Here is a 72,089-nt window from a genome sequence, read left to right as displayed (position 1 = left end):
TCACCAGTGAGGGTTTTGATGAGGAGCCTTAGCCGAAGATGCACTGAAGCAAGGCAAGACACTGCGCATCTCATGTATAAGACAGGCTGCATATGCATGATGCAACCACGCTCCAATAAACATGCTCGCTCTGACGTGCGTGCTGTGAGACTGACCGACTCCAACGCTTCTTGTCTTCATTACTTTTTTAATAACTTGAACAAGAAATTACTTGTGCATTTTTAAACTCACCAAGCTCTGAACCGTTTCAGTGCGCCACAAACTATAAAACAGCAGTGGCCTTTCCTACATTGTTCAAGAAATAAGGGCACCTGTCCACTAGGCGTGGTATGATGATGTCATATACTCCATTTGAATAGGATTACATTTCAAAATTCATTTTGCCCATGCATCTTCGGTTTTCTACTTGATTATACAAATAGCAAAAACATGCATGTAAGCTTAATTCACAATTTTAAATTGTTTGTCTATTTGTGCCCTGGCAAACAGTCATGAAAACAACAGAGGCCCCAAAATTGAACCCTGTGGAACACCATACGTTCCATTACACATGTGAATTCATATCGCATATATTCATCCGACCACGTTCTTTTTTTTTTTTCCCCCTTGACATAGTATGAAAGGATTACAATAATTAAGAAATCACATGACCTATCACAAAGTGCACCAAATTCTCTGCAGCACATATAAACCAAGCAATGTATCGTGATCTCCTGCAGAAATATCCGTTGGAACATTTGCAAGCCCTCATTCCCATTTGTACCAGCAGCATGGCAGGATTAAAGTTAGGACCAACATTTAAAGAGAATATTTTAGTACCGGGGAAGATGAACGCTGTTTATACCCCACAGGAAACAGCCCAAAAAAACAACAACAACAACAAAGTAACAACTTTTATCTTTGTGAAGTTTTGTAGGATGTAGACAAGTGCTTAGAAAATGTGCTGAGAGGCAAAACCGTCTCCATCTCCTGTTTATGGAGGCAAAAGAAGATTCATGAAACGTCTCCTGCGTCTTGTGCTGGCCTAGATAGGATTACAATCCGAGTTAGGAGGCCTTCTCCTTTTCTGAGACAAAATGAGTAATTCTTTCTTGCCTTGCACTCCTCTGTGAGTTCTGTCAAGACGGCCAAGTGCTCCTGTGCCATTTTAGGAGATACCAAGTCCAAGGAATGCCGGGATTTAATGAAAAGCAGAGCAGCAAAATGGTGGCAAAGACAAATGCGAGAAGAAGGAAATAAATTGAGAGTTGGAAGTGTGTGCGTGTGTTGTAAAGTGTTCTCAGCTGCTGGAAAGGTTATAGGATTTATGGTTTAAAAATATACTCGTAGCACTTCTCGTCGGAACAGAACAAAGCACGGGAAGGAAGGAAGCAGGAACGGTGCAGACTTTTTGGGGAGGGCGTCCAGGAGGATGCATGGTCGGAAAAAAGATTTGGCATGGAAAACGATATTTCCTCAGTTTTATTTACACTTTTTTTTTTTAATTCACAGAAGGGATCTGATTAAAGATGCTGAGCCTGTCATGTCTGGGAAGATCTGGCTTTGGTTGAGGATCCCGATTGGTCCTGAGTAGAGATGGGAAAATGAAGCCTCATGAAGCACTTTTACTATTTTTTTTACTCCTCTAGATGGTGCTCTTGGTTCAAATATAAAGGCTAGTGCAATGAAAATGTATTACATTTCCACTGCCTTTTTAAACCAATAGTGCCATCTAGAGGAGTCAAAAAATATCACAAGTGCTTCATGAGGCTTCATTTTCCCATCACTAGTCCTGAGTGGATTCCTGCCCTTTCGCAGGCTGACCAATCCGGGCCCTCAGCCGCTTGTGCCTGGCCCCAGCTGTGATTAGTTACCCTAATTGGTGTGGGTGTATTTAATTCCCGGGTGGTGAGCAGTTCCTTGTGGGATCATTGCCTCTTGTCACAGTCACCCCCCGGACTTCTGTCTGTCATTTTGATTTTTGTACCTTTTCAGTTCCTTGTTTATTTTAATACTAACCAGTACCCTGGTTAGTGTTTGTTTGTAAAATAAAGCACGCCAGTCTCGCCTGCACTCCTGCTGTGGTTCTCCTGCCTCCCTGCATTTTGGGTCCTCCACTCCACACGCCGACAGACACCATGCCGCTCCGTGACCACACCGTGACAGAGCCTTTATGTAAGCAAGGGCCTTTTTTTTTTATTTGTTTTTATTGTATAGATCACAATGCAGGTCAAGATTGTTATCAAGAAAATGCACACACATGGCAAGAACTAGTAAAGGCAAAGCAGCTGTGCTAATCTAATGTCAAATTGCATTTTGTTATTTTGCAACAAATTTCACTTAACGCCAACATCCAGGTGTCAACAATTTGTTAATTACAGTTACTACTGTCAGGGATGTGATTTTTCCGCTAATTCGCGGAATTCCGCTTTTTTTATCTCCCCCCCCCAAAAAAAAAAATTCCGATTTATTTTTTATTTTTTTATTTTTATTTTTTAGTAGTTCATTGTGTATGCACATGACTCCGACAGATAACATCTTCTGCTATAACAAAGACATTTGTGGTATGCTCTAATATGAGTTACTTTTCATTTGGTCATGATACAATTATTTGTTCATGAAATTTGAACTCTTCAACATTATTTATGTGTTAACTTAGTAATCACATGAGTTAGATATGATGATATTCTCAGTGATAGTTTTTAAAAGCAAAGGCAGTCCAATGTTTTTGAATGTGACTGATTTTGAGTTTACTAAAACTGCCATTTTATATGGGATAGTTCAATATACATTGAAAATTGACGCTGTTGTTTTGTCTATTTCTTTGTCATGTGAGTGCATTGAAAGTACTTAAAAACACGGAAAACCCATGAGCCCCCAGACCCCCGGCTAAATTTTCAGATAATTTCACTTTGGTCAAATTACATCCCTGTACTGTGTTCACTCACCTCAAGGAAACAGTGTCGGCGCTTGTCACCTCCAAATGAACAATTCACCTGTTGGTTAATTCCCATGCGTGCTGATTTCATATTTGAGAAAATACTGTATGGTAGCAAAAGCACAATAAACTATAAGAGTGTGCAATACAAATACACAACTTTTGAATTTCTCATTTTAGCCAAAGCAGACCAGCTGGCATGCAGCAGATGAGAGAATGTCTTATGACTGCAGTGTCTACGACTCTTTTTTTTTCCTGATTGTGTGGGCCTCACAGACAATAAGCATTCATTTCTTTGTCAATAAGAATATAGAGAAAATCTTCATAATTAAGCATTCTTAGAAATTTGACCAAACACTAAAACAACCCCAAGCATGAAGGTGGAAACTTACACATTTAATGAAAGACAATGGTTGGCGGGAAGGTCATTTCTTTGTCGGAATTTTGGGATATTACACACCATGGGGCTCTGTTTTAGTTGTTAAAGGTTGGTGTCTTTTAAATTGTGTGATGTATGGACCTCACGGTACGATTTTGAGTCGAGTTGATAGCACATTTCTGTTTTGCTTGCTACTGATGCGCGATACACAGTCTTGTAGCTTAACATCTTTCAGACCATTCATCATCTGAAGTACAGAAAAAGACTCCCGTACTTGGAGGATAGTAAAAGGATCAAGAAAAAAAAAACTGAGCCAAATTACAGAAGACTGTATAAACACAAAACAGCAAGAACTGATTCTTATCCACCTTTATGGCCAGTAATATTTTCTTCACCCAGAGGAAATGAGTGTAAAAATGAGTTCCGTACACCAACAGTAATTGTCAGAATTTAGTGCTGATATAAATAACTGGCTCTTTCTGTATCTCTCTGAAGCGCTAGTTATAAAAAAGAAAAAAAAAAGAAATCACTTTGGGTAACCTGTTTTCATTTGAACATCACAAGAGGAGCAATAATAGGAATAACTACAGCCATAAAAAGACGACTTTGAGAAGGATGAGCTCCAGATTGATATGCACAAACAGTCCTGGGAAGAGCTCATTTGAACAATTTAGGGTGTGCTTTTAAGCAGGCAAATGTTATTTAATTGAATAAGAGCCGCTCTCTTTTTTTTTTCTTTTTTCTTTTTTCTTTTTTTTCAGGAGAGCTCAGTGTTGTTCATTCGATTTGACATCATCATTGCTCTCCTTTTTTTTTAAAAAAAACAAATAAATTAAAAAAATTTAATAAATGTTTTTTTTTTTAAATATATGTGTATATATATATATATATATATATATATATATATATATATATATATATATATATATATATATATATATATATATATATATATATTTTTTTTTTTTTTTTTTGGTGTGCGCGTGTGTGTATTCATCAGTTCACCTAAAGCCCATTAACAAAAATCCCATACTAATAATATAATATAATAATAAATTGCCAAATGCAGAAACATCAATGTAAGTTATCACGATGTAGTGGCTCTCGCTAACAGACAGAATTAAGTAACCAGAATTAGGTTAAAAAATTCTATATACGTAGACCATGTTTCTATAAATTTTGATATTTGTTTTTTATTTGAGGCAGATATTTTTTCCATTAAAATGTGATTTATGAGGAGGTTAGACCATTGGTCGATATTCAAAGTTTTTTTATTTTTCCAGTTAACAAGAATTGTTTTTTTAGCGATAGTAAGGGCTACGATTAAAATTGTTTATGTGGTAAGCCAGTTGTTGTTAGGTCACCTAGCAAACACAAGTTTGGAGAATAAGAGCCGCTCTCAATCAGGATAGTCGACTAACATTTGTTTACTTCCAAATTACTATCAGCATTCCCTGTCAAAACTAAGCTGCTGCTTTTGCCATCATCCCGTTTTTAAATCTCCTTCTTTTGTCTGATGTGTTGATTTCATTCATCACCTTCTCTGCCTTAACCCCGACTCATCCTCATCCTCATCCTCTCCTACTTGGAAGACTGAGCAGCATAACGCGTGGCAGCAGATCAAAGATTAATGCACACGCCATTCATTCCCTTTAGTGAAAGTTTTTTTTTGCGAAAAGTTTCCCTCATTAGGCGATCTCTCTCTGGGCCGTGTGCCGAGGACAACGGAAGCAAGCAGAGCGGTGGGAGGAGAGCGCTGAGGTCGTTATCTCGCGTCTTGCTGCACTCTGGACTTGAAAGAGGGCTCGCTGAAACTGTCACACTGCGCTATCCAGATTGGATATGGTCTTGACAGCAAAGGCAAAGGCTGAAGGAGCTCGGTGATGCTTCAAGGTCCATTAAAAGAGTAGGATTCAATCTCTTCACAGCTCATTAATCCTGCATGTCTTCTCTTTTTGTTCACACAGCTCCTTCCCATCCTGACTATTCTCCCCTTCTCTTTTTCTGTTCCTGTGACCTATAACGCATCTATCTCCAAAAATAAGGGTGTGGGGGCATGAAAATACCAAAAGCAAAGGTGTTAAATCACACCTGAACATCTTGTTCTCTTGCTGTCCTTTGTGTATTCCAGTCTTATTCTATTTTACGTTCATCTGTTAAAGTGTTGATAAGATCAAGAAAAGTGTGGGTGTTAAACCCGTTTGCCGGGAAAAGTGCGGGGGCCCAATTTTCCGCGCATCTTCATTTTCTAGTCCATTGTACCTCGCTGGTAATTTCAGTGGAAAGCACTACCGTGCCCCTGGCACATCTGGCAATGTGGTGACCAAAAGCAGAATAGATTTTATACTAGCCAAAAGCAGGTTTAAGTTGTGGCGCAGATTGTGTAATGTGGTGGATTTGATCTAGCCTGGCAAGCCATACCGACTTTCTTGGAAAAGAAAGTGGGTCTGGACAGGCCTTTTAGTGTATCTTCTGCCCAGATTTAGTCATAACTGTTTTAATTTCCTCATTTCCTCAGTAGAGCTTTGTTCTGCGGATGTATCCTTGTGAGTCTTATCGCAACTTCTGCCAGGTGCAGTCATGACTGCATAACCTCCTCTATTCCTCAAATGGGCTTTGGTCTGTGTTTGAATGATGTCCTTGAGTTTTTTTCTCATGTCCGGTCAACTCCGGTTGAACTGTTTACTGGAAACTGTGTGGTACCGCCCTTCAAGATAGTATAAGAATATTGTAAATCCTCTGTAATCTGTAATCGCACTTGTGAGAAGCTACAGCCATTGCCCGTAACTCACTTGTGCCCGGAATATTCTGTATAAAAGCTTTGAAGGAACTGTTCATCGATCTGCAGCCTGTATTCAGATAACCAACATTCTCACTACCCGAAAGAAAACGAACACGCGGAGGAAAAGATCTACTCCACAACAGCATCCATAGACAGCGATTCGGCACCGGTCGAAAACAGGCCAGGCCAATTAAATTTGTCTATTTGTGTGACGTCGTCTTCGTGAGCAACGTCACTCTTCAAGTTTTTCCTGCAACCAACAACGATATTCAACAACGACGTCATTCACTACTGTCTCTCTTCGGCTAGTAGCCATGTTGGATTTTTACTCCGTAAAATTTTACGTAATTTTCCAATCGATAGAAAATTATGAACCTCTCAAAGGCGTATTTAAGGATTTTCCCGAAAAGTAGAAGCCGAACGTCTGTTTGTCAAGTTTTTAAAAAATGCGCATGCGGAAGTCCATCCTAGCAGCTCGTCTGGGGGAAACTCCTCTCAAATGTCGCTAACGTGCAAGCTCATCTTCATCATCATCTTCATCAGTCTCTGCAGCCGGCCTCACTTGACGGATGTCCTCTTGCGACTCTCAGCTATTTTCAAACTACCCAGTGACAATGAATGGCTCAAAGTTTTGGAGCAACCAGGCCAACTTTACTTTTGCTTGTGAAATTATTCGTCTCTGCCTCTTTTTGTAGTCATTGAATAAAACAGTAGAACATTGAGTTCCTCGGCAACACATCAACTGCATATGTTAGCCAATGATGTAATTAACTGTGCTCAGTGGTTCTATAGCTCCCGGCTAGCAATGCCTGTTCATCTTCTAGAAAATCACAGAACTTCAAATCAGAGTGCATTCTCCACGCAGCACTCTTGCAAAAAAAAAAGAAAAAAAAAGCTGGTACTCAGCAACGGAGGGACTCATTACTTCAGCCTAAGTGTTCCCCTGCTCACACTTGAATAATGAGGTTATTATGAAGATATCCTCACCAAGAGCTGGCGATGTCTCAGGTCCACATACTGATGTACACGTCTCAGGTGCTATTGCCAACCGTAAACGAAAGAATAAAGTTGTATTTATATATCTTAACGCATTTCACACTTTTTTTTTTTTCTTCTTTTAAATAAATAAATAAACACACCAGCGTGACTCATCAGTACTGGTACTGGTACAGCATGCAATGAAATATTAATGTGTTGTTTGCGAAAAAGCTCCTACTCTGCCTTGAAAAATAATTCACCAATTGCCACCTTGCCACCATTAATTTCGATGTGTTTTTTTGAGAGCTTATTTGGTCAACTAACAAAGTAGTGCGCATTTGTATTTGGCTCCCCCGTGTCTCGACTTTGACTATGCCGTTCAATCTCATGAATATTCTTTGATTTAAACCATTCCACTTTATCTCTGTCTTTATATTTAAGGCCACTGTCTTGCCGGAAGAACAATCTCCTTTCTAATGTCAAATCTTTTGCAGCCTCCAACAACTTTTCAGTCAGGATTCTTCTGAACTTATTGCCATCCGTCATCCTTTTAACTCTGACCAGCTTCCCTTATCTTTGCTGAAGAAAACCCACCAGATTGATTGTTGCCACCATCATGTTGTTAATTTTCCTCCACACATGGTGCTTTCCATTTAAGCCCAAAAAAAAAATAAAAAATTCCCATCTGACCCAGGCACTTTCTGCCACATGTTTGCGGCGGCCGCTACATGGCGGGACTTCTTATGTTGTTCTTTCAACCATTTAGATTCAGGGAGTGCGTAATTTATAGTTGTCCTGTGGACAGGTTCTGCCTCTTGAGGTCTGGATTTCTACAGCTCCTCCATCCTTTTCCCATTTCTGAATGATGAATTGAACGGTGCCCTTGAGATTATACAGTATATTTTTTAAATAATCCAACCACTCTTTAAACTTCCCCACAACATCATCCCTGACCTTTCTGGTGAGCTCCTTAGTCTACACTCTACATCAATAAATAAAAGTATATCGTATCGTATCGTATCGTATCAGGGTTCACCAATTCTGTTCCTGAAAGTCCAGAGTCCTGCAGGTTTTAGATGTTTCTGCCCACTAGCACACCTGATTCATATAATCAGCTCATCAACATGCCTCGTAACGATCCTGATCTTTAGTATCAGGTGTGTTGGTAGGCGGAAACATCTAAAACTGCAGGACACCGGACCTCGAGGATCCTAATTAGTGAACCCTGCTCTACATGATGCTTTTCTTCACTGATGTAGTCTAGCAAACTGCTGAGGTCGTCACATAACAGGTCTACTGTATTTATTCTGAGAGTCAATTTACACACAAGTGGACTCTATTTACTCATTAGGTGAATTCTGAGGGCGATTGATTGTGTTTAGGAGTATCAGGCTACAGCGGAATGGATACAAATGCGCACCTCGTTTTCGTTCTGTTTTGTAAAATGTCGACAAATGTGAAAAGTCCAAGAGATATGAATACTTTTTCGAGGTATTGTGCTTTTAAAAAGACTAATCCGAATCCTGCAACTGTGCTTATGTATGAGAAATATAAATTCACGTTCCAAAAAAAGCTTCATTTGCAGTCCCAGAAAGATATCGAAGACTTATATCTCGCTGGATTCTGATTACTTGCGCAAGATGAAGGATTTGCGGGCCCAACTTGACTCCCCCGAGAATTTCTCCTCATTATCTAAGAAGCTGCTTGCACTCTACTGCTTAGCTCATTACTGATGGTAGAGCAGGAAGAGAACGGCTGAGATAAACAGAGGAGAAACAGTGTGTGACATATTTTATTCTTCATGGGTGCTGCCATTTTTTGACAAAAAATGAAAAGTCTTCTAATATGATTCCATTCTTAAAAGTCTGCTCCTCTATGCATTTGTTTTAATTAGAATGTATTTGAGTCCGTTTGTCACTGTGACAGTGAGCGGGTTAGCTTTCTTGAGCGCATCTTCAGACATGCTACCCGTTGCAAAAAATGACGTAGATGAAATCATCATTTTCTTTATGTAACCAGGTAATAAACTCATTGAGGTAAATAATCTCTTTTCTAAGAGTGACCTGGAATTATCGACACCACCCGTAAACCCGAAATGACACAATTTAAACACATTCCTGACCCAAACACATTCCGTAAAATCCTTTGAACAACTTCGGACCCATGTACAGTACGCACCCCCAAAATCAAGATTTTTTCCTCCTCCGTATTTGTGTATAATATTTGATTGTATATATTGTAAAAGTGAATAATGTGAATGGATAAAGATTCAAACCATACCAATAACAGGGATGTGATTTTTCCGCTAATTCGCGGAATTCCGCTTTTTTTTATCCCCCCCCCCCCCAAAAAAAAATCAGATTTTTTTTTTTTTTTTTGTAGTTCATTGTGTATGCACATGACTCCGACAGATAACATCTTCTGCTATAGCAAAGACATTTGTGGTATGCTCTAATATGAGTTACTTTTCATTTGGTCATGATACAATTATTTGTTCATGAAATTTGAACTCTTCAACATTATTTATGTGTTAACTTAGTAATCACATTAGTTAGATATGATGATATTCTCAGTGATAGTTTTTAAAAGCAAAGGCAGTCCAATGTTTTTGAATGTGACTGATTTTGAGTTGACTAAAACTGCCATTTTATATGGGATAGTTCAATATACATTGAAAATTTATGCTGTTGTTTTGTCTATTTCTTTGTCATGTGAGTGCATTGAAAGTACTTAAAAACACGGAAAACCTGGACCTAGCTGGGTGCCAGCGGGCCCCCAGACCCCCGGCTAAATTTTCAGATAATTTCACTTTGGTCAAATCACATCCCTGCAATAAGTGTAAATATTTTTAAATCCAGATTTTTTTTTTAAACTACGCTCTTTTCTCATACCAATTATTTTTAGAATCGGGTTTTCAAAAATACCCGGCACGGTGGTTGACTGGTTAGCGCGTCCGCCTCCCAGTGCAGAGGACGTGAGATCGAGTCCGGGCTTCGGCCTTCCTGGGTGGAGTTTGCATGTTCTCCCCGTGCTTGCGTGGGTTTTCTCCGGGTACTCCGGTTTCCTCCCACATTCCAAAGACATGCATGGCAGGTTAATTGAACACTCCAAATTGTCCATAGGTGCGATTGTGAGTACGGTTGTTTGTCTCTGTGTGCCCTGTGATTGACTGGCAACCAGTTCAGGTGTGTACCCCGCCTACTGCCCGAAGCCAGCTGGGATAGGCTCCAGCGCCCCCCGCGACCCTTGTGAGGAAAAGCGGTTAAGAAAATGGATGGATGGTTTTCAAAATCTTTTTCTTGCACTATACGCTCATTTCATAATTTGAGTAAACTAGATTAACTTTGCTTTTCAATCTCTTGCTGACCACTTGCTGATTCACGCTAATTTATTTCCCAGGTAAATAGATGACTTATTTAGTGTGGAGGTTGACCCTGCTAAATGTGACACAGTAGCCTCCATCTGCCTTCATGTAAAAGCCTGTCTATATATTGTATGGAAAGGCTATGACAATCTCAAAGTTATCACAGCCAAGCATCTGCACCCCCAAATGTAAACGCATGGTCCGTAGTTTGAAAATATTTAGTTTTTTCTTGTGTGTCTGCTTGGTACCACCCGCAGTACCTCCACCAACAAGACGAAATAACAAATAGATTTAATCACATCTTACATCTCCGGGCATTATGAGAAAAAAAACATCTGAACCAGATTATTATTACTTTTACAGAAAAAAAAATGTCTAAGAGCGGATTTCGTGCACGTTACACGCTTTAATAAGTTTCCCAAAAATGTCCCCAATCCATTTTATACTGTAATTTTTGTGTGGAGTACCATTATTCTGTCCTTCCGCCCAATAAATCTAGTGTTGCCGGAAAATGATTTCCACCCTCACAACAGGAGATCAGTGGGCATAAAAGATAAATGACAGTAGCAGCTTCAGCAATTTCCAAACTCTGAGAGGGAAGGAAAAAAAAAAAATGCAATTTGCACTCCAGTTTTTCCTATTACCAAAGAATGATACCAAACATTTTGAGGAAAGTCTTGCAATGTTTCACTTTGGCATTTGGATAATTGGCCGGCGGAATCGTTAGCTGCATTTTAGAAATTAAAGGATTTTAAATGCTCTGTGCTCTTTTCAGAGGAAAACAATTTTCTGCATCAGCGGAAAATCTTTACCCAGGCAGTGACAGTGGTAATACATTTGAAAATATATCTACAGTATAATTCCTAATACAACAAAAAGCCAGTGTGCTGCCATTGATAGGAGAAAGAAGAAGGCGAAAGAGGAGGAAGAAATATAATTGAATTAAAACGCATCGGTGAGGAACTCTCTCATTTGGGAGGGACTAAATTGCTCCTCGTCAAGAGGAGCCAGTTCAGGTGACTTGTGGCAATTTCAGCATAAAGTACTCTTAGGTTTGCTACACACGATTGTGTCATTCCGATGATGCCATGCATTTAACATTTTATACCAATTAGAGTTACACATTGCTTTTGAATTATGGTGCAAATGTTAAAAGTAAATCTAAAATAACCTCTCCAGTTCAGTGTAAGAAGAATATATCGAGGACGAGCGTAGCGTTATTAGTTAAGGTGGTTTTCCGTTATTGGTATTTCGATTTTGTTCTCGAGGTGAATCCGTTTTTGTCTTAAGGGTGTTGGAGAGAATCCTTCAGTGTTTCCTTGACAAACCAGTACACTAACCAGTCCTGACATCAGCAAGAACAATATCTAGTTGTTGACCCCCCCACCGAGGCATAAATAGGAAGACTCCGCACCTAAACAAGAACAAGCCCAGTTTGCCGTTCAACATTTGAGGATTTGCAACAACCACAAATCCTTGCGTTTACTCCTGCCGGACGGAGCACAAACATTCGTAGCCGTAAAATGTGATAGGTCGAGACAGAGCCGTAAACTGAAACGAGGACTCACTGTAATATATATCCTTTAATTAAATGTAAGTTTAATTATCTGGCCTGCCAGTGTTTGTGATGACAGAGTGCTCGACTTCTACATTAAGATATTGAAATGTTCAGACAGCCAAGACTGTTCACCCTTTTCTCTCCCTTTTTTCATTAAACGGTGGAAACACTCGCTGTATCAATCACTCACAATCAACTACTTGCTGAGTGTTCACATGCAAGTCGCAGGACTGCAGGAGGTTAATGAAAATTGCACCTTTGCTTGACATAACACCTGATATTGTTGGCTTGCTGGAGCACAACTGCATCAAGTCGATTTCTCCGGAGAGGCGTAAGCTGCATTGGAAAGGAAATATGTCCTTAATCTCATTTGTCACAAAGAGACTGTGTGCGGTTGGTTGTGCTTCATGGAAAGGCTTTACAGTCCACGGACTGGAGTGGGTATCAACATATGAATTCCAGCGTGTCCAATCAATTCGGATGAGTGGGGAAAAAAAAGAGCAGTAGATAAATCACCAGATCACAAAGTGATGGAATTAATGTGTCAATGATTTCATAAACTACGGTAATTCTAAATTTAAATGACCTCTATCATGATGTTAAATACATTTAAAATGTATTTAAAAACATAAATGGCCATAGATCAGGACATCCTGTTTTAATGAGACAAAAAAAATCAAAGTGACTTGAATAACTGAGTTGTCATATCTTCAAATCTTGACCTATACTTAGAGGCCAATAGGATCCGCCGTGTCGAATAATTGTGATCACTGCCACTGATTATTGAAAAACGTATTTTTTAGCGGGAAACAGACCATAATAACTAGCTAAACCTCAATAATTTGAAGTATATTTTCAGTTGACCTTTATAGGTTTCCGCTACGTTCTCTGTACCACCGTGGACAAAATGGGATGGTCCTGAGACAACATAGCAGGGCTTCATTGACAAACGGGACGAGCCCCTAAAGTATGTAACCTTATGAGCACAATGGTAAGTAGCAGTGATTAAAAAAAAAAAAAAAAAAAATTGGATAAAACCCGAAAATGACTTTTTCCTCATTATGAAAGGGTGTTGAACATTTTCAAGGGTTGAAAAGTGATTAGATCTCACAGTGAAAGTGTTTTCTTTTCACAATAAATACAGTTGTGTTAATACATTTACATAGTTTTAGTTTTAAAATTATTTGGAGGTGCTGCCAATTGATAACGTACAAGGAGCATTATCACAGATATTAGGGAATTGATTTTCCTATTTTCTGGTATATATATATATATATGACCAAACTCTGATCACAGATAATAGGGAATCGATTTTCCTCCTGGTGTAACCAATTTTAGCGTGAGCAGGCAATAACACGATGACAAACGCATAGTGTCAAAAACGGCTAATATTTTGTATGCGTGCAACTGCTTGTGAAGATCTTGGGCTAATGAGAAAAGAGATGAAATATAAAACAGAGTTAATCTGCACATTAACAGCGGTGGCCATGTGTAAGCGCTGGTGTAATTGTGCTATTACGCTGCTCATTACCAAAAGACGGTGCTATCATCTCCCACAGGACGGTCACCAGCCACTTCTATTAGACGGCGTTTTCAGCCTGTGAATCGGCGTCGTTCATGACTGCTAATGATGAACTTAGAGACAATTCAAAAGCCTTCAACTCTGACTGCTGTTTTGAACAAAAGCAGACTTATTCTACCTTTGAGAGCGTCTTTCTTGCTTGGCTTGGTACGACCTACAAACAGATTAGGGTTGGAGCTGAAATGAACACATTCACGGACTTGAGAGGCAGGAATGATTTCTGTCTTCTGACTTTAGAAAGGATATGCTGAAAGTCATATTTCGCATGGAGAACACTGTCCGTGAATACTAATTAAATCTGTAAGTCATTTAGTTTAAACCAAGACTGATCTTTGATTAATTTTTCAGTGACAGCAAGGCTCTTTGGTTGACAGTTTTTATCCTTTGTTTTTTAAACAGAGAAACCAAAACATTCCATTCTGATAAGCATTAAATAAATGTACACTAAAACATTATGCACTAACAAAACTGAAGCACTTACAGGTTCACTGCACACAATGTACTATTTTATACATTTTAATTTCTGTTCATTTATTTTATTAATGTTCAATGCTTATAAGAATCCCAAATTCCAGGTTAACAGCAGCAATGACTTTGTACTTCAAAACACAGGTTACATGACACCCTAATCATCAATGGAAACTTAACACTTGATTGTGTTCTTCTCCACTCTTCTTCCATCTGTCCTCAATTTCAAGATGAAACACAAAATGTACTCTCATCTGAAAATAAGTCTTTGGACTGCTGAGAGATAGTCCAGTTCTCTTTTTCTTTAGCCCGACTCAGAAACTTCTGGTTCTGTGTGACTTGAACCCTAACCCTAACCTCCACCAATCAAGCGCAAAGCATTTTCTTGACAGTGGGAATATTTATCTTTGTTTACTAGTGGTGCAACGGATCGCAAAAGTCACAGTTCGGATCAGATCGCGGATTTGAGGCACAGAACGGATAGTTTTTCAGATCAGAAAAAATAAAAGATAAATAGTTCTTCATTCTTCATTTATTTGTAAAGCGCTTTTGCCATTAATTTTTTTTTTTTTTTAATGTCTAATATAGCCGTTTAGGATTTAAGAACACAACTTTTAAATGCAATATGAGGCAGAAACATTCTCGTTTTACATGGTTCATGTGTAAAATAACAAGGTATTAATGACTTAAAGTTGTGTTCCTGTAATCTAAACAGCTAAGTTTGACATTTTGGGTTGAATGTTTTTCTTTTTTTAATGGGCCAAAATGGTTTGTAAAATAAATGAAGAAAAAGTTCTTTTTATTCCGTGGGCAGTATTTTATTTTGAAATGGCTTGGTCAGAACCAACAAAAAGCCAAAAAATGGTCACAATAACGCCAAGGGGTTAACTTTTTTTTTAAAATAACGAATGGACCTCAACGTGCAATTTAAGGCGCATTCCCTCCCTTTGAACATGGAAAGTGAATTACAAAGTAGCCATCGCACCACGACGTGGGCGAACTTCAAAGTAAAAGTGTACTAAGGCTATTTGCATTGCTTTTATTACTGTATTTGGTAAACTTTATTTTGAAGTATATTTCAGCTTCCTTGACATGCCATGTCAGAATGGTATCGACTGTGAATGTGCACTTTGACCCCCCCGCAACCAACCAATCCGCGGATGGGGTCTGATCCAAACCGTGGGGCCTGATCCGAACCGACCACGGATCAATGATGATCCGTTGCACCACTATTGTTTACGTCCGTTTTCTTCATTGTTGTCTTTTATGTCCCCTTAGGAAGGAGGAATCCATTGAATATCTGCTTGTTCTCTAAAAATACAATCAGATTAGACCTACATCGATTAAGCCACTCTAAAAAATTAAGACAGGATTTGAGTTGCTTCACTGGAGCAACCAGGAAATGGAAGTTGTTAGTATCCTTATCCACTAATAAGAGAGTTTGGAGTTGGCATCAACCATTACTAATCACCCCCAGCACGTTTCAAAGAAACGCATGCCATGGGCAACCCCTTCTTGCGTAGACATGCAGTTCATTTGCTCCGCCTTCTTTTCCTTGGTGAAGATTAGGCCTGGCAGTGCAGTGAGGAGTCAGCCGCGCACAGAGCTGCGCCCAACACTATTACTTGGAGCACCCCGTGCCCACCTTCCTTCCAGGCTGCTGTCGTCACAGCTAATTTCACTTTCAAGCTGTCTCGGCTCAAACTCATTCTGCTAACAATGGGTAAGGGGGACACAAAGGGGTTTAATAAAGTTTTTTTTATTTCTAAGGTGTGCGAAAGGAGATACAATCTTTGAGTTATTTTCAAGCTGACTGCAAATCATTATCAAAATGAATGCATGAATTTATGTTTAATGTCACAATGGAAAGAGAAGTTGAAATAATAATTTTAAAAAAAACAATCAGAATTAAATAATAACAGAAGAGGCAAGGAACCTAAATGTCATATTAGCAAAAATATTTCCTATTTAAAATAATGACTTAAAGCGCACATGGTTTTGTTTCACTGTAAAATGGAACTACAGGTGGCGTTTTATGTATGTCAATTGTAAAATATGAATGGAAAAATGGTTCTTGTGAAATATGTAAAATTTAAGCTTTTGGCCCAAATGCAGTTTATATGTGCCTCTGAAAAAAATTGCACGGTAAATAGGCTTCAGTGCCCCCTGCTACCCTTGTGAGGATAAGCAGTTAAGAAAATGGATGGATGGATTGATAAAAATATTTCATTCATTCATTCTTTTCATTTTATTTGAAAGGGACAATGCCCAGGAAAAAAAAATAAATAAATAAATAAATGAAAGGGACAATGCACATTCATTAACAACAAATGCATTTGTAAATATGCCAGATTATAGCAGCAGTTGCTAATTTGCATCTGTAGTCCCCAATACATAAATACATTAACATACAAATCACAAAGCATTACAAAGTCAAGATAAAACTAAATAAAAACAAAACTCTCTAAAAAGAGTTCATGGTCGCACCATGGTTGGAATTGGCAACATGTACGCTGCAAAAAATAAATAAACAAGTGAACAAATCACACATTAATTGTGAATACATTTCATCTACTGTTGTGCAATTGCGACAGACAACAGGACAGGCGGAGAAGCAATTAGCAAGACAAGCCATATTAAGGAATGTTTTGGCAGCTGGTGTCCACAGACCATTACCCTCTCCTCATCCTTTCTGCCCATTGCTGGCTACAGAAGGAAAAGTCTCATCAGGTGCAGATATTGCCTCACGCTAGCAACCACAGAAAAATGCACGAGAGGATGTAAAAAGTCTGCACACCCCTCCTTTTCCCCCCAACATTATTTAAATGTGACCTATAACCGGTACAACTCAACTTAAAAAAAAAATAATAATAATAAAAAAATGTTTTAACTCTTTGACTGCCAGACGTTTTCAGAAACGGGTTGTCGCCAGTGCCAGCCGATTTAAGCATTTTGACTGATCTTTCAAGGTCCACAGAAAATGTTGTGTTTGGACTATGGAAACACACATACTACCAAATGAAAGATTGGACTCTCATCTTTCATCAGAAAAAAAAGTTTGTTTCTACCTTATTCCGTTCTTCAGTAATCAACAATAGAAAATGGTTAGTTTCACCGAAATGCTCTGTTTTGAAACAAAAAGCGGAGAAAAAGAGCTTTTTGTGAAACGATGTTATTTCATGCACTCTAGTGAATTGCACACTTCTTTTTGCCCATGAATGATGCCACAAACACCTAAATAGTGCTTTACTTCTGTAATACACCACCACCAACAATGAAAAAGTGTTTTTAGTTTGCAAAATGCGTTTATTTCCATTCAACAGTGTAACAATTTGACAAAACAATTTCGCAAACTATTTACAAATGTGTGCAACTGTGGTACTACTTACAATTATGTGGATGTTTCAAATACAGTTTTTCTTTTTGTAACACTGCCCTGTGTGCAAGGAGAGGGAGCAGGATTTGCACAACAGAGTAGTTTCACTTCGATTGTCCGTTTCGTGTGCAGACGCTACACTTTCTTGACGGCCTTTTTTTCCGGGGAATAGCAAGTAGCAGACTGTACACACTCCTCCGATGAATATGCATTGGACTCGGGGCACTCTTCGTCGTCCGATTGAACGTCCGCCTGAGCGTGCTCAGTTGTGCTCCTCGTTAGAATCGCTAGCCCGTGAACCTTCATGACGTCGTCATAGCCGCCGCGTCAGCGCTTCCAACTTCGGCGTCAACCTCGGAGTCACCATCATCATCATCGATGATGATCATCGTCGTCATCAATGTGCTCTTTAGCGTTGGTCGATGCCTTTCCTCTTTGAAAAAAATTCCCAAGTGTGAGCTGCTTGCAACCGCCATTGTTTGCTTCCTCAGCCATCTAGCTCCGCCTCACGTCTTCTACTGCCGCGTCAACGCTTCCAACCTCGGAGTCACCATCATCATCATCGATGATGATCATCGCTGTCATCAATGTGCTCTTTAGCGTTGGTCGATGCTTTTCGTCTTTGAAAAAAAATGCTCGCGCGTGAGCTGCTTGCAAACCGGTCGCCATGTTCTCTTCTCTTCTCTTCCCTTCCCCAGCCATTGTCCCCTCTAGCTCCGCCTCAAGTCTTCTACTGACGCCTACCCAATCTTGTCAAAAGAGAGTCATCGCTGCCCTCTAGGGGCCAAAAATAGTCATTAGGCTCACTAGACCTGCTTGAAACTTTCACCACAGCTGGGCAAGGCTTTACTCCACCCGTTTCAAAAAAAAAAAATGGGTGGACGTCTTTTAACGTCTTTGGCGCTCCTCCGTAGGTTTTTGCAGAACGTCATTTAACGTCTTTGGCAGTAAAAGAGTTAATAAAAAAATAAAAACAGTTTTCAAGAGTGGAATTAAGAAGAAACAACTGAGATAATGTGGTGTGCACACACTCTAAATGTGACACTGTCATCATTAAAAGGGCTGATTATTATCCCTGATTATCTTATGGGCAGTGTTGTGTTTGCACCAAACATAGTGTACCTTTTTGAAATTATAGCCAAAAAGTTCAACATTGGTTTCATTCGATGATAACACTTTTCCCCACATACATTTGTTTGAATGTTTTTTTTTTTTTTTTTTTGTAAGATAAGGCACCCATCCCCATCCCCGCGTGTACAATCTAATCAAACTTAATCCCACAAGTGGTGTGCCTGCAGATGCTTTCTTGAGGTCCTCCTTACTCTACTTTTTCATTTTTGGGCACCAGCAACTCACAGAGGGTACATCTCATTGTTTATTCGCTCTTTTACTGAGAAATTAGCTCCTCCTACAAGACACGCCAGGTGATCTCCCAAAGAGCGAGGAACCAAGCATGGACAGAGAGTCAAACCAAAAAAATGAACAACACATTTACTCTACAAAACTGTATGAAACAAGGCTCAACCTCAGCTCGTTCAAAGGGAGCACAGTCTGAACCTGGAGAAAAACAAAAACAGCAGCTACGGCTTTTTCCAGTAGCATTCCTAAATGATTTTGATGAATGATATACTAGTCGCACATTATTAGGTTGCAGGCTGCATAGTGACATAGACTTGGACAAACAGAAAACTGAAAGTGCAGTTGCACGACTCTAACAAGGCTGTAAACAAGCAAAATGTTTCATGCCTGGAGAGCTTTTGGCATGTTGCTGAGGAGCAGAACAAGCGAATTTGAAATGCTAACCGACTTGCGTTGAGACCCAAGTAAGGTCTTGACCCGTTACCAACGTGAGCTGGCAGCTTCGACTTGACGATTGTTTCATCAGAAATCGATGGAGCTGGATGAAGATGCCGGCAGTGAATTAGAATCCTCACATGCGGCAGCCTTGAAAATTGGGCAGCATCCCAGCCAGATGCCAATGTAACGTTGCGGGCAGACAGCTGATGAATTGTAGATGAAACGTCTTACCTGCTGAGGCGAATCTAATTTGCTAAACTTCAAATTGATATGTTTGGGAATTGCTGGGAGAATGCCCGTCCTTTGAAGGATATGACAGGTTTAGTCTTGTGTTTTGTGAAAGTCAAGGTAATTGGACAAGAAAAACGTAACGTGGGAATTGTAAATGATAGGCTTTTGGCAGCAAGAGAAATCTGACATTGAAGAGAAAATGATAGCAGAACTCCCAACGGGAAGAAGGAAAACATTCAGGTTCAACTTTGTGAACATCGTATAAAAGCTATGTGAACATTGTTCTTTAATTGACTGCGTTAATTTTAATGCAGTATTTGCATGATTACCGTGCACAGGACTTTAATACAGAAGATGCAGACAATGTATTTTACGTTATGTAAAGTTGTGATGTCTTACCTGCACCTTAACTCATTTGCTCCCAAAAACCTATCAAAACATTCTATTTTAAATATTGCCACGGTCCCAAAAACGCATTTATACGTTTTTTAAACATTTTTTTTTTAATTATTATTTTTAATGCTAGAGCATACAGAAGGCTTTGATGCAGCCACTGACCTGAAATAATAATTCTAACTATCACACAACTACTAATCATGACGGATGATCCCAGATTAATCAGCTTCTAAACAGCCTGAGATCTGCATCCTTCCTCCGCTTGCAGATCATTTCCTGCAAATCGAACCCCCTGGCACGTTTGTAAGCACACGTGCGTCAGATTATTGCGATCATAAGAGAACTTTTAGCGATTCAGACAGAGTCTGATTTGCACAACAACTTAAATCACCTGCTGAGCGCAGCGGTGCATGATTGAGCGTGACTGCGATAATATGCTCGTCTCCCATAATATGTCATGATACTATCACCAGAGACATCAATACTGCGGATTCAATTTTAATGCTTTCTCCAATTAAATATTCATTTGGTAGAGCGTACAGTTATGTTGGTTATTATTGGAATTTTCACAACACAACAACATTACAGCATCAACAAGCAGAGTAGCCTACGTCTCTACCCTTAATGTTTAATATTGCTTTATTTTTCACAAGTAGTGGGAAGAGATAGCTTTGATTTACATAGCCTTTCAAATATTGCCTTTCCACCAAGCAAAGGCCAGCATCATATGACAGCTCCTTCATATCACTCTGCCACTGGAAGCAATAACATCAACAGCCAGCCAATAGGACCTTTCAGTATCATACTGCAATGACACTGCAGCCGTCAAGTTTTCTTCCTGTCAACAAAGCACAAGCACGTGGACTGGTGGCTGGATTCAGTTAAGATAAATAATAATAGCGTGTGCGCCCAGTCACGTGATGGTCAGGTCTCTATTCATCTAACATTTGACATTATCAGAATTAAATAAATAAATAAAATTAAAAAAAAAAAATTAGTAGGGGTGTCAAAATGCATTTAAGCATTTTGACTGATCTTTTGACTGATCTTTCAAAGTCCACAGAAAATTATGTGTTTGGACTATGGAAACACACATACTACCAAATGAAAGATTGGACTCTCATCTTTCATCAGAATGTTTCTACCTTATTCCGTTTTTCATTAATCAACAATAGAAAATGGTTAGTTTCACCTCTGTTTTGAAACAAACGTCTTTTAACGTCTTTGGCACTCCTCCATAGGATTTTACTAAACGTTATTTAACGTTTTTGGCAGTCAAAGAGTTAACGACACTTTTTTTTTTTTTTAAATGCGTGACGTGCCTTACTTTGAAAACCTGTACTGGGGGAATTCCAGTTGCATCGCAGCAGATACGTCCACATCAAAAAATTTTTTTTTTTTTTACAATTTTAAAAATATGCAGAATTTCACAAGTTACTTCATGTGAAAGATTAGATAGCTCTTAAGATAAGAACAATGCACTGAGCTGTCACCAACATTTTACAAATGCAATTATGCCATCTAGTGGCAGAAAAATGACCTCTACACAAATCAATATCATACTCGTTTTTTTACAGTAAAGCACATCTTTTTCATTTTAACTCAATTTTATGAATTATTCTGAAATTACTGTATCAGTGACTAAAAGATGCAGCCATCAAGAGTATGAAAAAAATGTACATCTTATTGTACATTTAGAACACATAACAAATTTGCGATTAATCGTGAGTTAACTATTGAAGTCATGCGATTAATTACAACTGAAAATTATAATCGCCTCACACCGCTAGTTTTTACATACTTAGATGATTCATATTACATTGTGTTGCATTTTATTTAGAAATTTAGCAAGTGATACAGAAATCAAACAATGATCACTCTAAGCTGAACAGAAGGAGCGGGATTGTCCTAATAATAAAATATTAATATACCAACCCCAAGCAACTGTGTGACGTTTTAGGAGCCGAAAGGGGACAGGTGTGAGCCGGTCATGTCCAGTCTTTGGCAATATAATTAAATCTCGGCCTGCAGCCTCAAGGCACGTGCATGAGCTAAGTGACTAGACGAGCTGTCACTTCCAGTTTTAGAAGCCCAACAGTGAGCTCACAGTCTCACATTAACAACATCTCCGAGGTGTTACAGCATAAATTAGCATATTTCTTTGGATTTTTTATTTAATTGATTTTTTTTACATTTAACAACTTCAGCATGGTACATTTTCACATTTCACAAGTTACTTCATGTGAAAGATTAGATAGGTCTTATTATGATAAGAACAATGCACTGAGCTGTCACCAACAGCTTACAAATGCAATGATGCCATCTAGTGGCAGAAAAATGACCTCTACACAAATCAATATCACACTCGTTTTTTACAGGGTATCGTGAATATGAATTGACTAAAAGATGTAGCCATATTTCTATTAGATTAACATTTTTCCCACTTTTATGTTAACAAGAGTATGAAAAAAATATTGTATGTTTTATTGTACATTTAGAACAAATACAAATTTGCGATTAATCGTGAGTTAACTATTGAAGTTAATTAATCACGATTAAAAAATGTAATCACCTTACACCCCTAATTTAGTAGGCTCGTTTTCTTTGACATGGAACAATTTCAAAATGCACCGTTGAATCGAAGCATTTTAATCGAACCCTTGGCGTTGTTCATTTGGACAGGTGTGAACATACTAATTCAACTCTGATGAGGACCAAATCAACTGGTCTCAGACCATCTGTAAGTGGCATGCTTCCAAAACCAACTCTTGCGCCGTCCACAAGTATGAAAGTAATCACATCTCAGATGGCTGCAAAGTTGCACTCTAAATGTTTCTGTCGCTTTCTCCACTTTGCATTCTGGGCTGCAGGGCGCGTGCAGTAGCAACAACAATGTTAGCAACATGGGTAGCTAACAGCATGAAGCGAGGTATGCCGTCTATTTATGCAGGATTTGCAGCTTGTTGTCATGCATGCTAAATATTTTAAGGCCAGTTTTGTTAAAAAGCACTGATAGCAGCGATCTTCTTTTCAACACATGGATGAGGATGAATTGTCTTGATAGTTCATCTAATCAAGAAATAACAGATTTGGTTGCATTGTGTATTTATAAACGCTGGTTTATTCACTAGTCACTGTTTCCGTCTATTCTTGTGAACCAAAAAGCAAAGAAAGCAACCCACAGGTGGTTTGTTGTTGTGCGTTTGGTACGGTTGGAAAAATGACCGTGTAAACACAAACCTCACCAGGAGGTAAGCAGGCTTTGTTCACAAACACATCAACTGGTTGGAGCCAACGAAAACAAATTGTAGTTACAAACCAAATCCTATTTAGTCCAGGATCTTTGCGCGGACAACAATAACCGTTGGCAAGCACCGTTAAAGTGGCGTACCTGGAAAGGCAATTTATACAGTACATGTTTGATCATCCATGCAGAGTCTGATTTGACACAATGTTCTTTAGCCTGTAAGCTACAGACAAACAAGTCTGACAGCTTAGCAGTTGCTGGTGACGTGATGGTTACAGAAACCCACAGGCTTGGAGTGCTAAGACAATGTGTGGATGCTGGGAAATTGTGCATTAGTGATGTCAGCTGGTGACTTGATTGCTCAGAAATGTCCCCAAACCCCAAATAATGTTATCCAATCACAAAACATTATTTGATACGGAAGCATGGAACTGATCATGTGGAGTAAACATTTTTGACAAGGGAGTACGTTTGAATGTGTTTAAATACGTAAACATACTCGCAAGTACCTTTTTGCAATAACTACCATTCTTCTGTATGTTCTAGCATAAAAAAAACGTATAAATACGTCTTTGGGAGCTTGGTAATATATAAAATAGAACGTTTTTTATCAGTTGTTGCACTACGCAATTACTTTTGAATATACTGGCAAATGCGTTTGAACATACTTGCAAGTACATTCAAACGTACTTGTAGGCTAAATGCTACAAACAGAAAATGGTCGCTGTCCTGTAAAAAACACTTATGTCCATTTTTGTCATTTTTTTTACATTTTTACGTTTATGGGATGAAACTGAATGCAGACATCCGAAAAACTTTTTCTTTTTTTTTTTTAATGGAAGTGTTTTTCACAGGAGAGTGATTGATATTTTCCCATAATTCCACAGGGTATTACTTGCACAATTCCATATTCCGTCGCAAACCTAAATCATGCACTGGAGACATAATAATAAATTATAAATGTTACAAATAATTTTCAAACCTATCGGTCCTGGATTGGCTGGCAACGCAGTTTGAGGTGTACCCCCGCCTACTGCCCGAAGCCAGCTGGGATAGGCTCCAGCATCCCGCGACCCTAGTGAGGAATAAGCGGTTAAGAAAATGGATGGACAAATAATTTTCAAACGTAACGATATAATGGTTTCCAAATGCTTAAAAAATAGCAATAGTAATAGTAATACCCTGTGGCATTATGGGAAAATATTTTTTTTGTTGTTGCATTTAACCTACAAGTACATTCGAATGTACTTGCAAAAAAAATAAATGCTACTTCCATGATTTTTACAATGGAAGTCATAAATATTGTTGGAAAATATTGCTTTACAAAGATGCAAGATACATCGTTTTGTGATCAAACTATATTTACTAAAATGTTTGTTTTTTTTACCCGTTTACCACAGAAAACAATCAAATCAAGTTCAAAAGGCTAACTGGAGTTCAATCCAAATCATGAGCCACGCCAATCTCTGTTTTCCCCTCTGCACAGTTTCCATCTTATTGACAGATGGATTTCGAGGGCTCACACAGAAAGTGAGGGCAGGATAAAGCTTATCTTCCTCAGTCCTCAACAGCTTGTAAAACAATGCTGGAACAAGTGCAATCTCCGCGGTGATAGATTACAGCCTCCGTGTTAGCTCAGCGTTCGCCGTAGCCGAGCAAGACGGTGAAGTTTTAAGGATGAGTCACGCACAGCGAAATTTGCAAATTCGCTCTCACAGGATATTTTAAAGCGCCGGATTTACTCAAATCACAAAAGCGGGAACTAATTGAGCACGATGTTAGCAACATTTTGGTACATTTTGGCCAAATTCAAGAGGATTATAAACTTCTGTTGGTTTTTATCATGGAGATCACAGAAAGTGCAATGTGATGTTTGAAAGTTTGGTAATTGTAGAAAAACATTACTGTGTTATAAAATGATATAATACTCATTTTGCGTAATATTGCATATATAATTTTGGGACGGCACCCTAAAAAACTGCACTGGGATAGCCCAACGCAAATTGTGCTGAAATGACCCTGATTCAAGGAAATGCAAAGTTGCATTTCCATTGCCAGGTGATATGGCATGACATCTTCTCGTGACTAGTGGGGTTTCCATCCAACCATTTTTATTCAAATTTCGAAAAAGGGCCCAAAATTCAACCCCCAAAAAATTACACTTCGAAGGGGTGGATTTTGACGCGTATCCAAAATAGCAAATGCGAATTTTGGCTATGGAAGCGCGTCACACATTTTGACCGGATATTACGTCACACGTACGTTTGTATTCCCAAAGCAATGTCGGACGATAAAGTAAGGTATGTTTGGGGGAACGACGAAACAGAAATTGTTTACTGATTTCGGTAGTCCTTGATGAAAGAAGACTGATTATCTTCTGTGTTTGTTTTTACTTTGGAAAACAATGACCGAACTGGTAACATAGTACAACATCAATCCGCCTTTTTAAAATCACTATACGAATACGAAGTATGAAAAAAACACCAATCACTGGTTAATAAACGGTATTCAGGGCAAAAATTTTTTTTTTAATACACTTTAATCCAAAATTAAAATGAATCCGATTATTCCATTAATCGATTGATTAATCGATAGATTAATCGATTCGAAAAATATTCGATAGTGACACCGCTAATTGGCAGCGACGTGGGTCCGCATTTGTCCTGAGAAGAAATCGAAAACATCTCCTGCTATCATTGAGTGCCATTCTGTCTCGTTAATATGACTTTATTTTTTATTTTTTATTATTATTATTGTAGCATCAGATTAGCAGCAATCTCAGTCGAATCACATGCGGCGTTTGGTTGGTAGCTGTGCTCATGACTTGAAGACAATGTTGTCATTGTCAACACTATAAAAAACTGGGTTACAAATGGAAAGCACGGTTTGAACCCGTACTTTTGACATTTCTGCAAGCCTCCGTGTCCACTAGCAATGTAATACACCGGCTTGAAGGAGACAGATGTTATCAAGAACCAGGATGCTCGTCGGGGGAAAAGTGCTCTCATAATTTGCTATATCTGCACATGTACCAACAATTAGGATTTGACGAGTGAACCGGGGATAGAAACAAACAATGAGCAAGATACAGAAGCGTTTTTTTGTCCAACTCCTTTATTTGAAATTACAGCACTTACATTGCAGTAACATTTCCCCGGTGTAGCTCGGTAACAAAATACAACATAACCGTTCGAACTTGTGTAAACACGTTTGTTTTTTTCCCACTTTTATTGGGGTCGATAGGTTGGGCTGTGCCATATCTAGTTGCATGAATTCATTTGAGGAGGGGGGGGGGGGGGGGGGGAGTCAGGCAGCATTAAACGATTTGAGCTGCATGAGAGGATCAGATAAATCCCCGTGTTCAATAAAGCAAAGCGCCTTTCCTGAACGCAATCATTCTTAACGGGCAGAAGGGTTTGGGATCCTAATCCAAAATATTTGCCATGCCTAAAGCTCCAAACTCAAAAGCAAGCCAGACACCATGCTTTTAAAAGGAATTCCATTCAAAAAAAAGAAAAACAGAGCCTACAACCTTTGAATTTGAACGACAGATTCAGCATGCAATCACTTTTGTTAATTATGCGCAATTGATTTGATATCATATCGTTTCTGTTGACATTTGTGTATGTTCAAATGAAGTAAAAATCAATCAAATGTACTGCAAAACAAATCTTCAATCTACACCGAAATTTGCGCTGGTGTTTTCGATTTGGTCTATTTACAGAAGAAAAAAGTCATTTTCTCAGGACATGCTGTTTTGAAAAAAAAAAATTTTAACCCTGGAGAACCCACGGGGTCAAATTTGGCCCCTATAAATTCTGCTACTCAAATAACAAAGACCTTCTTTTTTTTTGTCCAGCAGTGATTTTGTCCCTGTGTTCTTGTTTCCATTAGCCAAAGTGTGTTTGTACATTCAAAATCCAGTTCTAAAATGCAACAAATAAAACAAAAAAATGATATTGTTCAATGTAGCTGTGTATTTGATTGATTATTTTCTTAAATTCTAAATAGTTTACTGACAGTTTTCGTTATTCTGATTTTTCGAAATGATACCCCTAAATCCCAAAGGGTCAAATTTCGCCCTAATCCTAAATTAGGGACTAAGTGTTAAAATTGAAAAAACATATATTTTGGTGTTCAGTGAACTTATAGCAGTCATTTAATGTATAATTCATAATTTTCCAAAAAAGAAAAGGGTTCTTGGGTTCTCCAGGGTTAAATGGCAAAATAATGAGCTGTAGTTTCATTTCCATGTGCTTATTATACAAAGGATAACAAAAATAAGAATCCCGACGGAGGAAAAAAATGTTCTGCAGCAAATCACAGTGCATTTGATTGAAAAAAATACGCCATCACAAAAAAATGTCTACAGGGCGTCCTCAAGTTATGGCGGAGTTCCGTTCCTACGCTGGCGATTTCGACTTAACTCGGATTTCCCTGTTAAAGTCGATATTTACATCAAAATACTTTATACAGCAATTTTTTTTAAAACATATTTGTGCGACCCGGAAGAGGCCAAAACCACTATTTCGTGTTTCGGCACGGACAATTATAGCTTTTAAAAAATAAAAATAAAAATAATTATTATTATTATTTTTTTAATTTCTGGAGACAATTATTGGTGATGGACGTCAGAGCGTAGCTAATTCAAACTTAAACACGGAAATGTGATGCGCCTGATGACGAGCTGACCGGCTGATGGACGTCCGTTGCTGGAAGTAACAACAACACAACTTTCAATCGTTTTAAAATGGCACGATTACCGAAAAGAAAGTGCTATGGGCGCCGTAAAGTCGAAAGGACGTAGATGGCGTGCGACGTAACTCGAGGATTCCCTGTAATTTGTCTGATAATGAAAGTAAATGGAATCACTTACCACCATATTTACGGGGACACATCTCATTACCAGATATTATTATACCTTATGTAGTTATGAGATCAAATAATTGATAATATAATGAGATTGAAACCTTGACTGAAATATGTCTGCATTATAAAAAAAAAAAACACTGGCCAATCTTCAACAAGATGTATTTATTCCCGCAACTGGCTGAAGGTTTGTCTCTTCTCAGTGCTTTCACTCTGCACAATATCCTTTTTGTACCCTGAGCAGGACTCTTTTCTCTCTCTTAATGCAAGTAACATTTTCAAATTAAATTCTAAATCCGATTATCCATATTTGTACTCCAGTTTAAGTGCATCCGAGTATGAGGGGGAAAACATGCCATTCATACGGGGAAAAAAAAAAAAAGTGCTAATGAACCCCTCAATCATGAGGCCATTCACATCTGCCTTAGTAATTATCTCCAAGGAGTAGTACCATTATGTTGTAGTGGAAAGGGAGTTTACAGTATAATTACTTATCGGTTTTAATGTAATTACTACATCTCATCTCCCCCACAATAAGCCTAATTTCCCCTCCAAGTATAGCACAGATTGAATTTGGAATGGATGGCGATACAAAAGTCCTTCATCATTTTTTTTGCAGCGTGTTCAAGCCTTGTGCAATTTTTAGCCTTACAGGCATCGCACCCTTTCACGGCTTCATCATAGTGGTTATAGTGCCTTGAAAAAGGATATAGTAACCGTCAGTAACTGTGCAAAACGTCTCGCAGAATTTGAATAATTAATAGTCAGGAGTTGCCACGGTATTCCACCAACCCCTTGTGTAATTAATTCAGTCAAATGTGTTAAATACTCTGCATCAATTTGCTGGTCCGATTTAAAATCACTGTCCAGTTTAAGACTTGACTTTTGATAAGGAGTCCAAGTCAGCTGGATGGGATGTGCAAGGGCCACTGGGACCAAACACCATAACTTCCGTGTTCTTTTCATTAAAACTCCCAAAAATTGAGTGCCATCCAGGCCTTGATTTCCTCCAGAACGGACGCAAGTTCTAAATGAGAAAGCGTCTTTTTTTGCTTGGTGGGACATAGATTTCATCCACACAGCAGTGGAAGGAAATACTGTACCAAGTTTTCCTAAGATGGAACCTTTGGGGCAGCAGATACACTGAAAACTGCAGAGGCCCCGGAATTGAACCTTGCGGTACGCCATACGGCAGAGAACGGCCACTGCCTCCAGTGATTATACGATATAGTCCTTTTTCATGGTATCGTTTCAAAAAACAAAGTACATCTTTTGAAATAGGTGTTCCAGGGATGCCACAAAAACCCAAAGAAAAAGCAAAACATGCATGAGTTAATCGTTTGAGGTTATCTAAAAAAAAAGAAGAAGGCCATGCTCTTGGGTGTGCTGCTGACATCTTTCATCATTACCAAAGTCTATCTTTTGGAAAGAGCTGTAAAATGTCTTACAAAAATGAAAAAGTGTGATTTCAGAGACTGAATTACAACTAGAGATAGACCAATATGTTTTTTTTTTATTAGTAGCCAAGGACGCCGATAACCGATATTTTGAGCCGATAATCTTTTTCACTAAGGGAAAATAATTGGCATAAAAAAAATACCAACTCTAGCTCTTCTTATTTTTTTTATTATTTTTTTAAACATATGTTTATTGAACAACGTTTAGTTTTTGAAAACTATTGGAGTTAAAAAAAAAAAATCTTAGTCAATAGACATCTTAATTTTTACAAATCTAACAAAAAGTTCAGGGATCTTCCAGGGGCTGTAGCATATCTTCACAAGTTAAATAAAAACTTAAGTAAATAGCTCCCTATTGTTTGCTACAGTAAATAAAGTTTTTTTTAAATGTCAAAATATCTGAAGTGTTAAAATTTTAATTAGGTGCAGAGAGTTCCCAGGGTCAGAAGCATCTATGGAAATTTAAATAATTAGTTCCCTGATTTTTTTCCCCCCCTGACCACTTTTTTTTTTTTTTAAATGGATCTATTATTGGCCGTATGATTCTTCAAAACGCCCGATGCCGATATTCGTGAAAATGCCCGATAATCGGTCTATCCCTAATTACCGCTTGCATGCAAGCTTTTAAGGTTCCGATGTGGACTGCTTCAGCAAGGACACCCCCCCTTTTTGAGCAAGTTTTAGGAAAATCGCAAATGTAAATGAGTGACTGCGTATCCGAGGAGAGATTACAAACCCCTGATGTTATAATCTTCTTTCACCCAAGCCAACATGTCTGCTGGCCAAACAGCTGTTTGACTCTGAGGTCTTTCCTTAATGATGACAGGACAAAATGGAGGCATCTATTCTCCTGGAGAATTTTTCACCGGCCAGCCCTTGTCTACTAAATGACCTGGGACAACTTTTGTCTTCTATCAGGCACTCTGATACACGATTGTGCTGTTCGATCTTTTCATGAATTCCCCTCGCATGACATCTCTAAATACTTTCTTGCAAGCGGCTCACGATGCAGTAACACTAAAAAGTGATTTCCAAAAGTCTTGTATGTGTGCAAACCAAATGAAATGAAAACACTGGCCTGTCTGTCAAAGAGGGTCATTTGTCACCTTTTTCAAGCGACTCTCTAGGTCAGATTTAATTTATTTTACAGCCTCGGCGTCGCTTAAAATCTAATCTGATTCCCCCCAGAGAAAATGTAGCTTTGCTCCGCTCTGCACAGATGAAAATCCGTGTCATCTGAGGTTATTTTGGGGCCCCGGCTGCTTCGGTTTCCTCTCTGGGCCTTTACTTTTATGTACCCTTGTGAGAAAATGGGATATTTGTGATGATGTGCACGTCATGAGAACTCCCAATAAAGAGCATGCAGGGGGAAAATGTAATCATTCCCTTGTCAATTTAAAGAAAGTGTGGCAAAAGAAAAGGCAAGTAAACTCAAAGCTGTAGTCGTGGTTGACTGGGAGCAGCAAAGTGCAAATCTTATTATATATTTTTTTTTATGACAGTGCATCAAATCTCAAAACCCTTTAATAATATTAAATACTCTAGTGTTGTGATTAAATTATGCTGTTTTGGACATTTTCCAGGCACACTATTGTTCCTTGATGAAATGGTATGAGAACTGCAGGGGATTTGGATTAGCGTGATCGCAGAGTCGGGGAAGGGGGGGGGGGGGGGTTGCGGGGTTGACGCGTGTGATCACGTCTCTATAACATAATAAAGGCAAATGATGAAAGTTAAAATTTACATTTCTATAGGATTGCTGTTTCCCATATGATGTGAGATCTTTAAAAATCCAATTCACAGTTTATATATATATATGTATATATATATGTTTGGTCAACTCATAACTAAGACAGTGTAAGTGCAATTACCAGCTAGTGGTGAATGGTGATATTACAACTTAAAACTACAATTCAATTATTATTTTTTTTTTTTTTATGTTTTGTTTTTTTTCTATGATTTTTACCCCCATTTACCTTGTTTTTCTTGAAAAACGTATATTGAATATTTATTGTTGTGTCGTTTAAAATTTTTATTTATTTTTTCATTTTTTTCCCCCCCCAAAAATTTTTCGGCGGGGGAAATTAATCAAGAGGCCACTCAGAGTGAGGTCAGGGGCGGAGCCATCCCCGACGTGAACTAAAGATTCTCCGGCCGAGGTCACGTTATCCAGTCGTGAATTGGAATAAAATATTCATGAGGACATAGACATGGTATTGAATATTATTTTATCGTGTTAATTCCCCACCGTTAATTAAAGCAACCATCACTCACATAACACTTGAGTAAATTGAGACTTGAGAGTAAATTATGAAGCTCTAAAAGGACGCTTGAATTATTTCTAAATCACTTATTCAATTTCCTGATACACTTTTGTATTTATTGGCTTCATAAATCGAGCGCATGAGCTCAACCGAAGCAAGCCTCTGACCAAGTCCTCTCGGGCTTAATCCGCGGCAACCTCACATTTCATATATGGGATTTAGGAAGTGAAAACGGACATCCCATTTGCCGCACTCTGGGGTCATTGGTCAGCTTCATCATCTTGACAGCAACTGACATCACAGGCCTTCGTCAGGCCACCAGCTTCACTCAACCCTCCCTGGGTGCGCAATTATGTGCGAATCGCCAGCATTGTGTCATTTCGTATGGCTCCGATACTCCTTCCTACTCACTGAACATTTGACGGGGAGCGCCGGAGCACCAGCGTCCGTCATTGACTGCCCGAGAACACGCTTTTTAATTAGCCGAGTCTTCCGAGGAAAAAAAACGGAGGAAACAAAGATCCACTTATTTTCTCCCCCGTAGCGCTGCTTCCCGTTTGCTATTGATTTGCTGTTTGAATGATATTTGTAGCTATGCACCAAACACAGTCTCCGTTTCGGAGAATAGAAGCGAGTAGGACACTACTCCACGTCACCAGCGACGTGGCAAGAGGCAGCCTGTGGAGACACGGAAGAGGAAGCAGCCAAATGTCGTCTGAAATATGCACACGCTCGCAAGATGCGTCCTGCTGCTACGCGCGCCCTTGCCGAAAGGCGAAACGATCCGCTCAAGGTCGACAGATTCACGAAAAAGACCAGACATGCTAAGAAAAGAAAGATCGTGTGTAGAGGTTGCTTTTATTTTTTTGGATGAAATCACGGATATGGTACGTCATGGCTCACCTGTTTTCTGGGTGTGCCACGTGACCTTGACAATGCGAGCCCGAAGGCATTTTGACGTCAAATTCCGTCGACAGCAGAGGGCGGCCCCCTTCAGGGTTATTATAGTTTGGGAATTTTTCATTTTAGTTAGTTTTTATTTCGTTTTCAGTTTTGAGTTTTTTTTATTTTTTATAGTTAGTTAGTTTTAATAGCGGTTTTGATTTAGTTTTTGTTAGTTTCAGTATTAGTTTTTGTTTTTTTTTGTTTTTTTTTCAAAGTGTATTCCTTGATGCAATATTTAATAAACACTGGTAAAATGAAAAAAAGTAACACAATTTTTACCTAGCGTTGCATTTCGGCTGAGTTAAATGAAAAAGCAGGCGAGCCGAGCCAAAAGTCAAACGCGCAAAATTGTCAGCTAGTAACGACGTCATGTGAAGGTGCGTTTTTATTGGCTGCTGCTAGATGACGTCACTTCTGAGACATTAATTACCAAAGACTAAAACAAAGGACATTTTCGCTATAATTATAGTTAAAGTTAGTTTTGTAAACGGAAAATGTAGTTTCAGTTACTTTTCGTTTTTTTAAAAAGCATTTTCATTTTTTGAATTTTAGTTGTAGTTATTTTGCTAGTTTTTGTTAACTAAAATAACCTTAACTCCAGACACAATATTGAGTAAAACCCTAACCCTAAAAGCATAATGTCGCCTAGAAAGGTTTCAGTGCTGGCGATGGTGTCGATTATATTGTAAGTGAACCAACAACTCTCCTCATTTTCTTTAATATCTTTTACCGAAAGCACAGCCAGACTTGAACTCTTTTTATTTAAACCAGATTGATACGGATAAAGAAACAAGAACACGAGAGTAGATTGCATGTGAGGAAAAAAAAAAAATTCCCGTATGGAATGAAAATGTCCCCATCGTGAAACCTTTATTAACATGACTTGCGCAATCAATGAATGCTGACAGAAGTTTTTTGGGAGACGGTTGGAGTCTGAATGTGAGTCTTGCTCAAGTTGAAAATCATTTTGGGGTCGAATTCTATCATGTCTTGTCAATGATGCAAAGTTTTCAGTTTAAAGTCCTGCCTTTTAAATTGTCATTGCAGCTTTTATTTTGTAGTAATCATTTCCTCTTATTTCACAAACTTGACTTCCTTTTCCTCCTGGTGATTGCCGCCACCTGTGGTCCGTTCCCTCCCTGGGTATAAATAGGCTGCGACCTCCTTTGCCAGGTTGGCTCGTGTTCTGCTATGTCTTGAACCAGCCCATGTTTGTAAACGCATTTTTGTTTCTTGGCTTGCTAAGTTTGTTTTTTTCCTCACCACTTTCCACACAACGTTGCTGACATTCTTCTTTTTTTTCCCTTGTTTTGTTTTTTTCCAGATTTGCTGTGATTTTTTTGGGGGTGTTGGTTGTTGATACTTTTACATCCTTGTTGACTACTCAATAAATCTCTCTATATTTTTTTTTTATCTAATTTTTTGCATCTTTGTAATAATTTAATTTCTACAATTTAAAGGCTAATCAACACTCGTAGCGTTTTTTTGTTTTTGTTTTTGTTTTTAGAACTTAGAATGGATTAATGAGTGAATTAGTAGAAGTTGTTGCAAAATATGGCTGTAATTAAAAGCAAATAATCACATTACATAAATCAAACTTTGAATTAAGCACTTTGAATCCGCAATGTAGTGAAATGAAAATGGTTAGTTTGGAAACATTTCACTCTATTAGGTGGAATGTAGCCCATATTTTATTGTGGAAGTCATTGAAAATCTAATCAATTAGATGCTTTGCAATAATCACACTTTAAGTAATTAATTTTTTTTGGGGGGGGTGGGGTTTAGTGTGAACTTAAAATTATTTTTCTCATTTTATCTGTACTTTTGTTAACGTAAAGGCCACTATTATTACAATTCCTAAAAAAAAAATTGCAATTTAAAGGAAAATGATTTAATGCTGCATGTCACGGGGGATGAGAGGCTGGAACAGTAATCTGCCAACCCTGATTGAAATGAACACATTAAAGTCGTAACCCAAGTTCATTTTCTTTTGCATCTAAAAAAAAAAAAAAAAAAAAAGAAGCTTCCTGAAGGTTGTAACTGATCATTTTGGGTTTCTGTCCAGGAATAAGGAGTGAGAGGAGAGGGGAGGGGAGGGGGGGGGGGGGGCTATCTAGTGATCCTTTAACGTGTGCTTGTGCGATACTATAATATTGAAACATGAATCCTGTGATTTCGTCAAGCACAGTAACTGCAGGGATGCAGAGCGAGGATAATGGACTCTTCTAAAAGCATTCTTCCCTCCCGTCAAATGTCAACCAAAAGTGAGTCTACTTAGCAGGCTTCCGTGTGTCTTGCACTGAGAGGATTCTGTCAGGCTGATGGAGATGAAGATGAAGATGAAAATGATAACAGTTTTTTTGTTTTTTTTTTCCCCCCCCTCACGCTAAGTGCACTTTCATCTGTTACGCTACATGAATCTATTTTCAGGCCTCTCTGACTTGACTACTCAATTGATTATACTGGAGATAAAAAAAATGCTGATTGATTAGCATGAGTGATTTTTTTATTTATTTATTTTTTTTACCTCACTTTGTCTTTTAATGATATGTTCAAATGTGACTCATGCTGGGAGCTCAAGAGGAATAGCGGTCAATAAGGATCGAAAAGCATATCTTAAGCAGATGGCTCGCTTTGTGATCGTACAAACGGCATCCACAAAGACAGTTTGGTAAAATACTTTTCAGAATACATTTTGTATATGTGCGTGTAGAGATAATTTTTCTTTCCCCATTTCACAGGATCCATTCCATCTAAAGGCAAGATAGCACATGTCAAACTTGAGGCCCACGGGCCATATCTGGCCCATCACATCATTTTATGTGGTCCGCTGAAGCGAATCAAGGATGTGTACTTTTGCTACTTACCAAGTGGATTTAAAAAAAAATTCTTTACTTTTAGCAGATATTAAAAGCATTTTTACTTTCTGTTTTCTATGACATTTTATATGCAATATTTTGTTAAAAATAACAAAAAGATGCACACACACACGTGGGCTTTGTTTTGAAACAAGAAAATTTATCGCCGAGAAGCAAAAAAAAAAAAAAAAAAAAGCAAGCACTCCCGCTGCATTCAATAACCACACACGCAGTAGGAAATCTCAGATATACATCGAAAAAGACGACTGAATGTTACCGTTTTTCTGTTTTGTTCCAGATGTTTGACGTTTAAATATCTGTTTACAAGGAACCTTTTTGAAGAATCTCCACTTTTCTGTGGTAAAAGTTATAATATCCCATGGAAGGTGATGACATTTTTGGACGGGGGTAAATACTTTTGGCATGACAGCGAAACGCTATTTCCTATTTTGGTGTGAACATAGCATAAAGTGCTTCTGAATTGTTGTGAGTAATATCACCTATACCCGTGGTTCATATATGTTTGCAGCTCACGTAAGTAACTTCACCGTGTTTAATTGCCTCGTTTACGTTTGCCGTGCTCTTAATTACCTCGTTAACGTCATCCGAGCTGCTTGCTAAAAATAGAACTGCGCTGTTACGGCAACGTAGACCCTAATAATAGCTCTTATACGCACATATATTTGTAATTTGGCTTTTTCGTTTCCCTTTGGGCTTTATGTATACAAATTCTTATACAAAGCAGCCTTCCAAATTAAAAGCATGGATTTCAAGAAGATATAATTAAACATCACACACTAAACAGCGTGAGGAATTTTTAACATGGTAGATATTATTAAATTACTTGAAGCCCTAATTTATTGAATTGAATTATTTGCACTTCACTCTATTTCTTAAAAAGAAGTTGTACAACCAATATATTTTGATTGGGACTTTTTTTTTTTTCTGGCCACTAGATTATTTGTTTCATCTTATTTATGTTTTTTTTTTACTATTCATTTTTTGTGTGCTTTATGCAAAATGACTTTATATGCAAGTTGAAAAAATATAATTGCCATTAATTTCATTTAATTTTAAGGAAATTTGCTATAGTTGGGATATATATATATATATATATATATATATATATATATATATATATATATATATATATCCTTTTTTTTTTAATTATCTGTCATTGATTTTTAAAATTTTTATATGTATCATTAGTACTAATGGTATCGACACTTAGTATCGGTATCGGTGAGTACTGAAGATTTAAGTATCTTATCGGTCTAATAAAAAGTGGTATCGAACAACCCTACATATAACATTGATATGTTTTTCATAATTGTAATGAACCTGTGGCCTTTGTGGCAAAATTAAGTTTGACACCACTACAGCCTACATTGACTGAAGGGAGAAGAAAGGGAAAAAAAGAACTGAAAGAGGCTCCAGTAAAGGCCTGGAAAGGCATTTCAAATGAAGGATTTAACAGTCTGATGAAGTCAATGGGTCGTAAGATTGATGGAGTGATTGCAAGTAAACCACCAAATAATAAATACTAATCACTTTAAGTGAATATGATCGTGTCTGTTCCAATACTTTTGCTCACTTGTCTCATATTTGAAACCCAATTGCCCATATTTTTGTCATTTGCTTTTTGGGGTAAACTCCACCAAGCCTGCAAAATCAAATGGCCGATTCCTCCAACTTGATTCTTTAAAACGGTGTAACAAATTACAGATTACCGCATACCATAATAATAAACAACTAAATCTGTTTCCAGGGTTCTGTTTTTTTTTTTGTCTCCCCAGGACCAAATGGATAATGGAAACCCTATTTTTGTAATGAATTTGCATGGTCTGCCGCCTAAGTGAGATGGTTTAATTACACTCACCAATAAAAGAAAGCAAAGTTGTTCTGTCACGTTGCATTAACTTAATGTTGTTTTGCGAAGGTTTCCGGCAGAATAATGAAAGTGTCTCCCCAGCTCTGCTATCTCATTCATCTTGGCACACAATTACAATGAATGGACTAAAAACGGCAATTTAACTTCCAACTGACAACAAAAAAAACAAAAACAGTGCTGATTAACAAAATGGGAGTGTGTCTCCCGTTGTCTATCTGGAAGAAAATCGACATCATCAGATCTCGTACGTCTTGTAGCTAACCACAAACTGCAGCCAAATTGAAAGACATTCAACGTTTGACTTAAGGAGGTTGCTAGGCAATTTCACCTTGTGAAAAGTCATCACCAACTAATGTCTTCTTCTTCTTCTTGTTGGCGGTGTGCTTCTAATATCGTCCCGTTTTTTTGGGTGAGGCAGTATAAGATGTTCGAACATCATCGCCCCCATGGCAGCCATAATGGAAATGCACAGGCAGGTTTGAGACCAACGTTTGCAGGGCCTCAGGTTGCCGTGGTTACAGGACACCTTGTGCGCTGAATACACACCCGTGTCTTTGCCCCGGGTTGGAGTCCTCAAAGATCAATATCTTAGCAGGATGGCGAATGTTGAAACAGGAGAAAGCTTAGTTGTTGGAATTAAGGGTGACGGGCGATGACAATTTTAAATTGTAATTATTTATGACTTCAATAGTTAACTCGCGATTAATTGCAAATATCTGTTCTAAATGTACAAAAAAAATTTTTTCATAATCTTGCAAACATAAAAGTGGGAAAAAATACTGCATATTTTAATCATTGATACAGTAATTTCATAATCATTCATAAAATCGAGTTTAAATTAAAACAAAGGACTGTACTATATAAAATAGTTAACTCGCGATTAAATTTCTTTTTTAAATGTACAATAAAATGTACAATCATTTGTTTTCCAAGTTTTCATATTCTTGAATGGAAAAATGTTAAACTAATAGAAATACAGCTGCATCGTTTAGTCATTGATACCGTAATTTCATAATAATTTATAAAATTGAGTTAAAATTAGAAAGATGTACTGTACTGTAAAAAAAAAAAGTGTAATATTAATTTGTGTTTAAGTCATTTTTCTGCCACTAGATGGCATAGTTGCATTTGTAAGACGGTGACAGCGCAGTGCATATTTCTTTTCATATTAGGAGCTATCTAATCTTTAACATGAAGTAACTTGTGAAATTCTGCACATTTTTGAAATTTTAAAATACAACTTGACCCCAGTCTCCATAAATATATGCATTATTATTACATTTATTACTGCTAAATTTTGACGTGGACGTGCCTGCTACATTGCGACAGGAATTCCCCCAGTAACTGGCAGTCATTAATCGCACGTTAAAAAAAACGTGTGGCGTTAAAGGAACATTAAATTAACGCACTAATTTTGACACCCCTATTTGGAATCCGTCCCGACTCTTGAATTGTAACATCAAACGAGAGATGAAATAAGAAGTGAAGGCTCGTCCACGCTTCCTTCCCCCATTTTCAATGAGGTGGTCAAGCCTCACAGGCTGCATAACTGACAGCTTTCTGATAAGAATCATTCTCTGTAGTTCACATAAAAAAAGAAAACATGACGTATTAGCACACGGTGTGCATGACCAAGACTATTTCGGGGGAAGGTTAGGATTAGAACATTCGGATCAACAACCAATGATCCAGGTTGTCATTTTGATTTATTGATTTGACTGTTGATGCTTGCTCAAACGCAAGATAAACTTGGGGAACAGCCTGGTCACATGACCATGATCTTTCTTTTCAGCAAAAGGACGACGCATTTAGTGGCGCAGCACAAGCGAAAGTGTTTGAGCTATTCATCCAATGTTGCTTCTTGGGTCGTCCGACCTGTCAGTTTATGCCGCAGTCAAATTGACAGATATCTGATACATGGGAGATTATTCTTGGAGGCCTGATTCCACTCTGAGGATTTCCAATTTCATGCCTGTTTTTCTCTTGATGCTGGTATGACCCAAATTCTAATTGCGCCACTTGAAAGGGAAAAAAATCGTAACTGTGTTACTGTGAATTGTATTATTAATATTATTATTGTGGGAATAATTCCGATTTACACTGTTCAAATTTCAGCTTGCCTCAAAAATTCACGCCTTTGGGGTGAATATCATCTTCATTTTCAACGGGACAGACATGAAACTTTTTCTAAGTATCACTTTTCCACACTCACTCCCATACATATAACTTATCATCGTGACCAGGTGTCTGATACTGCTCGGTGGCGCAGCTGGCAAAGTGCGTTGTCCAGTAACCAGGAGGTCATCATTTTATGATTTCTCTCTCAATTCACTTCATAAGCATTCCACATGCATTTAAATATTAGCATTCAGCTTTCAGCATTCCCACGCAATTTCTACAAATTGCACTTGGTCTAATTATTATGGGACTGCTGAAAGCAGCACATATTACTCTCCACCCTAGAAAATCCCCAGATTTTTCCGCAAAAATGCGGCCCGTACCGTAGATCGCACCGGGACAAATGAGGTATCAAACGATGCGGCTCGATCTGACTCGGTGCGGCATTACTTTTCTAGGAATTCCGAGTTACCATGACGACGCAATTCCCAAAAAACTCCCATAGGAAATGAATGGAGAAAGGGGGAACAAATTACAGATCAAGCACCTTTTTCCAAGACACGCTGCGCGCGCATACGTCATCCGACCGATATGAATTTTAGCTCATTTTGTAGCAATTTTTCCCATCTTTAGCTCAGTGTCGAAATTTATTTTAAGGAATGAAAGCTCTTCCCCCTGTGCGGGTTCAAAGACAGTGAGTGAAATAGCCTTCTATTACACTCTGTGGAGCAATTAGGCTTTGAGTGGCGGGAACCAAAAAAATATATTTCCAAAAGTCAAAAGTTTCACTTCAACTCGTCACCATGGCCACAATCTTTGCTCACTAGACATCAAATTCTCACATTTTGTAGTGACAAGTCTCTTCTTTCAGACAAACTAACTTTTATCTGGCTAAGGTGTCATTTAGTACCTTTATTTTCACTTTAAGCGAGGAGAAGTCGGACTAACTCGCCTATCTTTTTCCATGTTAAATTCGCCTCCTTTTTCCTCTTCATTTTGGATAAATCATAAGTTTTCAACCTGCTCTCATTTGGTCATTTTTCATCCGATTAAAAAAGTGAGAACATGCTCGCGTTCCCCAAACCCTTGCCGTTCTAACGAGCCATTTCTTGAATCTGCATCTTGAACCGTTAAGTCGTGAGAGGCTTTTTTTCGAGGTGTGCGTCTCTCATACAATATCAATGGATTGTGGGTGCGTGACGTCTCCAAGTTAAATGTGTGTGCGTGAATTTGCATTTTTCTTAAAGGGACAGTAAGATACTTTTAGTTGATGTTGATTATGGTTAACTTCCACATTTCTTGACCGATTCCAGTTGTTTAAATTTTAAACTGTTCAGCTCATTGACATTTTTTTATGGACAGTAAGATACTTTTAGTTGATGTTGATTGTGGTTAACTTCCACATTTCTTGACCGATTCCAGTCGTTTAAATTTTAAACTGTTCAGCTCATTTACAAGAGTCAGCAGCCCCATTCAAAATTTCCGCGGGAATTTTTCTAGTTATTATTATTATTATTATTATTATATTTGTATTTATTATTACATTTTGACAGTTAATTTTTACATTATGAACTCTTTTTTTTGTGGGGGTCATTGAAGGATTTTGATGGCAACACGTTATCGTTATCATCATTATCAACTGAAAATGCATCAAATGGTCCCTAAGCAGACAATTCTCTGCTTTAAATCAGGGACTGGGATGTGTTAAAGGTCAGAAAAACTGTTACTGCACATGATGGAAAAAAAAATGGGGGGGGGGGGGCATCTAAAACTTGTTCCATATACACAATATCACAATTTCTGGGGTCTCAGAAAGTTCATCTCATAAAAAAAAAGGGGGTTTGTTGAGTATACATCTCAACAGTGCCATAGGTGCAAAAAGGAGTTTGTTTAGTTAGTGGCGGTAGGATTCCAAATCCCCATCAATTTTCAAACAGCTGCCGAGAGCTCCATTTGCAGCCAGAGAAGTGGAAAATGTCCCGTGCATTAGTGCCAGCAAGGCGGCAAAGTAAGAGAGGCGGAGCAGCAGAAAGAAGGCATCTGCTCCATCCATCCATCAGCTGAGCCCTGATGGCCCGCCTCCCGCAGTATCATCTTAAGTGCTCGGGTTCGGCTCTCTTCCTCAACACGCCACTAAAAGAAATGACAGGTCATTTAGACAACTGAATGAACTGCAATGAAAGCCGACAACAAATGGCTCTTCCATAGCAGAATCTTACTCAGCTGATTTCAGCACGGCCTCTGAATCATTTTTATGACTCGGCACGAGCAGGACCTCTCTTCGCGAGCTGGCCGTTTTACTTAATGCAGAGATGCTAAAGATTTCCCCGAGAGGCTAGTTGACAAAAAGGTCAGTGATGGAGAAGTAGCGGCACCGATGTTATAAACTGATGAGGAAAAATTGGAAAAGCTTTAAAACTTCAATCTGGAGGATGAGCAGCAATAAGATACGACGGTGAAATTTGAAAAATAGAAAATTGACGTTTAGAGTATCTGGAAGTACTATTGAACATTTATATATATATATATATATATTAGGGGTGTTTCTGCAATATATCGCGATATTACAGCGCAAAATTCTTGAATCGATTCGATATGCAGCCAAATCGATTTTTAAACATACATGTTTTATGGGAATCTTCAACAAAACGTCTTACTTAGGGTTAGGATTCGCACATTAAGCATAGAAGAATGTTATATTAATGGAACGTTAAGCCTTAATATTTGATTTCAGTGCTTTTCAAACATGAAACAGACTGCAACCTGTTTGTTAAACGCAGTGGCTCATTTATAAGCCGGATTTTTTTTAGATAAATACATTTTCATGCAAATCTTACAGTGTACACGTACAAGTTTAGTGATTAGTATTTTCGAAATTTGAGTAATAAAAAAAAAAATCGCAATAATCAATTTATAGAATCGTAGCGGGATTAATCGAATCGAATCGTGATGCGAGTCGAATCGCCAGGTACGAGGCAATTCACACCCCTAATATATATATATACACATATATAGATATAATGAGTTAAGTCTGCAAACCAGCAATTTTAAACTACACGTAGTCTTGCTGTTTTCATACTTCCTTCTTTGACCTTGTGGGAAATGTGCTGTGTGTCAGCAATAGCCGAACTTACGTATGCACGGGTTGTTAGTTATATTACTTCTTATAATTTTCAAGGCCATTCATTCAAAGTGAAACCGCGAGCAGCACTGGGCCTTTCTTGAGCCATTCCGCTCGAAAATAGTTGCATGGCTTCTGAATCTTAAGTGGCTTTGGACTGCAACTGTTGTCACGTACAGTGCTTTGAAAGAATATTCATACACCCCCTTTTTCACATTTTGCTACATTTCAACCACAACCTTTTTTTTTTTTACTGAGCTTCTATAGGATCGATTTTAGAGTTCATAGGATTATAGGCTTGACGCAGTTATTGCAAGTACGGTTTAATTTTAAAAAATCTAATATTAAATGTTATGAAGTAACATTTCAAAATGTCTGTTACAATGTTTTTGTTCATGTGAAAAATGGGTGACTTCAAGCAAAAGGTGCTCTGTCTCATATTCTTTGTCTCATATTCATCTTTGGATTTGAACCGTAATTTCTTCAGTTTACAATAAAAACAAAGGTATTTCAATACTTTTGGAGGGAATATATATATATAGTATGCCGTATATAACCATATATACACGTATATGGTATGCCGTATATAACCATATATACACGTATATGGTATGCCGTATATAACCATATATACACGTATATGGTATGCCGTATATAACCATATATACACGTATATGGTATACCGTATATAACCATATATACGGTATATATATATATATACAGTATATATATATATATATATATAATAAAGCGGGCACGTAAGGAGCTCCAGGCGTCTTCCAATGTCTGGCGCTCTCCAGCTAAGTGAAGATGAAGCACTTTTTGGCAGTAGTCCAGAAAGACTGAGTTGCCCCCTGGTCCACTTCCACCTGGAAGCATCTGTCTGGCTAAAAGTCCATCTCAACAACATCCAGTCAAGCAAGCTCAGGGTCAGGGTCACTCAGATTCATTCAACGTTGACAGATTATTTTAGCAGCAATTGCAATATTGTTTCCTGCTGAGCTCACTTTCGATTTGAGATTTGACAAAAAATGTTTAACTCACTGAGCAAAGTGAAGTTAAAGTCAAGTAGCAGCATTTCCTATTTCTATTATGCGTTGAAAGTACTTCAGGCAAAATGCTTTAGAAATGAAAACCCTCATAAATGCTGATGCATCTTGAATTTCCTGCCAATGCAATCCTCGTTTTGCGTATTTGAGAATTTGGCAGACGGCTCCGTTTCGGTGTAGCGAAGGCTTAATTTGGTCGCTGGAAGTCGACGACACTTTACGGCTGCTGGCCCACATCTAAATATTGGCTCAAGTAGTGTAACTCGATTTTGGCAAATTCGATCTCGGCGCACTGGCACCTGTGGACGTCTGCTTGCGATTCCTGGCTTCAAGTCGGCTGTGTGTAGAAAATAAATCCCATAGAGTTAGATTGGTGAACAGTCCAGACAACTCTATCTCTTTGTCAATTAATAAATGCAGGTTTACCAAAGTATATTTTAGAGGTGTCAAAATTAGTGCGTTTATTTTGAGTTAAAGTTCCTTTAATACCTTTAATACTTGGAAATTTTGTAGTGGCAGAATTCCAGTCGCAATGCAGCAGACGTGTCCACGTCAAAATTTAACAGTATTAAATTTAATAATAATGCATATATATGTGGAGACTGGGTTCCAGTTGTATTTTACAATAAAAAAAATGCAGATCACTTCATGTTAAAGATTAGATCACTCTTAATGTGAAAAGAAAAATAGACTGAATTGTCACCAACGTCTTACAAATGTAATTATGCCATCTAGTGGCAGAAAAATGACCTCAACACAAATCAATATTTTTTTACAGTACACTACATCTTTTTTTATTTTAACTCAATTCAATTATCGAGAATTAATATGAAATTACTGTGTCAATGACTAAAAGATGCAGGCAAATTTTTATTAGCTTAACATTTTTTTTCCACTTTTATGTTAACAAGGGTATGAAAACTTGGGAAAAAAATATGTTATCGTACATTTAGAACAGGTATAAAATTTGTGATTAATCGTGAGTTAACCATTGAAGTCATGTGATTAATTAAAAATTTTGATTACCTGACGCACCTGGTATATTTTTATTTCTACAGTGGTCTGAATTATAAATCTTGAGGGAGTACAGAACAAAATTAAAAAAAAAATAAAAAATTGGACTGAATAGAGTCAGACAGAAAAGGACGAACATTATCCACTCTACTGGATAACTACTTGACTTAAAATCCGTTTGCATTATTATCGCAATTAGAATCGTCTCACTATAACATGATGAAAAGCATTCTCTCTACCAGTGTCATGAGCCTTACTGTATATAGCGATTTTATTTTTTTATTTAGATCAAATACTTGCTCAGTGTGCCCCATCTGCAGAATGTAGCTGCTCCAATAAAAGCCGTCCCGCCGGGACCAAATGTACAGTTCACATCGCTCACAGAGCCAACATGGCCTTTTGATTAATAAGCCCGCAACTTGCAGCCCAATGCCAAGTGCTCCATTCATCAAATATGCAACATCTACATATCCTGTGTATTCTCTTTGCCGAGCTTATGAGACGAAGCTCCCCAGATTGCGCCTGTGTATCCATTAGTCTACTTTTAAGCACGCATCACCATAAACGGAATGGCATGAGCTACACTTTTGAAGCCACTTTTCAACTCGCAAAATGTCAACTGTGCGTCGGTAATCGGCATGCGATGGCCTAAAAGCAAATGCGACTGAATTATTATTCTTGGAACATGAAGTTTGTTTTATCTTACTTGATACTTTGATTTATAAAAAAAAAAAAAAAAAAAAACACCAATGAAAAAACTGATTGTTATTAGATAGATTGTAATCACTGATTAATAAAAAATTGTGAAAAACTGACCCCCACTCCACCCCAAAAAAAATTGTAACTGCCTATATTATGCCTATATTACTTTAAACGTTGGGCGCTTAAATTTTTTAATCGTAATTAATCGCATGACTTCAATAGTTAACTCGCGATTAAATGTCATATCTGTTTTAAATGTACAATCATTTGTTTTCCAAGTTTTCATACTATTGTTAACATAAAAGTGGTGGAAAAATGTTAAGCTAATAGAAATACGGCTGCATCTTTTAGTCATTGATACAGTAATTTCATAATGATTTATAAAATTGAGTTAAAATTACAAAGATGTACTGTACTGTAAAAAAAAAAACAAGTGTAATATTAATTTGTGTTTAAGTCATTTTTCTGCCACTAGATGGCATAACTGCAATTGTAAGACGATGACAGCTCAGTGCTCTTTTCTTTTAATATGAAGAGCTATCCAATTTTTAACACATGCAGCTTGTGAAATTCTGCACAGTTTTAAAATGATAAAATACAACTTGACCCCAGTCTCCACAAATATATGCATTATTATGAAATTTATTACTGCTAAATTTTGATGTGGACGTGTCTGTTGCGTTGCGACTGGAATTCCCCCAGTACAGCCTTTCCAAGTAGGAGGCGGTCATTAATCGTGCGTTAAAAAAAATTGTGGTGTTAAAGGAATTTTAAAATTAACTTAAAATTAACACACTCATTTTGACACCCCTTGTTTTAAACCATAAAAAAAAAACTATGGATCACAAAAACGTTGTCATGTAATGCAGCTAAAAGGATGAATGAAGCTCGGTCAAGTCTCTCAGCTGATGAAGACGTTTGAATGTTAGTGTAGACTTACGCTAACTTCTGTATGGTGTTTTTTTTTTTTTTTTTTTGCTCCATTGAGTCAAATAGCTTCAATTCACTGATCACGACATTTTGCCATCCCTGATATAGCCTGTTTTCAATCTGTCAAGAGCAAACAGGAGGAATGTCGGCAGGATGAGAATCAATCGTGAAAGGCATAAAGCCTTTAAGTACGTGTCATCATCCTGACTGTGCAATGTGACACGTTAACAATGCACTTGTCAGTCAACATGTAAGTACAGAACCGTGTTTCTTATTTTGAGAAATTTTAAAACAGCTTTCGCGGAGACAATATTTCTTGTTTTAATAATTGTGAACCATTTTTAGGTCTTATTTAAAAAAATAAAAAATAAATAAAATACTATTAATTCATTCACTGCCATTGACACCTATAGACGTAAAAAAATCATTTTTAACTATTTCTGTTAATTTAACTTTTTTTTCCATTTTTGTTAACAAGAGTATGAAAACCTATAATTTTTTTTGTGTGCATTTAGAACAGATATAACAACATTTGTGATTAATCGTGAGTTAATTGCGATAAATTACGATTACAAATTCGCCTGATGCCACTAATTTTCAATAATCTTTTCTAAAAAAATTATAATTTTTTTAAATTAATAAATTAAAAAATAATAATAATCTTTTTTTTATTCCTAATTAATCGCATGACTTCACTAGTTAACTAACAATTAATCACAAATTTTATATCTGTTCTAATACAATAAAAAAAAATCTAGGTTTTCATACTCTTGTTAACAAAAATGGGAAAAATGTTAAACTAGGAGAAATAGTTCAAATGAATTTTTGACGTCTATAGCCGTCAATGGCAGTGAATGAGTTAATAAGATGAGGCTAATTAAAACTAACTGAATTTAAAACAAAAAATGAATTAAAGAGTAACTATTATAATCCTGTTACAGACCGGGAGAAACAGGTTAGTGTTATTATGGAACAGCAATCCATCTGTGAAAATGCACGCATTTGAAAGAAATGTTGACCGTGTGTATGTCGCCGTTTTTTACCATTTAAGCAGAACATAAACCCGATTGTGCTTAAAACACGACTCTGGAAGGCTTTTAGTTGACAAGTTGAGGGGGAAAAAGCTCAATCTAAGAACCCCACAATTCAAATGTCTACGTCTTTTGAAACCTGCATTTGTCTTTCATTAGTCTTGATTCCTAACAAAAAATTATAATATGGTTTCCTTACGATTTTTAATTAAATGTATTTTTGGTCATGTTTTTAGCAGCCAGTGATAGGAAACATACTCTAAGGTAAAAATATTTGACAGCTGATTGAATCTAGTGTATATTTTCTCTGTTCGGTGACCTGATAAACCTGGATATATTTTACTCGGGAGATTTGGAACATTTGAAGGCCTGCCCTCCCCATTTTCCGATCCCAGATTTGTCAGCTGGATCCATTTTCGGGAACGCCTTATACTTCATATTTCTCGCCTAGTCAGTAATACGCGTTTGGAATCCGAGCTGAAAAGCCTCGCTGCTTCTAAAAGCGTTTAGGATTCACTGGTTGATTCTGCACATTGTCGCCCGGCGATAAGGAAGAAGGCGACTTTTTCTCCGTCAGCATCATTTCCTTCCTGATGTGTTTTCCATCAGGATTAAAGGCCATGAAAACACAAAGTATCCTTGAGGAAACGTGTGCCGAAAGCAGAAATTGTCCAATTATTTTCTGCATGTGTGGCTACATTCGCTCCTTTACTGTGCAATCGGCATTGAAAAAGAGCCAAGGAACAACAGCGCCATTGGTTTTACGAGTGAATTAAAGTTAAATTTCACACCTGCTTTGAGGGAAACATCAGACGCAATTTAATAGGTGAGCAGCCGCGTATCTCCGCGCCGTGGGCGCTTGTAGACGGAAATTATTACGCTATTATATACTTTAAACAGTCTCGCAATCCCTCGCGTCTTGTCGAGGAGAGCCGAAAAGGGAAAGTCATTAAAAAAAACAAAACGGCAGATGACAAGGCTGAAATGTATGATCGTCCTTTGAGAATGACTGTTAAGCACGTTCAACGACTTATTTATCCTTCAGTGGAAGTTCACAAAAAGCTTTCCATTCGCCAGGAGATCACTTAGTAAGATTAAAAAAAAAGCTCCTCTTAACAGGCTTTACGGGAAGCGGTTCCGTGTTTCTTGCCCCGAGTCTTTTCGCAGATGAAGCGCGCTAGCAAGAAGGCAAAGCGAGGGTCAGCGCTGCCAGCAGGTAGTACGCACAAATGTGCGCTTACCTGAATGCTGGCTGACAGGCGGGCTGCTAAGTCTTATGATCACATGCACTGTTTACACCATTTACTGCTTTTGCTCAACTCTCTGGATAGAACGTTTTTATTCATGCTAACAAAACACATGCAGCAGTAAAGAAAGCCCACAGATAGAAATCCATCCCTTCCTCATGCACTGATAATGTGATTGGACCCCCCCAGGTGTCAAATGATTGACATATCATATGACGCCTACTAATTGTTATGCCCCTCCTTGACACTAGGTGGCGCTATGTACCACAAAAATGTTGTAAACTACCTCACTAGGTGTCTGGAGAAGAAGAATCTCCCGAGTCCAATCAAGATGACGTTTTTGGAAATGTCATGTTGGTCTAAAATTTAAAAGTTTAAAGTTTAAAATAACTTTTGTGTTCAGATAGATTGTTTTGGGCGGACATCAATTAGTTAGTTGATGTTGTTAAAAACAAATGCATGAGCTGAATGACGAACGGAGATGTGAAACAGGAAACAGAAGTACGGAGCGGCCTTCCAAATTAAAAGCATGGATTTCAAAATAAGATATTTAAAACATCACACAAACCAGCTTGAAGAATGCTTAACACTAACGTTTTTAGTCTAAAAGTGGGGGATTTAAAAAAAATGAATGTCATTATGTGGCTGTAAATAAAGTAGTAGCGGGAGTAACAAATTTATTATTTTGTTTCTTAGGGTGTGTGGAAAATGAAAAAAGGGGGCAAAATATGATTGTTCCTTAAAAGGATTTAAAACTAACCAAGTGTATGCGTGCACATTTCATTCATGTTAAACACTGATGTTAATTCATCATAGACTTTGATTTTTGTACATTTTGTACATTGTTAATAAACAGCATATTATGTGCAAAAATCTCCTTTGTGCGTAATACGTACTTAAAAAACATTTAGAGACTCCTTTTGAAATGTATTTTTTATGAAACTCATTACTTGGCATCATCTTTGGATACCCCGAAGTATCCTGGCAACCCCCCATTTATAAAAGTCTGACTCCGCCAGTGTCCTCAAGCCATTTAAGGAAGTTACAGAACATTAGGAAGTGGTAGGACAAAGAGAAAAACAGCAAGCAGGTACAATGCATGGATCCGCCCCGCGCTGTCATTCTTCCCGCGGGTCCTCCTGCTTGATGTTTCCAAAATGTTCTTATTCAAAGTAAACAGGGATGACTAATTGTACATTTCAAACGCAAAGCCTGCCTACAGGCCAGTTTGGCAGGAGTGCATATAAAAAAGGATTTATCTGCTCCACACACACACACACACACAAACCGACACATGTACATCTCGCGCTGCTCCTTTGAAATTTGAAAATCATATTCAGAAATATTTGGTTCTCCTTCCAGCAGCGTTGACGGCTTTTAGCAAATCTCGCTGGTCAACCGTCGTTGCGTCTACTTTGTGTTCGTATCATCGAAAGTCGCAACTTTTTTAGTGGACCATTACCGTCTTTTTTTTTTTTTTTTTTTTTTTTGGAGACGTTTCATTCCATTTCTCCGTGGCTGAATGTAAGATGTGGTTCGTGCGTTATAAATGCGCCACTGACACCGGGCGCAACTCGGGTGCGTCTAACAACCACCCATAAACAACAGCGGAGGGCAAAAGATGCTTATGGAGGCACCAGGGCTGCTTGACGGAAAGCGTCGTCGGTGGTGGGGGGGGGGGGAGAAAAGCGCTCTTCGCCTTGATTCATTACTCTATTAGACTTTGTGACGGAGATAAGGACCGGCATGCTTCAAAGTGAGAGCTGACCTCTGCGTTTTAGCCATCAAACCCGAGCTGGCACAAAATGGTGGATTCATGCTTAATCATACACCTACTACACTGACCCTCTAAAATACTGACGCAATATCAGTGAGAATTTGCATTAGTTCTCTCTTTTTTTTTAATTGGAAGATTCATTTACGTAAACAAATTAGCGTACATGCTAGCGTACATGCTAGCTTTTGTTTTCAAGTAAATCTGGCGTGGTCACATCATCACTTGGGTTAGGCAGCCAATTGGGTTCCTGTATAGTTAATGCAGGCACCCCATTGGCCAGTGTAAAATGAAAGCAGGAAGTGGCGCACATCTAAATGTTTTAGAGCAGGATTTATGCTGCATTCGAGGATGGTGGGAAGTCGGATTTGGTCCAGTTGACTTTTCCCAGTTCCGAGCTGAAAGTGTTCCGAGGCGAAAGTAAACAACCAAAATGGCGGATAGTGATAAATTGTTTTTTTTATTTTGGTCCTCAAAACACATTTTGACCTCCAGCAAACTTGCCTGTTCTGTTTCATAAGCATTCCATACTATATAATTTCATGCAGGGAGGTAGTGTTAGATATTATTAACATTTAAATTCTTTATTTTCATATATTAACCATTGTTATACATTATTAACATCTTAATTCTTTATATTAACCATGTTGAAAGGTTTTATAGACGTGTAAAGCAAGTAGTGTTGAACTCAGTATAATTTGACCTTAAGATGGGACATATTATTTGGTGTAGAAGTTCCTTCTCTGTGGGAAAACACATTTGGTCCTTGAGAACAGAATCTGCTTCGAACACGCACCCCTGACTCTGTTTTCGCCATCGCTCATGGAAAAGTACCCAGAGAGTATGTTTTGTCTATAAATGAAAGAGAGGCGGTCGGTTTTAACTATAAGAAGCCATTTTACACGCGGAAGAGGCACATTTGGCACTCTGAAATTCCACCTGTTATGTGATGTTTGGAACCTGACACCATGTCCAGAGATCTCTGTTAGATTAAAATCATTTTTGCAAAGGTGTTTTTTCTTACATTACATCTGTCTTCAAGTTTTGGAACACGCAAAGAGGACAAATATTTTTTATTCCTCTTCAGTAGCAGCATACTGTCACGTACGCTGTGTTACGTGAAGTCATGTTGAATATTTATGAATAAGGAAAGTCATCTAGTTTTATACTCAAGTCAATTCTGTTTTCGTCATTGCAGAGTGACGCCACGTTGTAGTCCGTCGGTGAGGTCGGGGTACTTTTTTTTTGTGGGATTTCCGAGTTCAAAGTGGTGTTCCCGTACGCACTTCCTGGTTTGAAGTCGGAAAAGTCTGAATTCCGAGCATCCTCGAATGCAGCATTAGACAGCATTTTCTTTTCCACTGACAATCACATCATGCGATTCCTGTTTTTAGAATTCTAAATCGGAAATAAGGAAGTGCCATAATATTTTTGATGGTACTTATGGAAGTTAAGCCCGGTACACACACAAGGTTTTTTTTTTCCCACATCTTAAAAGATGTTTTATCTTTGACAGATACCACACATAAAGAATCAGGCATTTCACAGTTTTGGTGGTTTGGTCTGCACCCATAATCTCAAATTGGAACACCGGTCCAGAATCCGAGAAGAAATTCTCAGTGTGTCATTGTTACGCAAGATAACAACATGCTTGTGACTAAACTGATCAAATAAAAATAAGGGTTTCAGGAAGTCCCAAATGTTCTGTCTTCCCCTCTTTGTGCGTACAGGGTGTTAACATTTACCACAAGAAGCCAGCTTGGCTAGAAGTGAGTTGCTGTGGGGGTGGGGGTGAAATACAATAAAACAACAGTTACAGGAAGTTTCGCAACAAGTCACGCATCAAAAGTATCGAGCGTACGTGCAAGAATAATGAAAACGCAGCCCAAAGTTCAGCAACTGATTTTGATATTTAACCAACCAATTCAGTGATTAGAAAAGAAAAAGTGGTTGCACGTGCAACAAGTCACTCTCTCAATTTTTTATTTTATTTTTTACAAAAGGCGAAGAAGGAAGGAAGAAGGTCCCCCCCCCCCCCCCCATGAGATTAAATAACGATAGGATGTAAAAGGGAAGGCCGTTGTAACCGAGTGAAAACGTCAATTCTCTGGTTCTGGCAAGTTAGTTGCCATAACAACGTAAGCGGCGCAGGCGACACTGGTCACGCTCTCCCCGTGTACGATTGCAGTTAGCAGGATGAGCGACATTTTGTGGCCCCGTAGGTAGAAAATGCGTCATCTCTTTTCCTGTGCGATAAAGGTCACGATAAGGTCGGGCTCTCACTTGCTTTCATGCGTTTGGTGGCTTCTACCATTTTTGTTACAATCTCTATTTCTCATTAAGGCCTAATAGTAGCCTATAAATGTTATCCTTAGCGTATAGAATGAAAATGTATGCACAATATATTAAACTGTATTTGATTGTTGTCAATATAGAAGAGAAAATACACACATCTTATTCAATCATAAACTTTAGTTATAACGTAGTTTAGGTGATTTTTAAATATTTATTTATTTATAGTTTTATCAGTCCCGCCATAATTCAAGAGCCTAGGTACATACCGCTCACACATCTTTAGACATTTTAGAGTCTTCAAAGCATGTGGGAGAATTATACAGGAGAGTTTGTGAATTTGATCGATTCAATTTGTTGACAAAATGGATTTTAGACTTGCAAAATGCAGGTCTAAGTGGGGGTAACGCGATTTTAGTGGATTTAATCCCAAGATGCGGGCAGGCAGATTCAGCAGACATGTTGTAATGTGTGATGGTATGGGGCTGCTGGATAGCCGCTTCAATTAGCTGGGAGTCGGCTGGGTTCCATCCCATAATCAGGCAAAATGCCCTAGTCGTTTTGTGATAATCTAAAAAAAAAAAAAAGAAAAGAAATAAAACTGCATCTGTGCACACAATTAGACTGGGCACGAAAATAGAGTTCTGCATCTTAGGAATTAGTGATGGACCGATATGTTTTTTTCAAGGCTGATACCGATTATTAGTAGTCAAGGAAGCCGATAACCGATATTTCAAGCCAATATTCATTTGCAGTAAAAGAGAAAATATTGGTGTAAAAAAACAAAATGTTTTCTTTTATTTTTAAACATATAAAAATGATTTTAAAACATTGTTTTAATTAAAACCAAATCTGCAGGGAGCCTCCAGGGTAGTCAGCATGTGTTAAGCTAATTAAAGTTTTAAAAAATAAAAAGTGTAGTGAGTTCTTAGTGTCAGCATCATTTTTTGTAAAGTGGAAATTTGAATAGTTCCAGAAATGAAAACTTCCGTGTATCTCACTGAGCGACAAACGCATGTAAATGTAGCTAATTTGGGGTTTTCGTCTCGGTTCGTAAAAAGGCTTCAAAAGATCTTTGCAGTGAAGAATTGTCTGAATATGTTTCGAAATGTGTTTAGGACAAGTAAAAACTGTCTGTAAACATCTTATAAATCCTGTGAAACACTAAATTCGCTACGCAAGCATTCACCGCTGAGTGAGAGATCAGCTTCAGATTCGTAAAAAAGCCGGTACCGATATTTTTCAAAATGCCAAATAACGGCATTTATATGCATCACCCACTGGATGAGCTACGAAGATTTAGGGCCATCCGAAATATAGCAGAACAATATTTCCGGAGCCCCAGCAATTAATGAAGACAATTTCCAATTCCTTGCATGGGAGAGCGGGTGTGACAAGGTGAGGAAGTCACCTTTCTAATAGATGCCACATGATATTAATGTCCGGGGCAGTCCTGCCTCGAACCTGGCAGCCACATGAAATCAATCACTTACCTTACGTGACTTCCGCCTGACAAATATGCTCTCGTTGGGCTAATGGCCTCCAAAGTAGACCTGTCAAAGATACACTTGCTATGCTGCAAAAGGCCCAAAGCCAATCTGGCGAAATGCACAAACGTGAATGACAACGTTACATTTACAAAACGAGCTAATTGTAGCATGATCATGCATCACAATCATCTTTTATGACCAAGTATGGAAAACCACACAAGGAATTTTGTGTCCGCTACACGCGAATTGCAGTAACATGCAAACTCTGACAAACAAAAGACGTGATGCATTGTTTGTTTATCCATTTTTAATTGTCCGGTTGTCTCAGCATTGCGGGACAAAGAGCACCATGGCGGCTAATCCGCTTGTTACCAGACAACCGCTGGCCACCGTGCTTTCACACTACAGTTAAATCCCCTTTTTCAGCCCACAGAGACGAGAGGCGAGTGACTGGCTTGGGAGGAAAAAGGGAGGGGTGGGGGGGTAAAGGGGAAGGAAATATGATGCATTTACTGGACGTGGGAAAAGCGGAACTGCAAAAACTGAATTTGTTGCAATTGTTTGTTTCTCACGGTGTCATACGTTCTGGTATTGTCACAGCTGCATATCCCGCCCCCAAACACAATGTCGCTCTGTGATGGTTCGGATCAGTGAAAATTGACGGGCTCGGTACAAGATGTATTCTCGGGAGTTTGTGAACTCACAAATACCGAGAGAATTCATCTTGCAGAACAAGGTTTAAGTTGGGATGGCCGTTTCAGAAAGCATTTTATTTTGTATTCTAATTGCTAAAGTTCATTTACACTTTTTTTTTTCAGAACCCGTATTACTTACGATTAAAAAATCCTGGGGGCATCTATGATGAAAACAGATTTTTTTTTTTTTTTTAAGAATATTCAATGAAAAAACAGCAGTGATGAATACGAGCAGAAATTAGTGTCGAGCGTGCAAAGAAGACAGTCTTTTTTTTTTTTCTCCTACTCTCAGTGAACACATCACGAATGTCTAACTAGGTCACGTGAGACGCTGGTCTAAAAATGCAATGACGTGGGAGAGTTCCGTCAGTGTGGCGGTGTCTGACATCAGCTGCTCCCAAACCCCGACTGTGGTCGTATCCGAGGCTAGGATGCACGAACCAGACATTTCGGGAGAACATTTTTGTTTTCCTCACATAGACGCAACCGTGATGAGTCCCTTTGGATTCCATTGTTAGAGGAAATTGTACTGTTATTTTCTCCCTATCTCTCTCTTTCTCTCTCCATCGCTCTATTCGATCTGGTCACGCTCCGAGTGAGTCCTATGTTTTAAAACGAGCCCTCGAAGGAGTAACTTGGACAAGAGCGGTAAACAACGGCGAGGAGGATCATTTATCAAGAAGTGGCGGAGGGAAGCTGTGGTGTGCGCCGGAGAGCGGGCGAGGGAGGAGAAGGAGGAGTTGCCGCCGCAGCAGCAACAAACGGGGGGAGCCTTCCAAAAAAAAGCCGCAGGCTTGAATTCAACACCCTGCGGGGATGGGTGGCCGCGAGCCGCCACAGAAAGCGATGTGTCGTCTTAAAGCGAGGACGAGGCGGTGAAGTGGACTAAAAGCAAGGCGGCCGATCGCAGCCTCGGCAGGAGCAGCGGCAACATGAGGAAGAGGAGGGACGCTGCACTGCACATCTCGTGAGTCCTCAACATCCTCATCATTTATTTACCCGTCCCCACCCACTTCTCTCCCCTCCGGCTGTCACACTCAGCCGTCATCCTTTGCGCATCAGGCGCGAGCGCCGTCGAGGCGCTCGACCATTTTGCGTGCATTAGTGCCGGCGTTTACTGGTTCCCAAAAAACTACCCCGGGTCAGGTGCTCAACCAGGTGAGTTGGTTGGCTTTTTCCTCTCGTCATCCTCGCAGAGTATGTCGCCCCGTGCAACTGTGGCAGTTATTCTTGAGCTCGGTGGTTCTTAAAACCTTGTTGGAGGGACGGAACTCCGTCAATTTTCAACGTAAAAAAACAAACAAACATTTTTATTTTTTTTTTAATTCAAGGCATAGGGGTTACTGATAAACAAAATGAACAGGTAGAGCAGGTTTTTAATCAAATCTGGCCGTCTTCACCTTGAATAAAGAAAGCGTGTTTTTGTACTACCCATTTCCGTGCAGATTAAGGCAACATTTCTTTAGTTTCTCTGGATAGAATTGCTCAACTTGGCATTGCAAATCATGCAGTTAGGACGCTCACGCTGACTCTGCAACTTTATATTTATAGAGTACTTCAATGTAATTCCTGTTTTTTTTTTTTTTTAAATGGAACCCAGTGGCAGCTGATACAATTAATGAAAACAACAGAATTAAACCCTGTTAATTCATATTGCACAATTCGTTCGACCATTTTCTTTTTTGGATCAATAAAGGGAAAATCACGCGATGTACCATCACAACAGTCACAGGTCAACTACTGACCACCAAATTCCCATAAGTTATGAACCACTACTCTAGCTAGAGTGGGAAGCAAGTTTTGGCAGGATCCGTCACCAGCACCAAATGTATTCAGTATTAATTCGAGGGTGGGGGGGCACTCGGGGCCCTGCCAAGAGGAAAGGCCAGGGAGTATCTGATGCTCTCGGAGGTATTTGGCAACGGATCACGCAAGGGAAGTGCTGCCAACAGCTGAGCTAGACCATAAAAATGAATTAAAAACTGACTTCAATTGATTCTGTACGCATAGTCGGGCCTTTCAAATGTCTATCAACTCATCGAGAGTAGAATTACGCAACTGTAATTCTTAGCGATGTCAGAAAATCTATCTGAAGGCAAGCTGTTTAGGTTTAAGTACGGCCACCGTAGTCAGGGGGCGTCGCCCAAGTAACAGCGGTTACAACGGTAGTCCCACACCTGAACAAGGCTGGCAGATATTGTAAATATGGATATGAACTCATTCACTCCCATTGACGGCTATACACGCCCAAAATTCATTTTAACTATTTCTATTAGTTTGAAAATGTTTTCCACTTTTGTTAACAAGAGTATGAAAACCTAGGAATTGTTTGGGTACATTTAGACCAGATATAAAATTAACTTTTGAAGTCATGCGATTAATTACAGTTAAAAATGTAATCACCTGAAGCCCTAATTTTTATTAATCTTTTCTTTTTTTTGAAAAAAGATTGTTTTCTTTTCTTTTTTCTTTTTGAAAAAAAGAAAAGATTATTAAAAATTAGGTCGTCTGGCGATTATTATTATTTTATTGTAATTAATCGCATGACTTCAATAGTTTTTGACGCAAGTTGGTAACGTGGCTGAGGGACAGCTACGGTCACTTTGATTGACCCCCTAATTGATTTCACGATATGCGGGCGTAGGGTGTTCATGAAGGTGTTTGGTTTAGAATTGACCTTCTTACATGTTGCGAAAGAACGCTCATCTTTTTTGACAGTGTCAATCAAACCAAACATGATTAACTTAGTATATTTTGAGCGTTTGATACAGCTCTTTAACAGACGTTCATATTTTTATACACAACCTTGTGAGTTAATCGGTGCAATCAATTGATGTAACCGTGAGACTTGTGCACCCGTCAACAGTTATTTTTGATCCCCTCCTCATTAACAAGCTGCTCACGTTTGAAGGCTGAAGTTTTTTTCACTCTGAAATTCTTATTTTATTGAATTTTACAAAGAGACTTTTGAGTACATTTTGCTAGTATATTTTAAAAGAAAAGAAAAGAAAAGGAAGAAGATGCTATGTAAGCGTTGAGGAACAAACTCATGACCTTCAGCTTGGGTGACAGCCACTCTACCACCTGAGCCGTGCCACTCCTTCTACTTGTTAGTATTTTGCTGGAATCCTCGTACCTCTAACGGCTTTTGGTCACATTTTGGACACTCCGGCAATGCAGTATCGTGGCAAACAGCAAGAGTGGCATGACTCACGTGGTAGCATGGCTGTCTCCCAAGCTGAAGGTCATGAGTTCGTTCCTCAATGTTGACATAGCTTCTTTTTTTTTTTTTTAATTAACTAGTAAAATGTACTCAAAACTCTCCTTGTAAAATTTACTTAGAATTTCTCAGTGAAAAAACGTTACTAGTTATTTTCAAGTAAAATCACTCCCCATTTTTACAGTGTAGAATTAAGTGAAAAAGAAGAACAGAGAACCAAATTCGTCGAATAAGAGCATATTCGGGATTTTGTGCGTTTTTACTAGTGGTGTCATAAGAATCACGATTCTCATTTAGTACGATTCAGAATCGATTTTAAATGTCCCAAAATCGATTTTATTAAAATTATTTCATACTGTCTTGCCTTTGTCTGTGTGTGCCTTTATTTGGAGCGCTGTTCATGTTGTACCCGGTTTGGCCACTGAGGGGGAGTGTGGTTCCACACAGTCTAATACACTGTTAAGTTGTAGCCACATTAGAGAGTAGAAGGAAAAAGTCACGATCAAGTTATTCCAATAAAAGTAGTTTTTTTTCCAGCGTGGAGCCGTTCTTTTGAGTGATAAAAGTGCCGCGAGTAGCGCGCTAATTAGCATTAGCGAGTCAGACTGGAGTAGATCATTACTTTTTTTTGGGGGGGGGGGGGGGGGGAGTAGATCATTACAATTCCTTGCACATCTATAGATTGAAGCAAAAATCATTGTCAATCAAATCATTTTGAATCAAAAATCGTTCGCAATCGAAAATCGATTCTGAATCGAATCGCAGACCCAAAAATCAAATCAAATTGTGGGACATTCAAAAATTCCCACCCCTATTTTTTACATGGCCTTGCAAAATATTGGCAACTAGAAAAATTCCTGCGGAAATTTTGAATGGGACTGCTGACTCTTGTAAATGAGCTGAACAGTTTAAAATTTAAACCACTGGAATCGCTCAAGAAATGTGGAAGTTAACCATAATCAACATCAACTAAAAGTATCTCACTGTCCCTGAAAATGTATTTTAAAAAATGTAAATGAGCTGAAGAGTTTAAAATTTAAACGACAAAAATCGGTCAAGAAATGTGGAAGTTAACCATAATCAACAGAAACTAAAAATATCTCACTGTCCCTTTAAGAGCGCACACCCCATTTTTGACTTGGAGCCGTCACGCGCACCACATTCCATTGAGATTGCATGAAAGACGCACCCCTTGAACAAAAGCCTCTCACGACTTAACGGTTCAAGATGCAGATTCAAGAAATGGCTCGTTAGAACGGCAAGGGTTTGGGGAACACGAGCATGTTCTCATTTTTTTTTAATCGGATGAAAAATGAACAAATGAGAGCAGGTTGAAAACTTATGATTTATCAGAAATGAAGAGCGAAAGGCGCCTGAATTTAACATGGAAGAGATAGGCGAGTTTGTCCGACTTGTCCTAGCTTAAAGTGAAAATAAAGGTACTAAATGACACCTTAGCCAAATAAAAGTTAGTTTGTCTGAAAGAAGACACTCGTGACTACAAAATGTGAGAATTTGATGTCTAGTGAGCAAAGATTGTGGCCATGGTGACGAGTTGAAGTGAAACTTTTGCAAATAGAAGTAGACTTTTCTTTTTTCAAGCCACTCTAAAGTTAATTGGTCAACAGAGTGCGGTAGAAGCCTAATTCACTCACTGTCTTTGAAACCGCACAGGGGGGAGAGCTTTCATTCCTTAAAAAAGATTTCGACACTGAGCTAAAGATGGGAAAAATTCCTACAAAATGAGCTAAAATTCGTATCGGTCGGATAACGTATGCGTGCGCAGCGTGTCTTGGAAAAAGGTGCTTGATCTGTAATTTGTTCCCCCTTTCTCCATTCATTTCCTATGGGAGTTTTTTGGGAGTTTTGGGGGAATTGCGTCGCCATGGTAACTCGGAATTCCTAGAAAAGTAATGCCGCACCGAGTCAGATCGAGCCGCATCATTTGATACCTCATTTGTCCCGGTGCGATCTACGGTACGGGCCGCATTTTTGCGGAAAAATCTCGGGATTTTCTAGGGTGGAGAGTAATATGTGCTGCTTTCAGCAGTCCCATAATAAACCCTTTTTCTAGGATAGTAATTGTGTCTGCTTGCTTCGCAAGCAGTCCCATAATAATAAACCCATTTTCTAGGATAGTAATATGTGCTGCTTGCTACGCTCAGCAGTCCCATAATTAATATTCGGGTTTTAAAAGGGTTTCATGTCAACATACTCCATTTTAAATGTCAGTATTTGGTGTATATGGGCACGTACTGAACGTGATCAACTTCCGCTTGTGCTTGCAGACTGGGCAGCCCGGGCGGTCTCATTTAGACAGGTAGGCAATGTCGATAAGCTTAAGGCGACTGGCGGGAAGAGATTGCGATCACCACAGGCTGGCACTGGCTTGAGCTCCGTTGCCTGCCGGACCCTGAAAACTCATTCTGACAGCTGCATTTCCTTCCCGGATGTCGCGACTCGACAGGGGGCTGATGACATTCGCCCGCCCGAGCGCCGCAACGTAGCATTAGTCCGCGTCATGTTGAGCAAACCTGCAATTTAGACTTATACCCAAGGCATCACGCTTAAATGACATGCTCGAATCGCCATATCATCATGTGCGGCAGACACATCACATCTATTAAGCCCATTGAGATTATACTTCCATTTTGACATTCAATTCAATAAGTGTCATTTGATTCATTTGTAAATGTGCTTATTTCTACTATGCAGAATTGTGACACAGAGCAATTGTCCCTTTTCCAACAGACCCGCCAGGATGTTGCTCTTCTCGCTAAGCCACATCCCTTGAGTCTTGCTGCGTTCTCCGCCCTCGTCCAATCAAAGCTGTTACGATGCTGCCATATTGATGCCTCTTCTCTCTTTTAACATTTTCAATTATGTTATCCCAGAGAGCCATTTACAATTTATAGGCTACACAGAAGTCAACAGTTTGGACCTTTTATCTGAGTGAAATTGCAATAAGAATTGCATTTGGCAAAGCAAGCAAAGCAAATGCATCAATATCGGATTGAAGTGAAGTGAATCGAAAATCGAATCGAACTGAACTCTTGCGAATCGAAATCGAATTGATTGAGGAAATTAGAATTGATACCCAGCCCTAATAAATACCCTAAAGTATAATCCCCTCCACAAACAGAATTAGACAATTAGTGCTGTCACTGTCCAATATTTTTTAGAATAGATTAATCTATTGATTATTCAATCAAATAATCAACTAATTGTATTTTAATTTTGCATTAAAGTGTATTACAAACCATTTCCCCCCTGATTACTGTTTGTTAACCAGTCATTTGTGGTTATCTCGTTCTTCACATTTGTATAGTGATTAGAAAAAAGGAGGATTGATGTTATACTATGATACTGGTTCAGTCATTTGTTTTTTTGTGGTAAAAACAGATGTTTGCAAATGTCTTATTTTGATTAACTCTTTGACTGCCAGACGTTTTCAGAAACGGGATGTCGCCAGTGCCAGCCGATTTAAGCATTTTAACTGATCTTTCAAGGTCCACAGAAAATGTTGTGTTTGGATTATGGAAACACACATACTACCAAATGAAAGATTGAACTCTCATCTTTCATCAGAAAAAAGTTTGTTTCTACCTTATTCCGTTCTTCAGTAATCAACAATAGAAAATGGTTAGTTTCACCGAAATGCTCTGTTTTGAAACAAAAAGCGGAGAAAAAGAGCTTTTTGTGAAACGATGTTATTTCATGCACTCTAGTGAATTGTACACTTCTTTTTGTCCATGAATGATGCCACAAACACCTAAATAGTGCTTTACTTCTGTAATACACCACCACCAACAATGAAAAAGTGTTTTCAGATTGCAAAATACGCTTATTTCCATTCAACAGTGTAACAATTTGACAAAACAATTTCGCAAACTATTTACAAATGTGTGCAACTGTGGTACTATTTACAATTATGTGGATGTTTCAAATACAGTTTTTCTTTTTGCAACGCTCTCCTGCGTCCAAGGAGACGGAGCAGGATTTGCACAACAGAGTAGTTTCACTTCGATTGTCCGTTTCGCGTGCAGACGTTACACTTTCTTGACGGCCTTTTTTTCCGGGGAATAGCAAGTAGCAGACTGTACACACTCCTCCAATGAATATGCATTGGACTCGGGGCACTCTTCGTCGTCCGATTGAACGTCCGCCTGAGCATGCTCGGTTGTGCTCCGCGTTTTCCGGTGTTAGCATCTTTATGACGTCGTCGAGTCACCATCATCATCATCGATGATGATCATCGTCATCATCAATGTGCTCTTTAGCACTGGTCGATGCTTTTCGTCTTTGAAAAAAATGCTCAAGGTGAGCTGCTTGCAACCAGTCGCCATTTTCTCTTCCCTTCCCTAGCCATTGTCCCCTCTAGCTCCGCCTCACGTCTTCTACTGACGCCTACCCAATCTTGTCAAAAGAGAGTCATCGCTGCCATCTAGGGGCCAAAAATAGTCATTAGGCTAACTAGATCTGCTTGAAACTTTCACCACAGCTGGCCAAGGCTTTTCTCCACCCGTTTCCAAAAAAATAAAAATAAAAATTGGAGAACGTCCTTGGCGGCCCTCCGTAGGTTTTTACTAAACGCCATTTAACGTTTTTGGCAGTAAAAGAGTTAAACACAGAACATAATAAGTCTTCCCTCATGAAGGACTACAAAAATCAGTGAACAATTACTGTTGATATGCTGAAAAATTAAAGCATGGATCCAAGCGATTACTCGATTATAAAAGTAGTGGTCCATTAATTTGATAATCAATTACTTTTCGATTAATCGATTAATTTTGATAGCTCTCAAGACAATTAACATCCAACCTGATCCTAGCGAAAATGAACTAATTCCCAGTAAATGAGTTGTACTGATTTTTTTTCTTCTTTTCAGATGATCATTTCCTGAAGGAGGCAAGACAGAGAACATGACCTGCTTGTCTACAATTCCAAAAAGAAATCTATAAAGTTTCTAGAAGAAACTGTTGCCTTCTCCGCACATTTGACCTCCACCACGTGAACTTGCAAAAACTCCAAGCAGACCTTGTACTTCATCTGCCGGCTAAAACAACTTTTCCCTTTTTGGCAACCACATGTTTGAGGCGACTGGATGTGACCGCCGCCGCCGATTCTCGTGCAGCAGCCGCCGCCCCCTGCAAGGCCAACCTGCACCATGCAGTGGAGACGGCGTCATTGCTGTCCCATCAAGATGACGTGGACCTCCAAGCGCTCGCTCTTCCGGACCCATGTGGCGGGCCTCCTCTCCCTGGCGCTGCTCTTCACCCTCTTCTCCTTTTTCAGCCGCCAGGACTGGCTGCCGGGCCGCACGGGGCCGCGGGAAAACCCCTTGGCCTACACTGTCAGGGGTTTCCGCAATCCCAGGGGGGAAGCCAACCAGAGTAGCTCCCTTCGGAGTCTTTGGCGGGAGGCGGGTTTGGTAGCGCCGAAGCCTCCGCTCAATCTTAGTTCTCAGCTGGTGGAAGGGGCGGCCGGGGAGGGGGGACTCGGTGGAGGGGCGGGTGTCCGAATGGGACTTGAAGATTCCATGAGCGCCAACAACAGTTTACAGAAGGAGATGGATGTGGGCGGGAAGCTGAGCGCTCAGCCGTACCGCTACATCCTGAACCAGCCTTTCAAGTGCAGCGACAGCACGCCCTTCCTCGTCCTGCTCATCGCTGCCGAACCGGGTCAGGCGGACGCCCGGAATGCCATCCGGCAGACGTGGGGCAACGACAGCGTGGCCATGGGCCTCAGCTTCGTACGCCTCTTCCTGCTCGGCATGGGGAAGCGCTCCGACGCCTTCCTCCAGAGCAGCATCGAGGAGGAGAGCCGCGTTCACCGCGATATCATCCAGCAAGAATATCAGGACACATATTACAACCTGACCATCAAAACGTTAATGGCCATGAACTGGGTGGCCACGTTTTGCCCGCAGGCCTCCTACGTGATGAAGACGGACAGCGACATGTTTGTCAATACCGAGTATCTCATCCAGAAGCTGCTGAAGCCCGAGCTGCCTCCCAAGCAGAGGTACTTCACGGGCTACCTGATGAGGGGCTACGCGCCGAACCGGAACAAGGACAGCAAGTGGTACATGCCGCCGGAGCTGTACCCGAGCGAGCGCTACCCGACCTTCTGCTCCGGCACAGGGTACGTCTTCTCAGGGGACATGGCGGAACTGATCTACCAGGCCTCCCTCAGCATACGCAGGCTTCACCTGGAGGACGTTTACGTGGGAATATGCCTTGCAAAGTTGCGCATCGACCCGACTCCGCCTCCCAATGAATTTGTCTTCAACCACTGGAGGGTGTCTTATTCCAGCTGCAAGTACAGCCACCTCATCACCTCGCATCAGTTCCACCCTAACGAACTTATCAAGTACTGGAACCACTTGCAGAGCAACAAGCACAACGCCTGCATCAACATGGCCAAGGAGAAGAACGGCAGGTACAGGCAACGGCGCTTCCACGGCGAGCGGCCTCCTTGAGAGCTCGTGGGTTGACACGTGTGCATTTGGACGGCTGATGGAGGACATTTTGGGACCTCAGCACAATTCGCCATACGCAGTAAATTCTGCGGAGTGCATTTGACTCTCTTTAGAGTGGGACCAAATTGACTCAGTTTTACAGTAATATCTACACTTGGAAGTACGGAAGAGGATGAGGGCCAGTGAAGTGGGGAAAAAAAAGGGTACTTTATTCTTATAATTTTTACTTTAAAGTGAAAATTCTCACTTTAATCTCAGAATTCTGACTTTAAAGTGAACATTTTCACTTTAATCTCAGAAGTCTGACTATTAAGTGAGAATTCTGATTTTGTGACGTAGAGCTATGAATTGGGGGTGGCGTGAGAGTCAGAATTTTGAGAATAAATTGAGAATTCTCATTTTAAAGTCAGGATTCTGAGAATAAAGTCAGAATTCTGAGATTGAAGTCAGAATTCTGAAAAAGTCAGAAGTCTGATATTAAGATCAGAAGTCTCACTTTAAAGTCAGAATTCTGAGATTAATGTCAGTATTTTGAGATTAATGTCAGAATTTTGAGATTAAAGTCAAAATTCTGAGATTAAGGTCAAAATTATCATTTTAAAGTCAGAATTCTGAGAATAAAGTCAGAATTCTGAGATTAAAGTCAGAATTTTGAGATTAAAGTCAAAATTCGGAGATTAAAGTCAAAATTATCACTTTAAAGTCAGAATTCTGAGAATGAAGTCAGAATTATGTGATTAAACTCAGAATTCTGCCAATCTTTTTTTTCTCTCTCTTCACTGGCCCTAATACTCTTCCGCATGGAAGACTGTAAAATAAAGAATGGGGGGTGGGGTCTGGATAGAAGTCATTCAAGAGTTGAGGAACAAACTCACAACCTTCAGTTTGGGACACAACTGATCTACTCCCTGAGCTACGCAGCTCCTGCTGCGAGTTAGTATATCGCTCGTGTCAGCTGGAACCTTCCTAAATCCAAGACCAATTGTTTTGGTCTCTTGGATATAAGCAAAAAGTAAGAGGGGCATAGCTCAGGTGGTAGTGTGGCAGTCTCCCAAACTGAAGGCCGTGAGTTTGTTCCTCAACCCTTGAGTGACTTTTATTGTATTTTTTATTTATTTATTTTCAATTCTCTATTTTACTATCTTCCAAGTGTATATATTACTCTAAAAACTGAGTCTATTTGGTCCCACTCTAGGGTCAAATTTACTCTACAGAATCTAATGTGTAGGAAAAGCATATTGTTTTGGGTATTGTGTACAGTTGATGTTTCAAACCATTTTTGGGGGGGGAGAGAAATGTCAAGTATTGTATACATGTACTTCTACAAGGTGCAATGGCAGACGCATCTGCGATATGGCGCATGGGCCCTGATGGTGCACGCTGGAAGTGAGGATGGAAAGGCTCAAAGTTAGAAGAGTATTCCACACAGATCAATCTCATAAAAAAAAAAAAAGCTTCACAAGACACCAATGTGTTTACACAGACAAAGGGAAATGTATATGTATTTTCTTGAGAGTTATACTACCTAAATATGAATGAAAATATCTTTGGCATTGACCACTCCTTCTGACCTCTTTCTGTCTGTCAGTGTTTACTTTCCAGTTTCATCACAAGTTCGAAAGGTTTATCTGCCATATCCTGTATTTTATCTAAAAAAAAATAAACATAAAAGCACACAAAATTACTACACTTGGATTTTTTTTTTTTAAAGCTAACAAAGCTATATCCATATTCTATGTGTCTTATCCTGTTCTGAGTCACATGGTAACGTAGAGACGGGCAAGCATTCACATTCGTATTGGCACCGTCGCAGAGTGGGAACTGAACCAACGCGACATGAGCAGCTAATATGAATTCTGTTATCGCATTTGAGTAGCTTCGTTCGAAGGGTTCAGAAAACCAAGAGAGATAAATAATAGCCAAGGTGCTCTGAACATCCCTCTTTGAATTGCAACATCAAATGCTTTCTTTTAATAGAGTGATATAAATATCAGCCATCTCTTTTTCTGTGCAGCACATGCTAATTTGGAATTGTGCCATATTGCTTTTAATAGTGGATTAAAAAAAAAAGAAGTTCAAATGCCCTTTTTTTTTATATAAAATAATGTAGACCAAGATAAGATGATAACTTTTTCCACCGCAAATATGACCTACCTGCGCAACTCAATTAAAACCGGAAGAAAAAAAAGTGAGATAACATGGTTGCTCAAGATTTACAAAAATATCCATATATCTACTTTCTGCACTTTATGTTGTTCAGGGTCATGGGAGCACAAGTTTATCCCAACTGATATCAGGCAAAAGGCAGACATCATGGATATGTCACCGGTCAATTATTTGTATTTAGATGGACCACCTTTTTTTTCCCTTTTGTTTTTTTCTTCTTCACATTTTCACCAAATGGGAGCACACGCCTGCACAGAACTCAGGTGAGTGGACCAACAGTGACTCTGATGTTAACAAGTAACCCATGATAAAAATAATATTTGTTTTAATGTTAAAAAGGTGGGTGTTACATTAGGAGAGAAAAAACAACTCAAAAACTCCCAAGTTCTGGTCAATTATGCATAACGTGAGGCTCTTATCTCAAGGCTGAGTAATGAACAATAAATTAAACATTAAGGTCATTGTCTGTAGGTCGTATACAATATTCTGCTGAAAATCACACCTTTGAGCTTTTAATGAAATTAAAGGCTGGCAGTGTTGTCTCAGCAACCAAACAAAAGCATCTGTAGTGTACACAAGGAATGGCATGATGAGCCCATTGATCAAATTGGCTTTCATCTTGTTTCGGAAATGAGCTCTTCATGTTTATGATGGTGACAAAAATAACACATACAAGCACTTAAAAGTCCAGTAGGGTGGGCCATGTACTCCATAGAGTAGCTAGCTAGCTGGCTAGCTAGTGAGCTAGCTAACCACTGCTGATCTGAATACATGACTGAATAGCACGCCCGTGCTAGCCGTTGAAGCGACAGGGCGGCCATCTTGCTCCTCCCATCTCACGGAGCAGATTCCTGTATAAACTATACTGTATACGTATAGATTAGTTAGTATAAGACCGGGGCTGTGGGGGTTGTGGCGGGTGGCCACTATTTTTTAGCAAGTAAAAAAAATAAGTGGACGGTATGTGCTGCTTTGAAGACCCCCCCCCCCCCCCTTTTTCTTTTATTGCTCAGTTGCTTAGACCCCAATTAGATTAAGCAGAGGCACCTTTTTTTGAATTACAGCTATAATTATTTTATTTTATTTTATTTTACAAGTTTCCTCCTGTAAACATCTTTAAGCATATAATTTATACATGTATTTAAGGCAAGTTGTAAAATGTCTGAAGTTCACTTATGTTTAACAAATTTAAAACATCATAAATCATGCCTTTTCTACTAAGTACTGTTTCAAATGTTCTCCAATTTCAATACTGTAAATGTATAGGATCGTATGCCGAAAACGTTTTTTGGGAGGAGTAATATGGCGGCCTCGCGGCTTCAAAAGTCTTGGCCTATCGGCTATCCAGTCATATAGTCAGATCAGTGTAGCTAACCCTTTGGCTAGCTGGCCCGTTAGCTAGCTAACTATTTAGCTATCTGTTTTGGGACCTAACATTACTGGACAGGACCATTACTTTGATGAATTTCTCTCCTTGAGACTTTTAAAAGTAGTCATGTTTTCAGAGAGGCATCTTTACAAAAGAAAGGAAGTTGCGAGAGATGAGTGAGAATCTATAAAAATATCACAAATGAAGAAATAGATTCGTTTTAAAACTGCAGGCAAAGAGACACTCGCGGACATATTATTTTTTTTAATCATTTGTGTTACACATAAAAAGAATGTGAATGATCTGTGCAGAGTAGACACACACCAATATCAAGTCAAAGTCAACAAACTGGGTACACCGTGCATGAGCACTTTCAATGTTTGCCTTTCGAATAACAAACCAATTGTCAAGGACAGTCCAAATAACTTTCTCAAAGCTCATTTGATTCCGCATGGCGCAATCTACCCAGGTTTTCATCACCCGCCATTAGCAATGATAAAAGTCATGGCTGAAAGAGAGAGGATATTGGGAACAAGAGTAGGTATCACTCATGCATGTCGTACGCAATCAGACTGCTAGATTACCTCCATCCGGCTGCACTCAGCCCTTCTGCAAATAATGAAAATGGGCGAGACCAAAAAGGGGTGCGAAGAATAACCCGAGCGCCAAAAGTCAGCTCTCGGCTTGTATAGGTGAAAATAAGGGAGCGTAGAAAAGCAGATATATTTGGGGAAAAAAGAGAAGGTTGAGGAGGTCAAGGGGGGGGGGGGGGGGTGTTGATGAATGAATGGGAAAAGAGCAGTGACTGAAAAGCTGTGCTGCTGTAAACGCAGAATAAAAGGCTAGCAGTGGAAATGGATTGAGATGTCTGTCGTGATGGAGTGAAGGCGGCGATCCAACTTCAACAACGGAGCTCACTGTTCTTCACAAATCCGAGAGGAGAACATACACTTCAGGAACCGGACAAATTTCTTGACCTTTCCATAACAGCCGCGCTTGTAGCCTGACAAATAGCTCTCCTTTGCCGATGAACGATGAACCTTAATGGAAGTTTGAGGTGAAATATAAAAGAATGTGACGCGGGAAATGATACGTTTCCTTTCTTGCCGCGGCCATTAGAACATTTCTGCAGCAGGGAAATAAATGTTTCAAAGTCTTGTGAGTGTGATAATGGATGCTGCCTTACAAGTCTCAGGGTCAGAAGCAACAAGAGCCTGAAAGTCATTCGCCATCGTGTTCACGCACGCCCTGCACAAGTCTCACTTAACTTTCAGGGGGAAAGAAAAATGCATCAGTCGGATAATTCATTTTGAATGTGAAAAATATTTTGTCTTCATGAGCATACTCAATATTGGAGTTATCCAAAAGTAATCCAGTTACATTACTTTAATATTATGGTACTTGGATTACGCTACTAACTACATTTTTAAGCAGGTAACTTGTAACTGTAATGGATTACATTTCTAAAGTAACCCCCCCCCCAATCCTGTTGGTCGGCGAAGTGAAGGAACTGCGGTCTTGAAATGGCGTGTCTGATGTTTTCCCGCCCTCAACACAGCTCCTGTATAAACCGTATGCAGTGTTTTTCAAAAATCCTCCGTGAGAATGCGGAAAACATGTCAGCGGCAGCATCTACTAGTTCGCATAGCAGAAGTCACAGTTCAGAGGTCATGGATTTGCTCCAGCCTTCCTGTGTAGAGTTTACACTTTCTTCCTGTGCTTGCATGTTTAGTTTTGTTTTATTACGTTTTTCTCCTACATTCCAAAATCATGTTTGGTTGACTGAAGTCTCTAAATTGTCTGAGGACCAATTCCGACCAGACAGATGTTCACTTTTGATTTGCCACAATATTGAAAATACAGTCGATGAACATACTGTACATTTGGAGCCATACTTTGCTCTGCTTGATCCTTTTTGTTTTCGCCCACATGAAAGGCTGTGAAGAAAACAATCTGTTGCTTTTTTTTCCCACAGCAATATAAACAAGAACAAATTGTAAGCTAAGTGCATTAGTAGCACTACTGACTTCTGGCACGGTGGAAAACACAGCCTGCTAAATTCCTTTCATTGCATCAGACGCTTTCTTTCAACCGTAACATGGTACATATTTTAGTATAAAAAAAAAAGCACCCAGTTTTATTGGACCTTGTAAGAAATATTTTTCAACTGGATTTATACTGCAACGGTTGCGGAAGGGAACTTGCAATTCCAAAAACTGATTTATAAAAAATATTGCAATCAAACTTCAGCTCTTTTGTGGATTCTGCAACTGGGCTATAACAGAGAAATGTTCAATGACTTGCTGAAGGGCCCTTAATTGTCAGTGAGAATTTACATATCTTCAGCAATAATTTCAGATTTCCATATTTTGTAATCATTCAGTCTCAAACTTGACTTCTCAACAAATGATGAGCCTGCATCCTGCTTATCATAAAAGCAATAATAAACATGACTGCTTAGCAATATCGTTCAAAATGTATTTTAAAAAATCTTTATTGTTGTAGTGTGAATTAGCAACACTCAAGGAGCGATGTTTACGACTCGAGACTGCCTGCAGTTCTCTCTGTGGCCTCTAGGGGCACCTTGTCTGTTTGGATTATCAATTGAGTAAACAGATGAAAAACCTCTATTACGTATCCAGCCAAACATCACAATACGATATTATTACAATGCAAACCTTACGATACGATAATTATCACGATATTTTGGGTGTTGTTTTTGATCTAAAAAATAATAATAAAAAAGCTCACAATATTGTATAAAACTCACAATATGTTGTAAAAAAAAAAGAAAGAAGAAAAAACAAAGCTCATATTGAAAAAAAAAAGCACAATATTGTGTTTTTGCACAAAACAGCAATGACAAAAAATAAATAGGCTTGGCCAGTTTTTTTTTTTTAATCGTAAATGTCTCCTCTGTACAATGCTAATTAGCTGAGTTCATAATTATACATATACTGTAGTTCAAAGAGAACATGAAACTCAATGCATATAAACGCTGATGCCACTTAATATTGAGCCACTTACTTGCTAATAAACGCACACATTGTGAATTGAGTGCATTTGTGGAGGAACTCAAATGTCTTCCGTTACATTAGCGCGGGTCTTCGAGTAGCCAAAAACATGCCTAATTAAATTAAACTGCACTAATATACTATCCACCAGAGGGTGCTAGAACTGCTTTTTCAACAGATGTGCTGCTTTTTTTGTGGTAGTTTTAAAATCTCGATATCGTGATGTAGTTATTTTTTATTGGGCCCTTCAGTTGGATTGCCATGAAGACAAAGTCTGAACAAATGAGACACCCTTGGAAACTTTCAATACATTACGTGAGGTGAACACAAGTGGCCAGATGGTATGATCATTTTTTAACAGGCCGGGTAATCTTAATAATCATACTTTAATGAAGCCTTGCAAAGATCCCTCGCTCGTTTCATTTTCTCCAATCAAGTTAGATGAAGATTCAGTTCGTGTCGTCAATGTTGCTGTTTTCATCTCCGTCGCAGCACGCCACTGTTTTCTCCGTGATTCATCTTCTCGGATTATAGTGTTGTGTTTATTGAACGCATGCTGGCGCTTATGAATTTGAGACCGTCCATCTCTTCCGGCCCTCGCTTGTTCTCATTGTCATGCAAAGTAATGGTTCCTTCGCAAGGTCAGCTTTTTCCCCGTGATGTACAACATTAGCTACAGTTCGCCATTGCCGTCCTGCAGAGCTGATAAAATCAACTGCATGGAAAAGGGGAGTTGGAGAGGAGAGAAACTCACAGCTGTTCACAAATTTTGTTTATTGTTGTCGTCTTCTAAAATGGAATATATTTATTTTCCCCTCACAAAATTCTACACACATCACCCGAGGAACGCTGGAGCTCTGACAGGGTGACCATCACTTCCCTGACTCAAGCGGTTCTCCCCCATCGTTTAATTGAGATGGGCGGCCAGCCCCAGGAAGAGTCCCGGTGGTTCCAGCCTTCAACGTGGCAGACATGTTTCAGTATCTTCCCCAAGTCTCTGCCTCCAATCAATCCTGT

General features: G+C 39.0%; 1 protein-coding gene across 2 annotated transcripts; it reads left to right on the top strand.

Annotated features, from left to right (window-relative positions):
* The first annotated feature begins 55,175 nt into the window (after nt 1-55,175).
* On the top strand, nt 55,176-66,207 carry b3galt2 (UDP-Gal:betaGlcNAc beta 1,3-galactosyltransferase, polypeptide 2). 2 transcript variants are annotated; one of them, XM_077584540.1, is made up of 2 exons: nt 55,176-55,789; nt 62,931-66,207. In XM_077584540.1, the coding sequence occupies exon 2, from the start codon at nt 63,210-63,212 to the stop codon at nt 64,521-64,523; it is 1,314 nt and encodes a 437-aa protein (XP_077440666.1). In that variant the 5' UTR covers nt 55,176-55,789; nt 62,931-63,209; the 3' UTR covers nt 64,524-66,207. The 2 variants fall into 2 exon arrangements, with proteins under 2 accessions (XP_077440666.1, XP_077440667.1); XM_077584541.1 differs by lacking the exon at nt 55,176-55,789 and adding an exon at nt 55,810-55,980.
* The last annotated feature ends 5,882 nt before the right edge of the window (nt 66,208-72,089 follow it).

This window comes from Vanacampus margaritifer, chromosome 13 (genome assembly GCF_051991255.1).
Source record: "Vanacampus margaritifer isolate UIUO_Vmar chromosome 13, RoL_Vmar_1.0, whole genome shotgun sequence".
In the NCBI taxonomy this organism is placed as follows: Eukaryota; Metazoa; Chordata; class Actinopteri; order Syngnathiformes; family Syngnathidae; genus Vanacampus; species Vanacampus margaritifer.
The sequence above is the reverse complement of the archived record's forward strand: the minus strand, read 5'-3'. Positions and strand labels throughout refer to the sequence as shown.

Excerpts from the sequence above, each read along its gene's own strand:
- b3galt2 (XM_077584540.1), top strand. The coding sequence starts at position 63,210 with ATGCAGTGGAGACGGCGTCATTGCTGTCCCATCAAGATGACGTGGACC.